The 72,089-nt window shown below is 44.7% G+C and overlaps 1 long non-coding RNA gene across 1 annotated transcript; it reads right to left on the bottom strand.

Annotated features, from left to right (window-relative positions):
* Positions 1–17,692: 17,692 nt before the first annotated feature.
* LOC112947935 lies at positions 17,693–46,830 on the bottom strand. The gene is made up of 3 exons (XR_003249508.1): positions 46,682–46,830; positions 38,425–38,506; positions 17,693–18,977 (listed from the first exon to the last, which is right to left on the bottom strand). It is a non-coding gene; the product is annotated as an uncharacterized LOC112947935 (long non-coding RNA).
* Between the last annotated feature and the right edge of the window lie 25,259 nt (positions 46,831–72,089).

Raw genomic sequence — 72,089 nt, 5'->3', positions numbered from 1 at the left:
TCTCTCTGCTTCTGGCACCTTCCCTTTCCCTTCCCAATCCAAATCAGAGAGTTCTTGAGATTCTCATTTGATATTCAAAGACACCTAAGTAGAGAAAAGGTTTTGTGCCCAAGCTGATTATTAATCCCCAAGTTTCTGCTCCAGATTATGGCAGTGAAAGAGTCCCATTCATCTTWAATAGTATTACAAAAGTCTGTGCTTGGTTGCATTTTGAAACAAGCTGCCTAACATAGCCCTGTTTTATTCCAGGAAAGCACATAGTGCTTATGCAAGCCTGTGCATCAGGGCCAACAGATGTGCTCCAGATTTGTCCTCCTGCATTTACCAACACCTGAGCCACGCAGAGACCTGCGGGCAGCTGCGCCCGGGCCCCATCCCGCTCCTCCCGCTAGCAGGTTCCTGGGATGGTGACGCTGACGCAGGCACCACCCCGACGATGCTGCCCCTTGCACGGAAGGGATCACARACCGTTTTGCCTATTGGATGTGAAACAAACACCACATCGAGACTTCCCTGAAGCAAAAGCTTGCTCAGTGAAATCACTGCAGTGACAAGAGCAGCAAATTTTCAGGGTCACACTCTTCACAGAAGTCCCCTGGATACAGAAGCTGACAAGGACATCTCTGCTCCCTTCCTGGAGCTCCATGATCATGTTCGCTCTCCATCAAACTCATCTTTAAGAGACTATACTGGGGCGAGCACAAGGCCTTGGAGCACATGTGGGATTTGAGCAAGCAATTCTGTGCAGGAACTCGGGCTCCCCTCTCCAGGTGGATCTGACTGCTTTGAGACCTGCATCCCAAAGGACACACAAGCTGCCTTCCAGCCACCATCTTTAAGAGCTGGCTAAGTGCACTCAAAAGTCTGAAACGAACACATTATACATCTGCCAGGACAGAAGGTTACATAAAGATGGTAGGAATTTGTCTCATTTCATAATGGGAAAACCAAATATAAGATACTTCAAGACTTACAAAACGAAAGCTGCATCACCTTTCCCATCATAACATATTTTAGATCATCTTCCTGCAGCAACAAGCACTTGAAGCTAGGAGTAGAGCCTACCTTGCCATAAAATACAAAATCTCAAAATGCTTAATATACTTCATATGCAGCATTGACTTCAGTACATTTAAAAAAGTGAAAAGGTTCAGGTTGTTATCGAATTTGGTGCCAGTTCCCACATCTCCTACACATCACAGAACACTGAATTCTAATAGACTCAATAAATAAAATAATATGCATCAAAAATTACTGCATAGTTTGCAGTTCTCCCTAAAAGATAATCTTGCATTTACAGTTGCATGATGCAAGGTGCAATTTCGAAGTTCAGACATGAGCCCAGCTCCACTGTTACAGGCCAAGGAACAAAAACTTGACCTGTAACAGCAAGGTCCTTGTGCTCCCAGTTGCTCAGCGTTTGGGAATGCACAATGATACCTCTTCTGTAAGAGCATGAATAAAGACGCCTGGATAGGCTATGACACTACATGGGCTCCTATCCTCCCCTCCTTGTGCACAAGCAAACTCCTGGCACAGATACTAGTGCATCTCAACAGCAACACAACGTAACATACAGCACGTGGCGTTGTCCCCTGCAGGGTCCTACCACCTGTCTCCTTGTTGGGCTCCTCTCCCCATCACCAGATTCCTCCTACTGTGTAGGCAACAATAGGTGAGAAAGGGTACGTGTAGATTATACAGATTAGAAGGTACTCAGACACTCCCTTCACAAAGATTACAGCCAATTTCTCCAGGTCCCGTTAGATTCAGTTTCCCAGCATAATATTCAGCGTTTAATTTCCGTTCTTGTTCACCACAGTCATTATACTCCTTGCAGCAGAAAAGTGAAAAGGTCAGCAGCGTACTGGGGGATCGTTACAATTTTTATTAAGAATAATTGYTTCCAGGGAATACAAGTTTTTAAAAAAACCTCCAAGTTGGAGTCGGCCTACAAGAGCTGAGTCAAACTAGATCTGCAAAAAAGATACCCACCTAACACCTGGCAAAGAGAAACCAGGATGAATCCCAAGTCACTTACAATGATGCTACRCTCTGCACTACAGACAAGGTGCAAGACTTCCCTCCCATTTCCTAGTTCACCTCTCAGCTACTGCCATGTTCTCACTAAAAACACGGGTTAGTCAAAACTGGTAGGTCTCTGTTTCCAAGGAGGTTGATCCCAATCCTTCTGCAAGTTCCAATTTGAGGGCTTGCAACTGCATTTTCCAGGTTGTGCACCAGCAAATCCCACCATGATTCTCACGGGAGACGCGCCCTGCAAGATGTGGGAACTCGAGCACCCGGCTCCCAGCACGGGGCTGCAGGCAGCCTCAGGACACAGGAACCGGCATCCTGGACAACTCCTGGACTTGCCGGCCTTAAGRCCGTCCCGCTCCGTGCCCATCCCACCTGTGAGCCCTCCCCAGCTCCCGCTATCAGGCCGGTGCCAGCCCTGCTCAGGGGCACGCGCCAGGCCTGCCCACCTGCCCCGCGAGGAGAGGGTGACAGAACCGGGCTCTTGGCAGCCTTCCCCAGCGCATACACACTGACATGACTCCAGATCCGTCYGAGGAGCAGTTCTGGGAAGCAGAAGCGGGGGGAAAAAAAGAGAGTCATACCCTTTTCAGAAGCTGCTGACAAGTTCCACATACACACCACATGCTCATCTTTGCAGTCAGTCAGAGCCTTAATATAGAAGCCCAGTTTCAGCTCATTTCAAAAGTTATTGCTGGGTTCTGCCACCTGAAGTATCAGCACCTCCATTTAATTGTTTTCTTGTCCTGCTTATTAAGAGAAGTACATCTCTGCTTGACTTAAGAGGCTTCAAGTATTGAAACATAAAAGAAGGTTCAAATATTTGGAACTGAGCTAAGAATAAGCAAAATGTACAACTTGAGAGTTATTTTGAAGTGACTATTATTAATCCTGTAGTAAAACTGACATGTTCAATCCTGCTTGAACTTCCCATATCAAGACTGTACAAGTTAAACATACATTTTAACAGAAGGGATTCACATTGCRTGAAGTATTTATTTTTAGAGTCAAATATCCAGTTAATAAGCTAAGACTTTCTGAGCTTGTACTKTTTCTATCACAACTATTCACTCAGTTATTTTTGCTTAGCTTCAGTAGTGGCTTCTATTCTCTGATTTGAGAACTTCTGCTAATTTAGAAATGAACAGCTGAATGGTAATATAAGCCTACTGAAAATAGATCTGTTTTGCTCAATGGCCTTTTGCACGCTTTAGAAGCAACCCCCTGAACCTACAATGCCAGAAGACTGTGATTAAAGACTATGGRGGCAGAGGGGAGGGAAGGGAAAAAAGAAAAAGAGATAGAAATAGAGAGGTCAGAATTGCCTCTAAAAAGCCCTGAACAAACTGTTCACACTGTACTGGGGGAAGAGGAAAGAAGAAAGGAAAAAGAAAGAACTCCAGCACCTAATGCTTTTTCCATTCGCGACAGTAAATCCACAGCGCGTGAATCCACCTTAGTTTGATTTATAGATCACTGTGATCATGCAGACTTTCTAAAACAGCTTAGCATAAATCACACTAGTTTAAATGCCTCTAAATTTTCATTCTCAATCTGCAAATATAAAGTTCTGCTACCCAGACCTTAAAAGTCCATTTCTTTCTTCCCCAGACTGACAGCAAGGCAAATACCATCTGCTCARCTTCAATGAAGGGATCTTTAAAGTAGCCCTCAAAAAGAAAAGGGAAGACTCCTCTCCATAGCAGATTGTCAAGGATTGTCACCTCAGAAATATTATTGTCCCTTCCTCTGCCATGGCTTTCACATCTGCAAACAGCCTTTGTGAAACGATATCCCACCGAGAGGGCAGAAACCAGTGCTCCCACCACACCGTAGAGCAGCCTCAGTGGGCAGAGGGGTTTGGCTTTGCTCCCCTCACCTCTCCATTGCAACCAGGAGGTTCAACACAGGACAGCTAATGTGCAGTCTAGCATAGGCAAGGGAGACTGATGATTTCCAGCTGATTCCCATCAGACCTTTATCAGTACTTGGCTTAAAAACAATCAGCTGTGCAAAAAAACACCACCAGAAGAGCTTTTTTTAGTTGGTTTGTACACCTTTGTGACAKTTGGGCCACATCTTCACCTCTCCCTGAGCAACTCATTTTATTTATTTGCTTAGCTTCATAGTCTCCTCMTTTCAAATGTTCAGACTTTGAGAAGAAAAGCAGGTTCTTAAGCGCCTGAATAAGACTGGCACACGAGTCATTACACCCTTGCAGCTGGTCAAAGACATGCACAGAACATGAGGATTCATCATGCGTGCTTATGCACACATTTTAACATATAAACGCACACAATATTTATAAGCACATGTGTGTCTATCAGACCAAGSGCCTACTAAAATCATAAAGTAAGAAGCAATAGATCTCAAAAAAAAGGACTCATTTTACTTCCTGTCAGCAAATCAGTGATGGGCGAGTGGACAACAGCCCATAGAGCTCAATAACCTTAAYATTTACAATTTCTATAAATTTTCTTCAAATGAAATAAAGGTTTTTCCCTTAATTTTCATTACCCTAAGATGTTACTCAAAAGTAGCAGTTTAGTGTGTAAAGTGTCTTTCTTTCTAATCATTACTAAAAAACTGCACACAAGTAYTACCTGTAGTTGGGACATACTGCTCCAAATAAGCAGYCCCATTAAAACCAGCAACARCAACAACAAAAATCAGTTTGACAAAGTGAACGCAATTGAGAATTGTGAAACTACTGCACTGCTCGTCATTGCTGCTCTCACATGGTTTAATTACTAACAGAGCAGAATGATGGGCATGGGAAGGAAGACGGTCAATGAGGAGACAGGAGAAAAGCAGSTGTGATTCTTGGCTGTATTAACTTCTGCAATAACTGTAGTGAAGAACATACTTAAATCTCTGGGATAACCATCTTGGTCAACACTTAGCAGTTTTAAGTCTGATAAAAAGCACTTAGAACACTTAGAAAGGAACAAAATTCAAGCAGGAATTGCTCTATTGCCTCAAGGCAAGCACTTCTAGCTCAGAAAGCCAGGGATGGAGGAACAGAACAGAAACCATAGCCCTCCTGCCTCAGAAGGGCACCAATTACTGGGAGACCATTAAAAGCTCCACAAGAACCATTTATTTACACAAAAACACGGAAAAGATGAATCGYTGATCCCATGAAGATAACTGCAAATCCCACATCAATTTAACCAGGGTCAAGATTTCGCCTATAACGGTCAAACATCTAAACAGCAGCATTAATTGCTATGGATCTGCAAGCCCATGCAAGGCTTTCCTTTACAACCACTACAGAGAGAAACCACATTAAAATGAATTGTAATTCAGCAAATACCTTCTTTTATCTAATTCCTAAAGGTGTTTTTAGATAATAYGCCGCATCCTGCTTCATAGTCCAATAACCCTAATTGAAAAATTGGTTAACTTACACTCCAATTGAAGGACCCTGAGGATATATGCAGTCCCCTGGGTGGAAAAAAAACTGAACCAATTTTATAATCAGTTTTATTACAGACAAGCTTGAACATTTTGTATAGAGCTTAACTAGACACAAAGTCAAATACAGAAATATCTCCCTCTAGAAAGAGGGAACTGCAGGTCTACTACCAAACCATAGTATCTTCTTAGACTAAAAATCCTGCATCTCTCTGACATTAAGGAAGATATTTAGTCAGCAAAGGGACAGGGACTAACCTGGGGAATCCAAATCCTATTTTGTTCAAAATACTTTCAACAGAAATTTCTTTTTTAAGGATGTCAGCTTTTAAGAATTGTGAGTGTCAAATTAACAAATCTAGATTAACTTATCTATATTTTCTCCTGAGCATTTATGCTCATCTTATCCAGAAGTTGCATGTAGTTTTGATACCATTTATAATACATAGCATTAAAATAACTTCAATAACTCCCTCCTCTGACAATTACAAGCAGCCACCACATGCAGTTTTCTTGGAATATAYATAGCAAGACACAGAGACATTTTGGGCACGCTCTTCTAAAGCAAACTTGCTAAATCTGTACTTTAATGCTCTAAATATTTAAATTCCTATAATTAATCCAGTCTGCGCCATAAACGCAAGTTCAAAGGAAAACAGAAACGAGGCATTTCCGACTGCCTGTAGATGTTTGCAGGAAGCCCCACAGCGCGCGTGTGCGCGATTCTCTCCAACTGGGTACAGCTGTTAGCGCGCTTAAGTGCTCCAATTAATATAAAGCTAAAAACAAAGCACAAGTCCCCACTGGCTCCAGCTTGAGAGAGGGTYGGGAAGCTGAGCTGCACGAATAGGGAGCGCGAGGCTGGAAGGCTGGAAGGAGCCCGGCTGGAAGGAGCTGGCAGCGATGGCTGCGGGCTGTCCCGGGCACACGGGGCGCGGGCAGGGCCAGGGCCAGCGCTTCCCAACGCTCCAGCCCTGCCGCCGCACCAGACACGGGGATGGCAAAACTAACCCACGTCTTCTCATTTCTTACACCCCACCGGTGTTAGGTCTGTAGGCACACAGTTATATAACATAAAATCCATTTAATATATAGAGACACATGCATACAGGCATGTTTCATATATAAATATTTATACACAACACATAAACATGTGTTTGTGTGTATATATAGATATACTATACAGTTTATCCACCAAGCATCCTGTTATGCTGTTCTGCACAGAGTAATCTGGAGTACAGGGAGATGTGCATTGCTACTGCAAAGCTTTATATATCACACCACATAAGCAATGGGCAAGTAACCCTTCTTCTTTCCACAGTGACAGATCTAAAAACAACTCTTCCAACCAGCCCCAAAATGCCTCTTCCGAAATTCCTTCCATTTTATTTTTACAAGCACTGTCTGAATCATGACAACTTTTTTTTCTTTTTTTTTAATTTTTAAATAATCACGGCATACCGAAACCCACTGAAAAGAGACCAAGGGGATGCAACTCTAAGCTTGAACCAAAGAATAGTTTCCTTTTTCGACCCAATATATGGCTTTGTGAGGTCTGACTCTGCTCTTCTTTCTCCCACCTCCAGTTCTTTATTAGTTTCTTGTCCTTTTCAACCCCTGCGACACGGTGCAATCACCTCCCGCTACCGAAATCTGCCAGATCCGGATTCCAGAAACGCAGCCACCCTCCTCTCCACCTCAGCCTAAACGACCAAAGGCACCTACCCAGTGTGTACTGTGGGCTTGTCAGCATGCTCCTAAAAATATATATTGCATAAGTAGATAAACAAATCTGCCAAGTCTCAGATGAGCTGGGATTTTTTTGAATGGGCTTGTTGCATCCAATGGAAGGTTGAGCATCCACCACATCCTGCAGCTTCTCCCATAAAGGAGGGTTTGCGACTGCTTGCTTGGCACCAGCGATGCCAGCAGCTGTATCATACATATAAGCACCAACTTGCACATTCAGTGAGCTACTCCAGCAAACAGCAAGAAAGGAGATACCACAGGCAGCAGCTGCCCGAATTGGTGCCTTCCAAGATCAGTGCCTGGCAAAGCCATGGCTCGACACGTACCTCGAGGCTGGAGCAAACGTCCCCGAGAGGCAGCAGCGAAAGCCTCTGCTGCTCAAGGAGGGCTGCTAGGCTGCAAATATCGTCTGCGTGGAGTGCGGGAAGGGTAATGGTCACCTGGAGAAGCCTCCTGAGTGAAAGGGACCTCACAAGTTCCTTACATCCTTCTCCTCCCCATCAACAGCACAGCCACCTGTATTTGCTAGTACTTTTCCAAACGSCTGTTAGGAACCCCCATTGAAAGGTTCTGTAACAGCAGGAGTTTTGCTTGAAGCCTAACTTCAATTTCTCGTCCTACCCACAATCAATGAGGAGAATGTATTATTCTCCCCACTTCGCAGCAGCTTTTTATGCATCTGAAAATGGTTTGCATATTCCTCCACTATTTTTTATTCAGTCAGACAACAGATCTCTCTCAACGCACCAGGCCCCACTCTTCTAGGCTTTCCACTCCTGCAGTCCTCTGGTGGCACCAACACCAGCCGGTTCAGACTCCGCTTCTATCTCAGAACCCAAAAATCAAACATTTCTCTCCAATAAGGAAAGTTACTTTCTAAACCTGGGACTGTCCTCCAGAGCATCCTGTTAAAACAGACTGTGACCTTTGGCTTTGTTTGAAGGTTTGTTCTTTTACTTTTGTTTAATAAATCAGACATTGGMCTGGCTGTGAAGAAGCACACTCAGTAGAAAACCCTACGGCAGGTCAGAGACTGCTTTGTGTAATACCCAACAAGAGCTGTTCTTCTCAGATTGCCCTGGGACAGTTCATATTGAAAGAAAAGTCCCTTAGACCAGTGACACTTGATTTATGGCCCTTTTTTTACACAGAACCACAAGCCGCAAGTGTGACTCAAGTCACATCTCACAGCTATTGTATTTAAAAATACATCATCTGAAATAACTCATCTGATATTCAGCATGTTTACCATGACTTAACTTTAGGAGTYGATTCCTTGCCACATTTGCAAAGAGAGGCCGTAGGCAGCTAGGAGCTCCACCTGACACTAGTGAACGTCCTGCTGCAGCAGCAGGGCAGGTTAGCGGCCGCGTGCCCGCTGGCTGTGCCGCAGCAGGGGAGCCTCTCCCCTCGCCAAGGGCTGGCTGCRCCGCTCGCACACCCGCCACGAGCCAGGCAAACCCTTCGGCTTGTTCCAACGCAGCAGAACAAGGCAAACGAAACAGCAACACAAACAATCTGGGGACAACTAAGGTAAAAAGGCGGCCAAGAAGAGGCCAGGAGTACGTGTCTAACAAAGGAAAGCACTGAAAGCTTTAACATCATCTTTGAAATTATTTTCCCAAACCCCTCGATCAGAGGCAAGGAATCCAAAACACAGAAAGTGAATGAGAAATCTGTATGCTCTAATCTTCCGATCAGGTAATAAATAATATCTTCACCGTATCTTCCCTTTCAAGAGCTCTCAGAATAATATCCATTTCCTAATGCACACCAGGCTGTAGCTATATGGAATTAGTAAATTGTACCCTTCTTTCTTTTAATGCCCAATAGATGTGCAGGAGTATTGGATCATCAATATATTCCTCCAGTTAAACAGTAAGCAATCAAAACAAAGGGGCGATGTGTCTGGCGAATACTGATCAGCCCTCATGCACGGCTCCAAATCTTGCCAAGGAGAAGAAAGGAAAATTGACAGCCAAAAAGGAAAAAGTATTCGCAAGTGGCACGTACTTTATGACCTAAACATGCTCTGAAACCTCCCAGGGTACCAGCTTTGATAGCCCTCCAAATAATGCAGTTAAAATTGGTAATGACGTTAATGTGGTGGTAAATATATTCTAGCTTGGTAAATACAACTTAAACAACATCATCAGGTCTCTGTATTGAAATACCTAAATAATGAAGCTGTAATAAAYTCCCTGACTTGTGTCTTAGGAGACTTCTCAATGACCTCAGTATCCTGAAGCCTGGATTTCATAATGAGACAAGTCCAGGGTCTGGTGAAACAGGCAAGTCAGTTTTCATTAATTCTCTTTTATCCAAAACGCTTTTTGCTATAAAGCGGATATTCCTATTTACTGACAGGAAAATGGGAAAAAAAAAATACTTTCACATCTTTACCATGGTTTCTTGGTGAGCCAGCACCACCAACAGAATGCAAGGKTGCTCACTTCTGTCTTCTGAATAAACCTGGGCCAACATTATCCCCCACAGATTTTAAACATGAAATAAAAATAAGATTCCAACTTGTCCAGAGATCTCCATTTAACTGATATTGAGGGAGGAGGTGGAAGATTTCAATATTTTCTATCAGTTTAAGCTTTCTTTTAGCAAAGCAAGCTGCCTGTCTCTCTCTGGGCWAGTTGTTTTCCTGGCGCTGATATTCACACCAGATGTATTCCCAGTGGACTCGCCAGGAGGGACTGAGTTTTCCATTGATTTGAATGTGCTCTGGGACTCCAAGTTTTGCCTCTCTRCTAAGGTATTTGGGATCAATTCTTCTCTTATTTACTCAGACAGCTGAGATGTTTGCAGCTGCCCAAAAAAAAAAAAAAAAATCAGTGATGTTGATGTTAATGATGAAGTTCAAATCAAGTCAGAGTCCAGAGCAGCTGAACCTCGCAAAGAATTGTGCGTATGGCAAATGTGGTTTATAGCTTAATTTAAATGACTTGCTAGCTCGTTCTAATATATGCCGATTAAACTCCCCAGCCTTGCACACAGATCTGTGGCGAGCCGGGCAGCGCCCCAGGTGACACGCGGCCCCAGCTCTGCCCTCGAGCCAAGGCAGGCACCCAAACAGCCCACGAAGGGGCCCGGCTGAGCAGCGCTGTCTGAAAAGGCTTTAAAGGCAGTGTTTTTCTGTGAAAAATAGTCATTTCATTGCAAAGTAAGCAAGAGACCCCAGGGTCAACCACCTGCCATAACGCAGGCAGCAGCGAGAACGGAGCGTGAATGTTAAACAGACGGGTTACCTGCCCTAACTGCTTTTGCCTGCTCTCAAATCCCCACTCCCTTTTGCTTTCTTGCCCACAGGATATTTTAAAAAGTCCTRCCTTCTCTTGCTTACAGGGAACAAACCAACTTGGCAACGAGTCACAGGGAAACCTGCTGTTTTCCACTGCGGGGAAGGGGRCTGCAGGTGGAGGAGCGGGGTGCCGGGGGTCCTGACTGCCACACGCAGACAAGGGGCAGCCTCTCGTTCCCAACCAAGAACTTCAGCACCACGAGAGCAGAGTTCAGCCCAGATGAACAGCAGCTTCCCRTACACCACAGAGCTCCCCAGCACAGGCACGCAAGCCCTGCTGCAATTACGTTTTACTCCTTTAGAAATCAAACAAACAAAACGCAAAGAAGCAGCACCACCCACCTCCAGAGAGTAGAGAAAGCAGCTCTATCTTGCTTAAACAAACCCCAGGTTCTTCACTTAACTGTTCAGATGGGGCAAGAAGCTGCCCCACAAAGTTGATAGAGCCCAGCATAAAGGATATGGCCACGAGAGCTTGTTCATTGATCCTGCAGGACAGACCTAGTGATTTTGTGAAATACACGATTTCTGAACTTAAGTTGTGCCAAGTAATAGGAAACAAGTTCGGGCACTCACGTACCAACATAAAAACCTTCAAATACCTATTTTAACCACTACCTTTTTTTTTTTTTTTAAGTTATTGTTAGAAAAAAATAAATGCTCTTTGCAGCCCTCCAGCGGCCGCACGGAGCGGAGCGSAGCGAGGAGCTCCCTGCGCCACGGCGGGGACCGCCCGACAACAACGCGGCACCTGGGCAGGGGGAAAGAGCCCAGCAAGGGGCCACTGGCCCGAAAGCCACCAGGGGCAAGGAGAGGGGGGACAAGAGCAGCCAGGGGCCCGCGGGCTGCTCCCACCCTGCTGGGAAACCCTCGGCCCGCCAGGACCCGCAACGGGAGCGGCGACTCCAGCCGGGAGCCGCGCTCGGCTCCGCGCCCGCGCAGGSGGGACGGGACTCGCAGCACCTGCCCCCAAGGTCGGGGCTCACCTAAGTGGTTTTTTTTTTTTCCCCCCTCTGTTTTCTTAAACGGAATCCCTTAAGTTTTCCCTCCAAACAATGAAGCACAGCAAGAGACCACATCCCCTAGGTATACATATATAAAGGATCTGCTTATAATTTTTTTAAGGGTGTGAAGTGATGCTCRCCGAGCTGCAGCTCTGCAAGTTCTCAGAACTTAGAGCTAGAAACTCACAGAGGAGCGGCGTGAAAACGATGCCGAGAGAAAACAACGTAACGAGAACCGAACAGAAGATAAAACAAGGCAGAGCCGAGCCGAGCGGCGGGCTGCTCCGCACAGCGGCGGCTCCCGCAGCTCTGCGCCTGGCCGTCCCGCGCGCTCCGCCCGCGCTGCCCGGCGCCGCGGTACCTGCCTTTGGCGGCGAGCGCGCTGCCCAGCGCCGGCCCCGGCAGCAGCATCCCCAGCAGCACGAGCAGCATCCCCGGTGGCGGCGGTGGCGCCCAGCAGCGCGCCCGCATGGCCGGCTCCGCGCCGCGCAGGGAGCGCAGCCGCCTGGCCCGGTGAGTGCGCGCGGGCGGGCGCTGCTGCTGCGGCCGCCGCCGCTCCCGCAGCCACGCGCGCTACCGGCGCCCGCCCGCGCCACGTCACGGCCGCACATGAATATTCATGAGAGGGGCGGGGCGGCACCTGCGCGCGGGCGGGGCGGCACCTGCGCGTGCCCGCGGAAGCGGCGCGCGCCCGCGCAGGGGCTTCACGGGAGCGCGGCGGGGCGGGCGCGCGCCCCGCGATGGACGCGGAGCCGGGGGCAGCTGGAACCGCAGAGCACCCCAATACGTTTAAGCATTAGCCCGGGAACGGTYTTTATAGGGAATTGGCCCTGGTGGCGAGCAGAAATGCAGCATGGAGACCGTACGGGAGCACACATCTGTTTTACCAATGAGCATAAAGTCTAAGTAAATAAAATAACAGGAACTAAAAGGGACAAGTGTTACCGCACTCCTYAGGTGGGAGCTGAAGTGCAAAAAGGTGAGGAAAGGGCCATGGGATCACATTATCTTGGTGGCAGAAACACAAATTAATGCCAGTTCTGGTACCTTTATCAACAGACTGTTCCCCTTCCCACCTAATCCAAGTTGCTTATGGACACACAGTCCAGGTGATCCTTGGTCTTCTCCGGCRTGTCCAAGCTATGGATGGAGATGCTGAATTGCTCTATGCAGCCATTAGTCAGCACTTGCCATTCTGCCTAGGCTATGCTGTTCTGCAACCTGGTATGTCCATTAACTCCTACAGCCTTGACGAGGACTCAGGAGAGCAGAAGTCAACCTGCAAATCCTGCACTCGTTTTACTCCTCCTGTGGTGGCACAAGCGAAACAGCCAGGCTTTCCATCCTTGTGTCTACAAACTGGTGACACGTGTGACACCGTTGTCAAAATGTGTAATTCAGTCCCCAGCKGTACATTCCTGCTCCTGCCCTGAGCCCCACACGGTGCCTGGAGCCACCTGTGAAGAGCAATAACCCGTGCAGAGAAGTACAAAACCTCACTTAGTTCTGACATGGATTATTGGGCTTGTGAAACAGAAATTATAAAGCAAGAGGGAAAAGGTCACAGTCACACATGCAATGAGAATTACTGACATAGACCTGACATTGGAGACAGTCCATCAGAAAGATCCATTTGAGGCTAGAGATACAAAGATTRTCATAATTTTGCCAGTGGGGAATCAGGATCCTGCTGGAGGAAGGGATTTGGCCAGAGAGGCTGCAGGAGAAATGGAGCAGCTCCAAGGTCAAGGTCTRTCATACCTTAAGTTTATAGTGTCATGATGATTCCCAGTTATCATAAGTGATGAAGAAGGGACAATATAGTAGGATATAGCAGAATATAGCAGGAATAAGTAACATGTCCAGGCACAAAGTAGTATTAGGCTATTGTTTAGGATATTAGACTCAATTAAAAAAAAAAAAAGGAATAAGTAACATGTCCAGGCACAAAGTAGTATTAGGCTATTGTTTAGGATATTAGACTCAATTAAAAAAAAAAAACAGACCAAAAGAAAACAAAAAAGCATCAAAAAAAAAAAAAAAAGGGAAGACATGAAATAAGATCCCACTTCGACACTGGGAAGATCACCTTGCCGTTCCCATGTACAGGAGCAGAGAGTCCGTGTCCTGCGCGGGGAGCAGGGCTGGCTGGGGCCGCCGCAGTGCCGCCGGATACAGCCTCACGGAGCCACCCATCCAACCACGCTGCACACCACGGCACGACTGCACCCCACGCACCAGCACTCCAATAAGCCACAGGAACCTACGTTTGGCCACGTTTACAAGAATGTAATCTCATAAATAAATCAATAAATCTGGTTATTACCAGAGAACATCACAATGTGTTTTCTTGTAGGGAAACAACGTATCCTGTAGGACAACCAAAGCACGTGTGCACCAGCCGCCAGGTCCCAGCTCCTGCCCTTCGGAGGGGTGACAGAGGGGCAGGGAGCCCAGGGCCCCARCGAGGGGCAGGACCAGGAGTGAGGGAAGAAGAAAACAGATGTAAAGCACAGCATGAGATTGCCTGCATTTTAACACTGTAAATAAAAGCCCGATGTTGCAATCACAGAGTAGAGCAATAATCAGCATCAACTTTTTTAAGAGAACAGGAATAAAATTTCCTCCCGCGCTTGTCACAGCAAGTACTCCTTTTTTATGTGTGCCAAATCCAACAGAAATGACACCGTTGTCGTTTATGTTTCTTTGTTCTTAYGTTTCTTATATTTCAAACAAGTTTGAAATAAGCCCAGGGTCTTCCCGAGTATTTGCTCTTTTGCTCTACCCGTTTAAGCCTGCCTTGAAGGTTGGAGGGACAGAGCAGAAAGCCGGAGCACCTCGCCAGGGCAGCATCAGTCCGTCGCCTGCCCAGATGTTTGCACGGGTTTCCCCAGAGCCCTATTTGGGCCAGGAGCTTTTAATAAAGAAGTGAGGAGGCCGTCAAGCAGAATGGAGCGAACAGCCTGGGCAATAACCATAAATGTAAACATTGCTTTCCATACACACTACAGCTGCTAATGTGTTAATTAAAGAGAAGAAAATAGATTTAAATTATTTATTCTTAATAAATGAAGCATCTGAATAATAAATAAATATGTGTTCTATAGTCACTGGGAAGTATTTTTAATAAAAATGCTTTTCTGCAGCAGGAGGATCCACGTGCAAGGTGGGGAGGGGAGAACTGTATTTGCTTAAATAGCATTAAAAACCCAACTGAAGCCACAAAACTAAAATGCCAGAAATGACCCCTGCCAGTCGCCTACAGCATCATCCTGTAGACTTGTGTATAACATGATAATTKCTTTTTAAGAATGCAGTTGGAATTTGGAAAGCTTACAAGGAATTTTAGCCCACACTTGCTAATCGCTATCATGAAAACGCGTAGCTATTTGCTCAGCTTTGTTGCCCAAAGCCTTGATAGTGAACCTGCTTTAAGCTGCTCTCTTTACTGATCCCTAATATTGGTTGCAAGAACAGGTACCTTCTACCCCAATTTCTCCTTGGATGATTCCTACCTAAGCTGCCAATCAACTTGTGGTTGGAGATGGTGCTCGTGCCGATTCCAGACCCCGGGTTCCCAAGCCTGCACCGGTGCAAGGGCTCGCAGAGAGCGACCCTTCCACTGCACGGACACACCAGGGCTCTGCTCCTTCCCCGTGTTTACAGCACCTGGCTTTTAATGAAAACACACCGTTCTCACCCTAGTGTCATATTTACCAATAAGCCAACACCTGCTAAGTATTTGCCTTTCCATTTGTAGCAGTGAGAGGAAAAACAAAATCCTATTGTCCTTCCTAGGTGTTATCTTTATAGATACTTAAGGCACATTTTTACATGATTCAATTAGAATTTGGAAGCTGGGATCTTCTTTCRTAACATTGGTGAGAGAGACAGCAAAGTACAAGAAAAGTAGCAAAAGTTTTGCTAATTTTTAATGAAAGTAACACAGGTTTTCAACTTGGACATTGGATCTACACCGTGAAATGAAACTAGGGTGAGATAAGAATGACCCTGCAGACTACTAAGTGTTTTGCTTACAAATAAGGCATCTCAAGTAATGCTCTATCTGGAAGCGTCTTTTATCTTAGGAAGATCACGTCCTAAGCCTGGATGATCCAAGTGATCCAAGCCATTCCCCTTCTCCCATCCCCCCTTCAAAAAAAAAGGAAGAAAAAGAAGAATGCTCTTTATTATTTTGCCAGATTTTTTTTTTCCTAACAAGATACCTTTACAGAAGGGAGCCAACACACGCATGAGCCAAACTCATCCCTGAGAGCAGCACAGCAGAGGGACAAAGGGCAGTAAGAGGTTGGTAGGGACCAGTCACAAATGACAATTTTTTAACCCGAGTCAATGGCAGCCAGAGCAGCCTGCAGACCCAAAGCAAACCCAAGTGTGGGAGCTGTCTGCACGCAGGGGCACTGCAAGCCTCGGCGTTTACATTTACAGCGTTGGCTGCTGTTTTGCAGGAAGCTGCTGCTGCCGCCTTCAGTTTTTCCCCCCCACACACTCATTTACGCTTTGAGAAAGATTTCAATGGAAAAATTAATGAATCCTAAAAACGCGATTCCAAAATAGCCAGTGCGCCTCCTTATTTCTTCTATGGAGTATTGTTATTAAAAGGGAACAATCTTTCTCTTCTCTCCTGCATTTGCAATTGAGGCCAGAAGCAATGAAGCTGCTCGTAAGGCGCTGGATGATCAAAGCTGCTGCTGAGGGCCTAGGAGCTCGAACCCCCAGGAAAGGGAGCCCAGCAGCCGCTCCACGACTCGCAGCGAGGCCAGAGAAGTTAACAGAGGGAGCCCYGTGTAAGGAGATGATGCTCCCCATAGGTTACCAGGCCAGGAAACCAGTGCTGCTCTGCAGGCAGCTGCACAAAAACGTGGCCTTYTGGAATACTAAGTCAGTGTGTTATGGGATGAACTTGATGCTTGCTGAACATGGATGTCAACTTGAACATGCAGCAGAAAGGGGCCCTTCAGCTTGGCACCAGAACAGCAGCAGCAGCCCAGCCCCAATAAAAACTGATAAATTTTTGAAAGTATCGGGTCAGAACTGAAGGGGAAAATAATACTTATCTCCATCCTCAGGCTAGCCACTGTAGCCCCCATAAAACTGCATAACAAAAAGGGTACAGGATGTGGTTTTCCATGCCCTTTACCTTTTCTCAAATCCAAGTTCTCATACTTGTCCACACTTTCTTTAACTTTCAAAAGAACATTTATTTTATTTTCTTCAGCCTCAAAACTTCCTATATTCATCAATACCTGCTGTTCCCACTTTCTTCTGATTTCTGTATCTTTTCTAAATGATACTTCCTGAAGTGCTAGAATAAAGTGTCAGACTCTCAATTAGTGTAAACTAGCAGCAGAGCTGGGAGGATTTCATGCTGCATTGACAACAAACACGAGTTGTTCCAAAGCAACACCTGAACAGCCTCCATTTATTCATCAAGCAGCAATCACACCCTCCCTTCACCAATTCCCTATTTTCAAAAGGAAAAAAATGCCTCTGCGGAAACCTGATAATCTGCTACACAAATACTGTCAAATGCAGCACAGCGATTAGCATCCTCGTAACTGCTGCCTTGCCGTTTATTTGGTTACCAACTTATTGCAGCAAACTGAATGTCCAAAAAAACGAGATCATGTGGATAAAATTTTGCATTCACTATAAATATTTTCCTCAAGCTAAATTTGAGCCAGTTCCTTTTAATAGTTGTTCTTCCTCTGTTTTTGCCTTTTTTCTTCTGGTTAAAAATTGTTTTATAATTTCCCATCTTCTTGGCCAAGCCTGCTTTCTCTTGCCTATATCTGGGCAATTTTGTGTTCTGGCAGCGCAGACCTCTCAATGGGGCCCACTTGAGACTCGGTTCCGATCTGGTGCAATGTGGCTTTTCTTTTGTTTTTTTTTTTWAAGGAATGGTATGTCTGCATAGCAGGAGCTCAGAGTATTTAGACACTGTTTTCCAGCAGTATCTCATACTATACAGCTGCCCCTGGCTTCTGCTGCTCTAGTTTCCTTGGCAGTAACTATACACTTGTGTGGAGAGAGGAAACCTGGGTGGGTTTTGTGGTTCTAAAAACACCACAAAGAAATGAGCAAGAGCATGGACTGGAAACAGGTCAGAAAAGCTGTTACTGAAAGACAGTGTTTCCAAAAATGAGAAATAATGGGAAAATGACATCAGAGACCTGATGCTGCAACGCACCCACATAGCTGCCCACATGGATCCACACATTTCACCTTCAATAAAAGTCAGCTGAATCCAAATAAATGAATTTCAGTGCAGTCCCTTTTAAAAGATGAGTTTGACAGAGTGACATCAGCATGGAGTCACATATACAGGGCAGAGAGGGATGGGTTCATCATTCCAGGAGACAAGATGAATTCTCAATAATATAATCTTATTCATTCTGTATTTCTGAGCTAAAGAAAGGGCAAGCTCCAAAGAGCTGAAATCCTGGAATTATTCCAGATGCAGTGCTGTCCTTTCACCATAGATTTAGATGAAACATTATTTTCATTACTCACAGTATACCGTAAGACATAAAAGGACAAATAAGCTATTAATTTCATCAGAGGGAAGGTAAGTTCAAATCTACGGTGTTTGCAAGGTTCTTGATAATGCAACAGCAGCTCTACTTATATTCCCTTTACGTCTTGGCTCTCCATCAARGTTTAGAGTTTCCAGAAGGCTAAGCTCTTAGCAGCAACACCACCGAACACTGTAATTACTCTAAAATTTCTCAAGCACTAAGTTTTAATACAGAAATACAGTCTGAGCAGGGAACCTTTACACTGGAAGGTTTTTCTGCATGTGCTGGAATTCAGGGCAAAGCACCCAGCGCAGACAGGCAGGATGCTCCCGGTGCACGTTGTGCTCCGCACGGGGACCCCATCCCAACGGCCCCGCTCCCGTCGAGCCGCGCTAGGAGTCCGGCTGAACAGTCACTGCCCACAGACCCCAGGTATTTGGGCGAGGTGGGTGCCACATAAGGCATCTGCTCAGCCCCACAGCCTGGGGCTGCGCKAGGAAAGCGGTGTGACCCGCTGCTCAAAGAGGGTTAGGTGGCTCGTGACGCTCTTCTCCTTCACTCGCTTTCTGGCAACGCAGCCCAGGATTCTGAGTTAAGTTTATTTATTTTCCCTACAGAATGCCATTAGTGAAAACGCTCTCGCTTGGAAAATTACATCTTGCTACGCTTTCAGGGAGAGCGTTAGTTGCTCTTCTCAGTAACTGAGAATTTCCTATTTTGAGGATTGTAAACTGCAGCGATGCTTGGRGTAGTGATGAATTCAGACTGAGCTTATTAGCCCATTAATGCCTGAAATGCTGCAGTTAATGGACGAACAAAACAAAAAGGTAGAGCAGCAGAGCTTCTTTTCAGAGCTGCATCTTCCCACTGCCAGTAGAGACTTGCTGCAGAAATTCTTTTTTTTTTTCCAGTGAAATTTCTCTGTCAATAAACCATAGAAAAATATTGCTAAAAAATATAGTTCAAAAAATGACTGGCATTTCGTTAGTCACTGGCAATGACAACATGGCTTCTAYGTTTTAGTCACTTTTTGCTTTGAAAAGGCTGCAATTTAGCTTTGCTAATGTGAAAAACTACTATCAAGTAACAAATTATTACTCTCCAAAAAGTTCTAGATGCTGCTATCAATTCATAGATAAATCAAAATACACCATTAAAATACCAAACAATTAAGGAGTGTAAAGTTATTTCAGATGCCCATGGATCAATAAAGTACAACCTGTACCTTCATCAGGCTAAAACTGCCTGTTAAGCAATAGGAATTATTGATTTTTCTAAAATGTTTTTCAAGTCCGTTGTTACTCTCGGCTACCTGCGGGACCGCCTGCAGGCCGCTCTCCTGCTCCTCTCCGTGCCCCGTGCTGCAGGTTGCTCTGCGGGGGCACTCGCAGCTCCGCTCGGCCCTTCCACACACACAGTCACTGCTCGTGCAGCATCAATGCCGAGCAGCAACACGGCAGTGCTGCCTCCCTGGCGTGCCTGCAGCCAAAGTCCTGCCAGCAARAGCCAATGCTTCCTTCTCCCCTGCTGCCCACAGACTCCTCGATGCCATTTTCCAAGGGATAAACCTAATGGAGGGCAACTTTCTATCACTTTTTTTTTTTTGCTCCCACCGTTTTTTTTCCCTTGCATTTCTAAGACGCACCATCTTCCTGTCATCAGATGAGGGATTCTGTATGCAGCTGCATTTGTGACTAGTCCTGGACAGTGCTGCTGTCTCGCCCATCCACACGAAGCTTTCTCAGGGCAGTGAGCACCTTAGGGCRGTTTCCACTGGAGCAGCACAGGCTGAGAATCAGTTTAGGAACTTGGGGTAAGGGCAAAGTCAAACAGGAATGAGGTAAATCCTAGGAGAAGTAGTTTGCTGAGCAAAAGTGAAGAAATGGTGCAATTGCTTTGCATCTTTCAGATCTCCAAGWTCTTTGCATGTGAAAGAACTATAACATTTGACCACAAAGAGATGGATAGTGCACAAAGTTCAGAAAACAAACAGAAAGAGGTAATGCTGAATACTGCCAGTCCTCCAAGTTGTTTTTTTCCACTTTATTAAAAGATGCTGAGATTCTGTTGCTGATAAACAGACACCTCAGTTGTAGTGCCAGTAGCTTTGGTGTGATGAAAATCTTGGGCACAAGTCACAAGGAAAAGTCCTTGGAGATGCTTGGATTTCGTGCAACCATCAGCAACAGGCACAAGGGAGCTCTACAACAACCATGAAAGCAAGGGAGCCTGTACTGAAGGTGGTGGCACATGGACTTCCAACCAAAACTGGCTGATTTCACTGAGCTCAGGTTCAAAGCACTGCACAATAGACTAAACTGCAACTCAGACACACTGTGAAGTGGAAATGGGATTAACTTTTTAGACCATGGCCCAACAAAACACAAASAGAGTGCTTAGAAATGAACAATTGCCACAGCTTTCAAGGTATAAGCTATATTGTGCTTAATTMAGTATTGATTATTTAAGGTTTCTGAGAGAAAATGTTAGCTTATTGCTCTTCTCATGAGATCTATATCAACATTTTGGATTTTAATAACAGGAACAGCAGGATAGAAAAATGAAGAGTTGAATGTTCCAAAAAGTTAAAATCCCAGTTTTGCTCTCCAGGTGTTAAAATGACTATAAACTACCATTTCACCACAGATGATTAATTACTGTCCTGATGAAGAGAATTGCTATTATAATGCAAAGATTCGATCTGAAGAAATCATTTTTTACAGTTTCACAACTAGCTAAAGCAGGAAAGGACTCGTTTCAAGCCCATGGAATGCACAGGGCCAGCTACCACTGATTTCACCATTGAGTTTTGCAAAGCATAATATCCAGAAGCCTGGAGGAAAACGTTCCCTGAGTTCAGCTGCCAAGAAATCACATCTCCAATCCAGTTTTAATTAAGTCACATATGTGAAACAAAAAAGAATTAAATCCAACTATATTCTCCATTTTTTTTGGTTTTTTGAGGCCGGGGGTGGGGGGGGGGGAAGTGAATTGCACTTATTCTGCACATGAAGAGCAGCAGTCTGGGTGCTCTCTGGACAAAAGAAGATGAATTACCCTTTCTTAAGGGAGGCTTTGCCAGGAATTGTTTGTACCCAGCTCCTATATGATGCAAAGGTTCGAGCTAAGCAGCCCCCGTCAACTGAGACGTGGGACATGTTAGTTGGCCTTAGACTTTAAAGCAGGCCGAGTAGTTTGCTTAGCAGCCTCCTCTCTTACTGCAGCTCAAGTGAGTAGCTTGGCTCCACTTTCCTTTTGTCCAGCGGCTGCAGCACTTCTGTTCCCCAGATACTGCTCATGTTGCAAATCCTGAATGATTTTTTCCTTTAAAGATAAGACAATTCACTGAATACAAATGCTTTGAGAAATTTGTRTGTTTATGTTAAAACTTAATTATACTGAGGTGCATAAAACTGACAGCAAATAAAAAATTGAAACACTAATATATGAAATGTACTATGTATAGGCCAGCCCATTATTAGAGGGCAAAAAAGCCATCACATCAGATATTTAAAAAAGAATTCTAATAGTGGAATGTATTTGAAAAAGAGAAAGTTATACTCAAGTCAACCACTTCTCATTTAAAGAAATCTCACATTAAAATAGAAATACCGCTTGCATTCTGAGCCACAGATCAATCAGGAAAAAAATAAAGCAAAATTAACATTGAAGGAAAGGGAAAAAAAGAGCACAAAAATCTAAGCAGAGCAAATTTGAGTTTGGAGAAGGAGGAACAAGAGGAGGAAGAGGAGGAGGAGGAGGCATGCGTTGTCTTCAAAATAAGCTAGCAGAAGCTAAGTGAACAGTCTCAAAACCCCAATCACGCTGCAGGGATGTTATGCATCACTAGGGTCTCCTTGCACAATTCTAATGAGGAACCTGTTGCCCTTAGTTTTATTAAGTACWATAACCCATCAGCTTGAAGATGGACAAGTTTCACACTAAGACTCAATTTCTTGCACTTCCCACCTGCTTCTCCAGATACTCTACAAAAGCAGGAGAATCCAAAACACACTGGTCCTTATTCCTCTTCTACTGAAGGATTCCAAAGTGTTTTGTGAAGCATTTAAGTCTCACAGCTACTTTCTCTTCACAAAGGTGTTAGTCCTTTTCTACAGAAAATGCTTCAGCAATAAGAAGTTTCAGTGTCCACAGCGAGATCACACAGGCAGTTCTTCATGAACCTGAAGAGCTGGTTCCTGACAGGCAGAGGAGCAGGACAGGAGCCAAGCTCCCCAATGCTGCTGTCTCTGCCCCAGTGGGGGAGCAGCTCTCTGAACGCATCTCTTAGAAACTGCCCCATTTACTGCTTGTGAGTAGCTCTTCCTGGTAAATAAATAAGCATCTTTCAGCAACGGTGTTGCAACAAAGAGTAGGAAGCTCCTGGCTGGGCACACGCGGCTTTGGTCTCCTCTGATGGAGAAGGAACAGGGGCTGAAAGAGGACATGGCCTCCACAGGCACCTTCATAGAGGTGTCTGGAGAAGATGAGTGTCCCTCTGCTGCCATCTGCACCATTGAAAGATGTGGAAAAACTGCAGGGGGATTATGAAGGAGGTGCAAGAATGCCTGGAGAACTGCAAAGTGTTTTGCACAGACCAAACAGGAAGTTCATGCTCTTCAGTTCGTGCAAGTGCACTAAGCAGGTCTGAAATCAGGTAATACAAAGACAAGTCAAGTATGAGGTCATTCCATTTAGCAGACAAACCAAATAACTTCCAAAAGCTGACATGASAAATAAGAAATAATAAATTAAAATAGTTATTGCAACAGATTACCAAGAAAAGAGACAACTTCTTCAACGCACAGCGTCACTAATGCGAGGGCAGTGGCCAAAGGGCGAGGGCGGCCAGGCCRCGCGCGCTCTCGGCTGAGGTTAATATCTCTCCTGGGCACCCAGGCAAGTCTGCCCCAGCCCCATGAGAACAGATGCAGCAAGTTAAGAGAACAGCACAAATAAGAGAAAAGGGGAAAAGGTAAAATGTAGGCAAAYAAGGAACACTGCATTCTGCTATGCTACAATTTCGCTGCTTATAAAGGGGCTAAGAAATAACACAAGGACTATCCATCAGAAGCTAGTTTAAAGTTTGTGCTATTTTGGGATCCTCAATTCAGAAAGAGCTCAAGTGCTCATAACTGACRAGTCCCTTTACTCAGGTCCATGACTAAAAGCCATACAGAGATCACAACTTCACATTATCTAGTCTGTGCAGCAGTATCAGACTTTATGCTACAAGGATGTCAGGAATACGCATTAATAATTCACTCATTTTTATTCACTGTGCTTTAATTTTGGTTAGTATGATAACCCACAAGTCATTTTTCTTTGAAACACAATATAGCTGTTACAAATTTAAGATGTTTGCAAAGGAATACCCTACACCGACTTATATAAAATCATTTAAACACTTCATTTTCCATTTCTGAACTAAGCTGCTTAGAAACTGGGAAAGAGTAAGTGCAGTTGTTGCAGTTTCTTTGTATCCTTGTGAGATGCAGAGTACACAGGTGGTGCTGCCCRGGTAATTACGTGTAGGACTGAACTGAGGAAGACTTTGAAGGCTCTAACTAATGGAATCATTCACCTGGAGCCCTYGCGAACTTCTGCTCATGCCATGAAAGCCACTTCAAAGCCAAGGATTTTATGAAGATTTTTGTTTGATAAAAAAAGTCACAAAGGTTTTTGACTAAATTGTCAGAAACACTTTTCAATATGTGGCAGCAGCAGAAAGCAAAGGAGTGTTGCTAATAAATAATGGCACAGCACGCTCAGAAACATGCAGATGAAAGCATTTCAGGTAATGCTGTCAGAGGAACATGAGTGACCTGGGAGTTCTTCATGATGCAGTTGTGATTTATAAACCAAGACTAGATATATCAAGGAAAGAAAATGGAAGCAGAACTCTAAAATCTTTTACAGATTTGGCCCTCAATTGCTTTGGAAGTAAGCCATAGGATACCTGGTTACTGAATCTTCTTCACGTTATTTCTATGTTGAAGGGAGAAGCATCTTCAGCCTAGCTCCCACACTGAAGGCCAGAACTCTGACCAGCCTCCATTTCCTTGGCAGAACACTCAAAATCAAGGGTAGCTGGATCTTCCTCAGAGCTTTAACTCATTGCTTGTAAGAAAAATACTGCCTCAGTCATCTTGTTTACTGCTGGAMAAGGCAGAGGTCTCAGCAAGACAGAAGCAGAAGGTGTCTGTGGCCACCTCCTGATATCCTGCAGTCACTCATTTCTTTGGACCTTTACCAGGATGAACCATTACAGAAGGAAATAAATCAGCAAAAGAGAAAATGAGGTGATCTGAGAGACCAGGATGCAGAGTGTGGCCGGTCTGCTTTCATACACAGTGTCTGGATTTATAAAATGGCTGTTGGCTCTAGGGCTGCTTGACTGAGGAATTTTGCTCCGTATGATCTAAGGATCCCGTCAGGTGACTCCTCCAGGACAATAAGGTGTGGATCAAGCAATGGCAAAAAAGTAGATAAGAGAGATAGTTCAATTCTGAATAAAGAATTAAAACACAATTCAGACCAAACCTAGACTTTAACAGAACACTTGAATTCTTTACGTTCCTAGACCTTATTTTACACTTAAGAACATGCATTTTAAATCAAAGAAAAACCCGCAAGTATTTAAAAGATTGCTAGAACGCACGACAGCAGCGCTCTGCAGCAGGAGCGGTGACTGGCGTATTAGTCTCTGCCACACTGCTAGCACTCTGTGCACAGCATCCTCGGGCAATGTTTCCTGTAATTGGCACAGGAAGAGCAGAATATTTTTACTTGGGGGACAARGCTGAGAATTTAGTTTCTTATTCTCTTTCTCAATCTTTCCAAACAACAAATTAACACTCCAGTTAATATGGTCAATTTGAGCTTCCATTAGATGGGAAAGTTGCCAAAACAAAGAACTAGCCATATGCTGAATGCTCTCAAGAGGTAATAACTCCATAACTGTGCTGCTTTTTGGCTTCCTTCTCACTAGGCCAGAATGTCCTTACTATCTCCATAATGTTAAACCTAGCCAAATCTATCCACCTCCAGAAATTCTTAGGAAGTTCACAAAAACAGACATAAACTAAACTTGTGATAAGCAAAAAGAGAATACTAAGCACAGAAAATGTTATCCTTACCTCAGTGGGTTTATCAGCTAAGACCAGGGCACCTGGGCTTACAAAAGCAAGGAAAGCTCAGAAGCAGCTCCCAAAAATCACAGCTCCTGTCCTCGGAGCCCAACTTGCTCCCTACCCGCCTTCCTAGGAACTGAGGAGGTGACAAACCCAGGGATGCCACCCAAATGCCTGTCTAGCTGTCCTGGCTATCTGCTTCACTCTGAAGCTTTCTTTTCTTCTAGGACCCTCTATACCTAAACTTCCAGGAACCAACAGGGAGCAATCAGGCCACAGCACAGTGGTGTAATGATCAAGCCATCTAGATGTACACTTTGGGTTAGCTGCACAAAGGAAATTCCCCCAAATCCATGGGCAGTTTTGCTTGCTCAAAGGGCTCAGAAGTTGAGACATGTAACAGCTGTAACCTCACACTTGGCCAGCTGTTGGGCTGTTGACTGACATTGCTCATTTCCCTCCTGACATCCCTCAGTCTAAAGATCTACTTTTTTTCTAATTCACTTGTAAGTTATTTCTCCCCTTTTAACAGCATTGACCCCAAGTAAAACTCCCATAAAGACAATGATGCTTGTTGTGGTTAGTAGGAATCACCATTTGCATTCAAGCCTCTTAAAGCTCTTGGATTTTGCCTTGTGCTACAAAACTAGTGCTGAAAAGAACTACACTGAAAAAATAAAAACAAAATCAAATGGATTTCTCCCCTTTTCACAGTAACTAATGCTAAACTGTCTCAGAAGATTCAGGAAAGCAAAACACTTTCAAAATACAGGAAAGAAACTTTAAAGTAAGATAAAAACCTTTTTGATATCTGAGTCAGAGAAATGGCTAACATGCATTTTGGTTCCAGCAGGGATACAAAATTAATGCACAGTTGCTGTACTCCCACAGGAGCCCAGGGATGCACAAGGCAGTTATCAGACAAAGTTTTAAAAGTCCACATCCCACAAGCACCAAAATCCGTTATTCTGACTGCACAGCATCGAAGAAGCTACAGTCGCCTCCATTTGTCAAACAAAATAATTTTGACATTTAATTTTTCAGGGTTTATAGCAATCATAGGCATTTCAAGCAGTCTGATAAATATGCAGAAGTGTAAATCTGATTCCTAAGAATAAAACCCAACAGGTTGCAAATGTTAAGCACAGCAAAGCGTATTTGCAAAGAAATACAAATCTACCTTTTTTAATAGATAGCAGCTCCTATAATGAAGATAATTAGCTTCCATTACAAACCACCATCTCATTTTGCTTATAACTCCAAATCCCATAGCTTTCATGGGTCAAAATTTTGTTGGGATTCTACACCTTGGAGTACCTCATGTAATTAAAAATTACACTGCAATACATATCTTCCAGCAGACTAAATTGAGCATAAGCAAGCTTAGTTCCATCACATATGAGCTTCTGAATGGCTGACATTGAAACTTTAGACTCACAGTGGATACAGATGGGAGTTTCTATGGGACTAAAAGGAACAAGAGTCCAGAACAGAATGGAAGAAGGATGCAAAATGCTACTCCTTAATCTGGTTTAAAAGCTGCAAAGCCTTGTGAAAATTCAGAGTAAGGGATGGATCCTGACCAAGGGTTTAAATTCTAAATACACATTGCAACCAATGTAAGGACTTAAGAGGCAATGTGTTTTGTTCCAAGCCCCCTTCAACATCGGTGGTAAAGGAGTTCTTTGACTTGCTCCCTGGGCAATAAATAACAAAACCCTTGGAGCTACAGGAGTGACTGATAAGACTGTGCACTCCACATGGAGCTAATGAAACACATTGGCTTTTTGCCGTCAAAACTCCTCTACTTCACAGTGCTGTCCCACACCTGAGCATTCAGGGCTGAAAAAGAAAAAGGATGAAGTTACAAATCACGCTAGAAACTCAGAGTTTTGTGGCATATCCATTAATTCATGCCACACTCTTACAAAGCTACTAGAGAACCTTAAGAAATGGGCATGCAGCATCTGTTAATGCTTCTCTTGCTGCAGAGCAAAAAGCTGCCTCCTGATACATGCAGAACACGAAGCCTTAGTCTCCTCTGGCTCCCAGGTGGAGAGGGCYCCTGTTTGGGTGCAGATCACCATTACCCACTACAGCTACTGGAAAGCAAAACCAGAGGTAACACTTGTTGATGTTAATTCTCTCCCCATAGAGAGAAAGAGGATTTCTGCCACCATCTCCAGAGCTTGTGGAACGCCCCACTCCCTGTCTTGTTCCTCACATGTCCCATCTCCACGGCTGTTCCTCCCAAAACAGCACCAAGGTAACGTCTCCTCCTGCATGGCAGGGAACTACCCTTCCCCGGGCGCCAGAGCAGATCAAGCACCGTCACCTTGCATTACAGTGAAGGGCTGCAGACCATGTTGAAAATATATTTTACATTGCAATGCAATGTTCAGTTGTTATTTCATCAAATACGAGGCAACCTGACAGATACATCCGTTACAAGAATAATTAGAGTAGATAAGTTGTGTTGGTGTCCCTCTCTGTTAAACAAAACAATAGATTTTCATTCAGAGGGGCACCTTGGAAGATTAATGATAATAATGAACCATGAAATATTTCCTTCCTAGAGTGGTTAATCTGAAACAGAGGAAGCAATCATTTCACCCAGGAGGGATAATCCTTTGAGGAAAACTTTCAGTGAAATAATATATTGCCATATCTCATCCCACATATGTCAGCAAAGGAACTATCTGTATTGTACTTCACACAGTAAAAGCCAACAAGCACAAGGAGGGAGATGGGGTGGCACAGTGATGTCCCTGGGCGGCTGCGGACCCGGCAGGGACACAGCACAGGGAGGTACAGGACGAGCAGCCAAGGTGGCACCRCTGCCCCAGGCACGGGCAGTGAGAAACGGGTTACAGCAGCCCGAGGGTGCCCCACGCGTCCCCAGGGCCCGCGAAGCCGCCCCTTGGCTGTGGGGCAGGAGGGCTGCGCTCAGCCCCTCGGCCTCGGTCCACGCTCAGCCCCTGGGCCGCAGACAGCTGGCTCTGACCTGGGCCTCACCATCGAGCACTACACATGCATATGTAAGAAAAACAACATGTCTGAAGATACATATATGCTTCCTATTTGCAGTGAAGCCTTTTCAATCAAGCACTGATTGCTCCATAGTGGAAAAAGATCCCCAGATTTCAGCTTATTTGGAATGAGTCCCTAAGCAACTTGCTAAGAAACCCACGCTCCATCTTTCAAGAAAATTCACCTGCCTTTTGTGTGGGGCAGATAAGCCATTTGATCAATATTTTCAACACTAATCAAGGCTAAGAGCAATTTTATTTCTCTCCTTTCCCTAAATTGTGTTGGACGGCAACCAAATGCATCACATGGGTGCTGTGCTGATGGCAAGTAGATTGAGCTGAAGGGACACAAGCTTTCAAGAGTAAGTAATTCTATTCAGCAGGTAATTCCTCATATTTATCTAACCTACACCTCAGAACAGTGGGAAATGCTAAATTTTTACCAGAAAAAGCTCCAATAAATAATCATATTTCTAGATTCTGTTTTTTAAAATGTAAGTGCCTTTTTATTACTTGAACTGGTGACTGCTGTTGTTCTCATAATTTTCTCTAAGATATATTTTATGCCCACAATATTCTCAGGCTGAAGCACTAATTAGAATCCTATTCCCATATTCCCATTTTCTTTTTGCTGTTCATATTTCTTGCAGGAAACAACATTCTCATCTATCTGGGTGCTGCCAGTTTCCTTCAGTAAGTGCCCTGCAGGACCCTCACCACGCAGGGCTGGCGGAGAGCTGGAGCACATGAGGCCAAGGCCACATTTATCTCCAGGGACTGCCCCTCACTGCGACAAGGAAGGACAGCATCATGTAAGAGCTGCTGCTGCTCATACGGCCTAGAGCAAAACCTCGGATGAGGGGTTCATTCCTCCAGCCCCAAGCGCCAGACCATCACCTGCACTACCCCTCTCCGATGCTTCCATTCGGATCCAGAGCTTCCCTCCCTTCTCATGGGAAACCAGAGACCTGGAGAAGAAGATGCCATTCAGCAGTACCCAGGAAAGCTGTCCCCCTCCCACAGTAGGACGCTGCAGCTGAGCTACTGCTGCCGCATTGCCAAGAGCTTCGCYGGCCGCCTCGCCGTGCTCGCGGTCGTCGCGCCCGGCTGGCGACAGGTCGTCGGGATCACGACGACAGAGGGGTGCCCAACACGTGAGGACGCAGCAGGACTGTGGTCAGAACGGCTGCCGTGGCACGAGGCTCCAGGTATTGCTAAGGAGACACCTTCCACAGCACGAAATAAATCCGTTCATCAGCCAGTTTGCTCTTTGGCCTTACTGACAACTCTGACTAAATATGGCTGCAGTCCAAGTGCACGAGCTGCCCCACGAGGATGATCTCACTTGGACCTGTGCTCATGCAGCCGCCAGGACTTGATTAATTCTAGGAAAACACGAGGGAACAGAGCAGAGGGAATATCACGTTGCCTATCAGGATGTGCTGAGATGCATCGTTGGGATGGGAGACAGAGCAGACTCTGGCTCTGCAGCATCCCCACCGGTTTGCTTTCGCCTTCAAGCAGGTTGTTTGGGCTTTGTGCCCCACGTTAAACACTTACAAATATCACATGCAGCTCCTTGTGCTTGGTACCTTTGTTCCTTCCTCTGACACTACAACATAAAGCAAAGAAAAAGTCCCCTTTGACAAAYATCTCCGGAGCCCACGGATCTTGCTGAACGCTCTCTGCTGTGCAAACAAAATTTAAGACAATTTTATAAGGCCTATTATTTACCCAGCTATAACAGCCTCTTTCTTGGTGGACAGCATTATAATTATCCACTTTTATCATTAACACTTTGAGTCAGTGGTTAATGCAGAGGTGACAAATCACCAAAATGCCTGACAGTTTATGGCTTTTAGCACTAAGGAATGTCTTTTTATTTCATATCCCTTATGTGTATCATATTTCTCTTAGATGTCTTCTGCTCCCTTACACACATACATGCCCATTCATAATTAAACACACTTAATCATAATTTATTCACACACAACCCATTACTAAAATCTCTGCAGTTTACTGTTAGTGTACATTAGTTAAACTTTGGAAAGGAGTGGAAATTTCTGACTGACTATTGTATAAAGGCAATATCTTCGGTTCTTTATCTACAGCAAAAATACCCCCTGCTTAATTTTGTTAACCATGAGATGGGGGAATGCAGTGCTATAACTTCATCTGCAGAGAATAGTATCAGATTTTTAAGCCAAACACTTTCCAAATGCACATTTTTCATTACCAACTAGAGTAGCCACATTTCACTTACACCATCGTGCAACAGTCCAGCTAACTGCACATGTATCACAGAGCACATACTCATAGAGTATGTCCCGTACTCTCCCCAAGCTAACGCAAAGTGTGCAGTAACAGCACTGCAGACCCCGGGGGTGCAGAGCTGCAAGCGTCAGGACTGGTGTCCACCACCACCACCAAACCACATTGTCACCTGCCCCTCTCCAAGGCAAAGGGAGGCAGCTTGTGACACCGTGGCTCCTGGCATGAGTCACCCCAGGRCACGAGGAGCGCTTCCCTCCAGCCCCACATGGGCACCGTTCACCCCTGCGCTGCCTCCCCTCACCTCCCTGCTCCCGGCCACGGAGGCAGCTGGAGCAGAATGTGACCCTTGGGTTTTCTAGGACGGTGGTCGCTTTTGGAAAGAATGAGCAGCAACTGTTAAAACAAAACAAACCCCACTTGAAATCCAGCATGAAGCAGCAKGCCAGAAAAAGAGAATGGATCAGAAGTGACCTCAGCCATAAGTGGAACCATAAGGCTAGTTAGGATTCCTCCCGAGTGAAAAATAGAGAAGAGCAACTGGCAAATGTCAGCCTCATTATCATGAACTCTTTTTAGTAGCAAAACAAAAATTAGCCCTTAGATCTTTTTTAACAGACTAGACCATCCAGTGTTAGAGGCCTTTTGATTTCTTTTGAATAGCTATCAAACCACGGAAGCACCTTTCTCAGTAGTATTGAAAGCACCGCACTCAGCTGTAAGAGCTGTATGCACACTGCATTTATCTTCCCACAAACACTAGATGTTTAAATAGTTTGGACATAATGCTGTGAAATACAGGGGGAGGCAAAAAAAAGGTGGAATGCTGTATGAAAAGAACACGGAGCGCCAAGATACTTGCTTCTCTGTGATACACAAAGCTTCCCATATTGTCCTTCAGAAATACTCAGAAATGGAGCTAGAGAGCCAGCTAGATAAAATAAGTCCTGAACAAGTGCTGAAACACTTTTTTTTTTTCCCCTCTCCTTTTAGTAATGTCAGCACCACCACGTAAAACCAAGATCATTTTCTGCAATCTTACGTCTATATTAAGTGCTGGAGTAGAGGAACACTGATGTCCTTAACCTGATCAACCTCAATAGGACTTTTTCAAAGTAGTTGCTAGGTATGCAGCCAGATCCCAACCTGCTGCAAATAGCAGAAGCACCAGTAAAGCTAAGACAGCTCTGCCCTCTCCTGCCAGCCACAGCTCCAAAGCAACATGACCCCATCAGGACACCATCTCTGCCCTCCTGGTAGTTGAACACTGAAACATTTGCAAGTCCCTTGACCAAAAATACTGCAGTTTCCCATTTCAGCTTATGTGTCTCTGGAAGCTTGGGTTGATAATTCTTTGACAACTTCCAATAACCATCTCCTCCCTTGGATGAAGGTTTAAGCCTGTGATCAGTCCTCCCAGGCACAGTTCAGCAGTTCCTGCTCTAGGGTGGTGCCAGAGCACTGCATCCATCAGCTAGCCGTCCCCTATGCCCATCACCTTAATTCCCTTTAATGGAAAAGGAGGTTGCTCACACATCCCCATCAGGGATTCCTGCTAGGAAAGACAAGCTTTTTTTTTTTGCCTTTTTTTTTGACCTTAGTCCTTGCCCCCAAGAGCAATCTCTGATCTTAGTTCAGGATCAGCTTTCTGAACTGCTCCCCACCTGTCTCACCCTTGTTTACCTAGCCAGGGACTTGCATTTCTTACCCCCACCAGTGAGGCAGGGCAGCAGAGCCACCTGACTTCACAGCTTATGTTTCTTCATTGCCTCACATCTGCAAATCTCAGTCATCAGCTGAACTCTTTGCAGTTTCTCTGCACCCATGATCACAGATCTACTTGGCTCCCCAGAATCAAGCAGAGATGAAGAAACTTTGTCCCTCCTGTGAGCTTTGGTTCAAATACAGTTGAGCTTGCCCAGCTGTAAAATCCATCCCTCACCTGGTTTCAAACTCCACTGTGCAGTTTGGGTTGAGAAAAATCAACCCTACATGGGTAGGGAAAAATCAACCCTACATGGGTAGATTGGAAGCGATGCAGGTAGTCCTGGCAGCTGAAGAGGAACGTTCAGCCCTGGGCTTCACTCGAGGAGATCCCCAGGTCACTTCCAGGCAGCCACAGCCACCTCCTGTTCTTCCTGACTCTGGGGAGAGCAGCAGGCACAACAGACACCACATGGGAGCTCCACCACATGGAGGGACACAAGGATGTCACTCAATCATAAGTCTAAGATCAGGTTGTGAAGGCTAAATAATAATAGCCCATGAGTTACACTAAAAAGTCAAATTTCCCATTTGACCAAATGGGGACCATGATACTGACTGTCTCCATGGGAATGCCATGAAGTTCAGTTTATTCTGAGGGGAGTTCCGTGTGATTCTCTGCTCCCCCTATTAATGCCAAGTACTATTTGTTGTAGAGAAAGCAATTCAACACCAGGGTGTGATTTATGCTCCTGGTGCAGAGCAGGCTGGGTGGACGCTCTGGCAGACGCAGAGCCCAGCCAGCTGCTCCCAGCTCACGGGAAGGGCTTCTCCAGGCACCGCACAGGAGAGAGGGGCTCACCCAACACCTGGGCCCACTTGATGAGGATGCAGCCAGAGGCTAAGAAATCTTCCAGCAGCTCTGATTGCATGCAATGATCCTCTCTTGCACATAGGAGGCCCAGACTTGCATACACAGCGATGGCATTACCTCTCCTCCCGCAACAACCCCAAACAATGTCATAGCACCAGTCCCACGGAGATTTTTCAAGTTCACCTTCCCATTGCCTTAGTTTGTGGCTGCATTAGGTCACTCAGGTTATTTCCCTTCGGTTTCTTGTAAAATATTAGCAAGAACATATAGGACAACATCAGTCATTGTTTCCTACCAACCCAGGAAATACAAAGGAGAAGCCAGTTTACGAATAGAGATCATAATTTTAAAAGTCTGTTCCTTAAATATTATGTTCCAATCAATATACCAAGATACTTATAGATGACATCCCACATGAAAACAGAGGGAGGTTCCCATATGTATGATATACTTGGTAATACAAGATAGGAGAAAGATGCACAATGWTGATGCAGTATTTTTAGCACAAAGCACCAGAGATAGAGTCCACAGTAGCTTAACTCATGATGAGACTGAAGGTAACAGCCCAATTTCATTCCTAGGCAGAGATACTATTAACTTGTGACCCACTAAGCCAGCAGCTGTGAAATAATGTTTCATTAAAAAAATGAACATGTTGCTTACAAAATGTTTACACCCAGTTTACTAATTTGTGTAGTAATGATACTTAAAGTGTGCTTCTCCTGAATGGCTTTGAGATGCTAAATGCAAAATAAGAATTAGAGGGTAAATAATTGCTACCAAGAAAGATGGTATCAGCATATTACACATACCCAATGAAATCCATATGGCCACAGCTATTTTCAGCAATCTCCGTAAATTCCATTTTGTGCTTTCCTCTAATTTTACACATTCATGCTTTCAATTAAATATCCAGTACTTCTTTGTATTTCATGGCACAAAACTAGGACACATTGAACTAAAAGATAAATACGAGAAATTAGTAATCTGGCAACTTACAGCATTGCCACAGTCTAAGTGAGGAAAAGCATACAAATATCTTGGAAAGGTCATAAAGGAGTGAATGCAAGACTACAGCTAGGAGCTACAGGCTGTAACAGGCGAGACACCTAATGCAACGTCACTTCTTTTCAGGAGAAAGCAAAATACAAACATATCCTCCCAAACCTTCCTTATGCAGAGCTTCCTGAATTTCTAGAGGAATAAAGACATCCAGACACAGCAGGATTAATTTAGCATCCATGTAACTTATTATAGTCCGTGGGTATTCTGGTATATTTTAAGTCACAGCATGCACTGGGATTCTCTTTGCTTTTATTTTTATGTGTGTTGGATTCTTGCTCTAAAGAAGGGAAAAAACAAAACTCATTTTTACAAATTTTGGAAATAACTTCTAACAAATCAAGTAATAATTCTTGTATTATGGTCCTGGGCACCTATATGATTGTACAGAGTGATGGGATCTCCAAAGATTAACTGCACACAATGTTTTCTGATCCATTCCAAATTTCTGCATCACAGCCCTACAGAAAGGAGTGTCTACCCAGAAAGACCAATGCACAAAAACTGAAGTTACACGAGGGATTAGAAGTCTCTTACATAAAGAGCACTAAGGAACAGGGATGGCTGGGAACCTGCTGCAGCAAAAGCCTGAAAGGGTGGATGTAGGGAGAGCTCTACACGGGTACCTGCAATGTGGAGATGCCCCTAATTGCCTGGGGAGGCCATACATCCCCTCCCTGTGACACCAAAGAGAAGCTTCCACTCCAGAAGACACTAATGAAGAAACCCAAAAAAACTACAGCCTTCCTCTACCCAGGAAATACGAGTGCGGGTGAATGACCAGCAAGGGCGGCTCTGGAAAGAAGAGACAGCTGGATTGGGTGTCCCCAGGGAGCCTCCTGGGCTGGACGGGACAGCAACTCACACTCGGCCTGAGGAGAAAGGCTGCTGGCGCTCGGCAGAAACGCTCCAATGGAAGATGACACTTCTCTGCAGCCCAGGAACGTCAGAGAGCAAAAGCAGCAGCTGTGCCAAGAGCAAGATTTATTAGCTGACACACACAGTGCTCGCAGGCCCGGAGCTTTCTTGGATGCCTGAGAAACGCTGCTTGTTTTGCTCCCCATCTTCTGAGTTCACACTTCCCTCAGCTAACAGGAGGTGAAAGCACAGAGATCACACAGTGATAGCAAAAGGCTGGTGCTCCACAGGCCACAAATTACAAATATGATTTTTCAAAACTCTACATATGAAAAGATGAGTGAAATAAAGCAGGAGAAAAAGGAGGAGATGTCAATTTCTCTCCATCTTTCTCCACCTTTTATAAAGCAGCTTCTAGCCATGATGGGTGCAAAGAAACCTCAAAACTGACATTTTCACATTAGACCACAGTTCTCTGTGATATTTGACTCTCTATTTTACCTATGTGTAAACACATCTACAAAGAAGCACAAACACCTACTAAAACATGCCTTTCCTATGCAAGGAATCYCATCAGGATGCTAAAGCTCATGAATTTTCACATCTTGAATAGCTCTGAGCCATGATAGTTTGCAAACCTTTTGAGGGCAGTTTGGAGCACACAGCTACGCGTTGAACAAACTGCTGCACGAGTGAGTAATGCTGCTGCTGCCAGCCACCCTGCCAGTGCCCTGCCCAAATCCTGCGGGAAACCAGCAGCTCCACGTGAGCCGACRGGCCCGGATAATTGATATCTGCTGGGCATCTGCCTCGCCGCAGCTCTGTGCTGCTTCAGGCAGCTGCTCCCAACCAAATGTGCTTGCAGAGAGCTAAGGTGGCCCTGCTGCAGACGCAAATGCACAGGGAGACGAGCGGATAGGGCATCTGTGCCTCGCAGCTAGCAACTCTGCCTCTCAGGCCAGCTAGACCTGCTGCAGAATTAGAGTAGTGAGCGCAAGGGAGGGTTACAGACACTTATTCCACTTTCCTTAACCAACGGCACCACACTACCTCCATTACCTTATTAAGTAGGGTAGCATCTAAATAAAAATTGGTGCTCCTATTTTTACAGCATGTGCTGTATTTGACATTGTACATGAGCTGTGCAGCACTTGGGAGGAAAACTCAGAAGAAACAAAGCTAAAAACAAAATGGTGACATAGGAATAGATATAAAAACCTTTGCCTGTCATTTCCAGATGTAATAAGCTCTATACATAGAATCCAAAAAGGTCAGCTCTGGCTTTGAGGAACTTCTTCATAAACACTTCAATAAAAACGTTAACCTTAGCATAAGTTGATATTACAGACATTTCATTGAAGAAGAGCCTGCGAACCCAAACCATCTGCTGCGAGTGCCATGGACAAGCGCTTGACTTGAGTCAGGGTAAACATGGACCTGMCATAAGGACATCTCTGCTGCAGCTTAGTGGCTTTGCAGCACCTGGCCCGGGCCGCTTTATGAATGAAATGGGCGAGATAACAGTATTTACTAACGTGTCTTCACCACCACGGCAGTTGTTTGTTCTTCAAGATATTTACCATATTAACATGATTACCTCCAGAGGGAGAGAAAAAATAATGTTTATTTTTTATCTAAGCATTTTACACAAGCTTGTGCCAAGTTTAACAGTTGCCAGGTATAAAAGAGCAGAATATTTACAGCAGGTTCTAACRGCAGCCCCAGCTTATGGAAAATGCCCCTGGCAAGCTGTTGAAGTTTCTCCTTGAATGGGCCTTAGCTAAACTGCATTGCACAAAATCMTGTCTTTAATGCACAGCAATCTGCTTTTATCCTGTCTTTTTTTATTTTGAATTTTGTTTATTTTAAAGGCAGCATTTCAAATTCTTCTATTGAATTTTTACAAAGGTCAGAAACAAATAAAACTTCAGTCTGAAAGATTAAGAAAATACACTCTATTTCTACAGTTATTTTAAACCAGTTTCACGCTGTTTTTGACAGGAATCTATTAAATCAAAAAGTCAAACACAGAAGCGGCAGTTCCAGCAGAATTGAATGAAAGGCAAAATAACCATCATCAACAAAAAAGGCAGGAGTGTCAATGCCCATATATTGCTCTAAAAGCAGCTTAATTTGTAACAGTGATCTTTAAGTCACTAAATAATCCAAGTAAAGGAAGAGGCAAGTGAAAGCACAGGGCTAAGGCTCAGTCCAGAGAGGTTTCTCCAGACACAGCCCAGGAGCACAAACACTCAGGGTACCCCAARGGCCGGGACATCCCACACCGCTGGCCCCAGCGTCCCAGGGGTCTCACCCTCATCTCGGAAGAGAACCTGTCCCCTCGCCGTCCCAGACTCCAGACTTTGTACACGAACACACCGAGTGAAAACCCAAGAGCACCACAAGCTAAGGCCTGGTCTGCTAAGCCCAGTAGCCTGATCCAGGGAAATAAGTGTTCTCACAGGTTCCTGCATTAACCTATAGCAGCTTTTTGAATTAAAAGTCAGATGCTATTGATTCTCTACGATCTTGTCTAATTCCAGATATAACGGCTCTTCATACCATCTTGTGATAACAAATTGCATCATAAAGTATTGTGTGAAAAATACTTTCCTTGCCCAAGACTCTTGCCTGATAATTATTCAATAGGAAGCCCCCAAGTTCTTTTTTTTTCTTCCTCCCTGAAAAACACAGATATTTTCTATACATTTTCTTCATGCTATTAGTGATTTTAAAGCCTTGATATCCTCTCACATTGTTAATTTAAACCTGCCTGTGCAAGCCCTGGAGCTGACATCGAGCTGTACACTGCATTTACCTCTTTGCACCCTATTGCACACTTGCTTAAGGATACCTAAAGCTCTACTGAATAATACAGCAAAGCACCCAGAATTGCAATAGCACAGGTTTTCAGAGGAAAAAGGTCATAATCAATCAAACATCCATCACCACTCTCAGAAGGCAACTTGATTTGTCAGTGACTATAGCACTGACAGCTGTATAATACCCAGTGTTAGCATCCAACAGTATCCACCACAGCAAACTTGAGTCCAGATTGCTCAAAGAGAGCCAGGAGCGCKGCACTAAACCAGAGTTGTGTGTCCATTTGTTTGTACCATGTAATTTATTTTTCAGTTTCCAAAAAATACCATGTTACACAAAACAGCCCTCATGTTGCACCTGTGACCATGCAGTGAAGAGTTCACTCAGAGTAAACATTTCCTAGCCTACTAACTACTAATTGATGAAACAGATTTTGACTATCTTGCTTTTTCTTTCAAGCTTCAACACCTTGATTATCTGACGAAGCCCTGTAATTGCTGATTTGGGTCCAAATGAGCATGGCTCTGTGGTGATCTGACTCTAGTGGCCATGCTGAACATGAAACTAACTCAAAGTATTGAGAAAGAGAGCCCAGATGAGCTCTCCTTGCTTACCTGGGCCTTGCAGCTTTGACTTCTTTTTTCTGGTTCTTCATCTCTGCCTGATGAGAGCTGCTCATCTGTGCATCGCGTTGGCCTGGGGAAAAGGGGAGAAAAAGCAAGCATGAGGAAGAGAAAGCCCCCAAGAGGAACAAGTTGCTTCTTCCCAGAGGAAAGGGATGGAGCCCAGTGACACAGGGGGGCTGCGCGTGAGGCCTGCGCCCGCTGAGCTTCCTCGGAGCCTCCCAGTGCCCTCATGGCGCCATCCCTCACAGCGAGGAGGGCGCTGCCGCTGGGGGCGGCCCTGCGGCCCGGCTGAGGGCCGGGATGTCCCGCACGCCGGGGAGGCCSGCAACTCCCCAGCCCCTGGTCATTCCAGGGAGCCGCGGGGCTCCAGGGCGGGTGGGATGGGCAGGTTGGAGCACAGAGGTTGGCGGCCACCTCCAAAGGCGGCTASTCATCCACAGAAGGGACGCGGCCCCCCCAGGAAGTTCTCGGCATGCGGCTTCCTGAGGCCACGGGTGGCAGAGGAGCCTTAACACAGACTTTTAACTGCTGCTTTGCAGCAGTTCAAGTTCTGGCCTTTCAGGCCAGAACAGCAAGGATGTTTTAAAAACAGATTCTGAGCAGCTGCTTATCTCTTAAGATCCCATAAAACAGAACAAATGTGTGAAAACAAGACAAATAAAAAACATGAAAGCAAAAAGAAAAGGTAAATACCATCTCGAGCCAACAGGTGTTGTTCAGCGACTGTGCTGCAGCAGATATGGGAATGCAGAATAAATGTGCAGCAAAAAAGGACCATAGCTAGATAACRTCCGAGTTCTCAAAAGGACAGCAAAAGGTGGTTCATAACAAAAAGGAGATATGGGCAACAAGAGAAAGCAAAGCACAGCACACTTTCGACTCTGAAATTATGTATTTGAAGAGAAAATCTTTTGCCTTTGTCTTGCACAGAACATTTGTTCCCTGACTTCCCAGGCACTCCTTGAATAAAAGGGAGGAAAAAAATCAGTCAGCTGCTTAATCTAAGTGGAGACCTCATTTTTGTTTGTTTTTAATAACACTGCACTGTGGGTGCTGGGGAGGCTCTGAAATGCCTGCCCTGGGTTTTAGGCTGAGGCTGCAGCCTGCCCTGACCCGAGACAGGCCCCAGCACGGCCTGCACCAAGGCGGCGGGACCAGGACGTGGGGCTGGCGGCACCAGCGCCCGAGTTCTCCAGCTTCCAGGGCAGGAGTCGCACACCCGGCCCCCGGCCATGCTGGGGCCATTCTTGCTCCCAGTTAGTCCTTTAAGCCTGACTGCTGCTGCGTAACTGCTCTAGAGGGAGATCGTAGACCAGAGGGAAAGGAAGAGGGGCCCTGAAGGTAGGAGCAGCCAAACTATCATTTCAACCCCTCCACAATCCCCTTGGCCTCCAAGTTAAATACTGAGCAAGGCTCTCCAAGGGGTTATCTCAAAGCTAARTCCTCCAGTGTCCTAACTTTATTCTGCAAGTCCCCGCACAAACCAACCCCAGTTCCCCAAGAAGTTCTGTGCAAAAGCAGATAGGCTGACATCTCATATTTATCCATAACAAATGCTCCTGGTTTAGAAGTTTCAGTTCAGTTTAGAAGGTGCCTGACTGAAAACATTCTCAGTTTCCACAAACACACCATCAGTTGCTATATGCAAGCCTGGGAAGGAGTGGGAGAAGGAACTCATTAAAAGATGCAGCTGCGCACCCAGGATCCTTCAATGAGCTGCTGCATGAACATGGCAAAATAGGTCCCTTAACCCCGCAGGGAACCCTGATCCACCCTTTTAACACTGCTTATCCTCCTCATGTTGGGAAGGGACTTGTCTGCATGCCAGCCATGGGACTTGTGCTAATTCTGCACCACCTGGCCCTTCTCCTTGCATTAAAAAATGGATGACTTAGGAGACAGAAAACAAATATTCGACATTTGAGATGGMTAAGTGTTGAATGAGCTACACCAAAAATTATTATGATTTTAGTGTGCTTATTAAGTGAATCAATTATTAAACTATGCATTAATGAACTACAGGTATGTCCAAACAGGATGTTTCAAAGACCAAGTATGATAAAATGATACAAATTACTGATTGCGTAGAGAAATTCCAGACCAGCTTAACAGCAAGTCATCAGGTAACATAACAGTAGATAAAGTTTAGATTAAAAATATATGGCCATACACAAAGCAAGTAACATATCTCAGCTTACTCATATATACTGTCAGTTCTGAAAGTCTGGAGCSTCAGCACTGCTCCTGGCCAGCAGGACACAGGTGCACAGCAGGCCAGGAGCTGAGAGTGGGGAGAAATACCAAGTTGTTTCAATAACAGTCCCAGGAAGCAATACTGAAATGCTCCTTGGCCACTGCAGTGCCTGCAGGCATCTCTTCACCYTGAAGAGTAAGGCCTAGTCTACCGCAGACAAGAAGCAAAAGTGAAATGTTTCAAGCAGAGATGAAAATATCAATAAAAGAAGRAAAGTGGCAGAAAGAAAGGCGCATGAAGAGAACATGAGACACTGCCGAAAAGTAAAGGGCGCAGACATCACAYCCCGTGCAGACAGCCACGGGATGGGAGGGGGGAAGAGGCTCTTTTCATTTCTGCCATCCACAAGAGCACCCTGTGATGGGGAGTGCTGAGGAGCAGAGCCGACCCCCTGAGAACAAGGGGTGATGCTTTACAAGCCAACCTGTGGTCATGCATCACAAGACAAATTCTCACAAACTTCCCTTTTCATCTGCTGTAAAAGATGAATTGCAAAACATCAGTTCTCTGCTGAGTATTAGAATACAGACGTCCCCCATTATCCACACTGGGATCTTTTAAGAGTTTCTGAAAGATGTGTCTGCTGCTACAAACCGGGCAGACTGGTTTGGTGATCTGACAGCTATGGTAGCACCTATATTCCCCATTTGTGGGCTTGCTAATTCATCACCAGAAGGGTAATACAGGTTCTCACAGTTAAAACTCAAGATTGCAGCTTCACTGAAATAACACTACTTAGAAATGATGTGCAAAAAAAGATATCCCAGCTTTTTCAATGTGGCCCTCCAGATACCTTTCTGCATATTACACAAGCTGAGGAGTGCTTTCACATAGCAGCTCTAAAAGTCAACATTACTACTCAAACCTGTATTTTATAGGGTGGCAGACAGAAATAAAAAACATTTTGCCTCTCATGAAGCATTCTCTAACTGCACTTATTTTGCAAACCAAAACTGCATCATTTCATCCTTAGACTAGCCCACGTATTGCTAGTTGCAGCCCTTTTTTGCAGGGCTATTCCCCACAGGTCAYCCTGCCGTTTCAGCCCCCCAGGCCCGTGGCAGGAGGGTGGCTGCACGTTGTCCTCCTGTTTCCTAACTCCTGGCACACGGAACAGCTACACACTAGTCAACTTTTCATCAGATGCTCACTCCCTGTATCCCAAGGCCCACATGCCTTTCACTGGACTATGTTTTCCCTACATTCTTGATCTCCCTCTACAAAAGACAGAAATTCATACTGCTCAGGACTATGAAGAAATCCTGGCAAATTGCCTCTAATATACKCTATTTTCTGTCCCTGCTTTTATTTTATCTTATCTCCTTTCTGCACTCTGCCATAGGGTCCTCTTGAAAAATCTGGATGAAAAGTAAACACTTTCAAATGATTTCTCACACCAAAAAGTCCTTTTTCCTCAGATAACCTCAGGGCCCTAATGGGATCTTTTTATGTATTCCTGCTWGTCTTCCCTTCCATCCATTAAATCTCTAGATCAAGGGTTCTTGGACTCAGCTTGCACAATCTTATCATGCTGTTCTCTTAATTTAAATGCTCGTCTTCACTCCACAGAGTCTAATACTTCATCTGTTCATTGCAAGTCTGCTTAATTCACTGAGTTGATTAAACATTTAAAAAATGTATATATTAAATATTCATAAGAATCATTTYCCCCCCCCAATTCTATCCCTGGAGAAATATAAACAGCCAGAAAGGTTGATTAGTGTAATCACAAGGCATCTTTCCTCTCCCTGGCAAGTTTAATCTCACTGGGTCACCCCAAAAGACTTGGTCACTTCTGTCCTGCTCTCTCGCGACTGCTTTGCCTCCGCAGAGGTGTCCTTGATTCATTGCTCACTGCTGCCTATGTAAACCCTGGCCAAGCAAAGCACTTGTTCCTCCTGCAAGCTGTTAGTTTGCATGCAGACTCATCAACTCACAGACTGGCATTGGTGAAAGATGGCAATTTTAACAGATCTGCCTGTTCCCTGAGMGGCAGCTCATGAGTTAGACCTGTATTTGAAATGAATGGAAACCCCAGAGAAACACAGCTGAGAAATACACATGCTCTGGACTGCTCCACCAAGGCGTACAGGGTATCCCYGAGAGCTGGAATTAGCCACCCTGACGCTCTACTGTTCTCAGAATCATCTTATGCTGCCTCACGCTGTACGCTCACGCGGGCTTGGGCTTTGGCCATCCTCTAAACTTGCAGTTGATTCAGAAGCTTTGTCTTGTATCCACACAGCACAAAACAAGTGGGAGGACTGAGGMAAGATGGATGGCATCAAAGGTGCCAGCATTTGGACCCAGCAACTTCCACAGTTTATCATCTGATTTCAGCACTGTCATATTCAAGAAGATTTCTGCAAAATCGGTGGATTTTAACTCAGTGGAAATGGCAATRTGAGGAGCTATTCTGAAAGAAACACATAAAACGTGTTTGGGCCAAACTGTTGGCTCACATAACTCTGGCAACACCACCAGCCCCTAAGAGTGATACACAGCTCATGGCTGCTCCTTTTAAGCCAGGACTGGCTTTTTTGGTCCACACAGCTAACTTGGATTTTAACTTTAATAACTGAAAATATGGATATATCTTCCTTCYACATAGTAATCCCATGTATCCTAATGCAGAGAAGATGGAGTGTAAAATGTTCCGATTAAGKCAGAAAGCTTCAGATCGTTATATCAGAATTTCCAAAGTGTTTTTCTTTTTCCTAAGGAGAATTATTTCCAGCAGAATCACTGGGGTTTAGATAGCCGTATATAACACAAGTTGGCTTATCTATATTCAAAGCTATTTGACTGAAACAATTCTTTAATTTTCACAGGATGAAAAGATCTCTCTTACGCAGTAATAATTAAGAGAAACCAAGAGCCTGTGCCAGAGCCAGCCATACCCCTCCAGCCCCTTTGGCCAGGGCTACCAGAAAAGCAGGGCTTCTGCAGTGGTCCTCACTGGGATATGCTGCAGTTTGCACCACAGTAACAGCCGCCTCCCCAAAGCCTCCCACTCACGAGGTTGAAGCTGCTGCACCCGAGCTCTGCTGACACTTGCTTTAATGCAAGTGGTGTAGAGCTGTGAGGGGCTTATTAAGACTTCCCCATTCGGACGCATTTTTCCATTGCAACGGGAGCAGCTCCTCAAGCACCCAGGAAATATTTCTCGGCTGCTGCCACCGTCTCTGCTGCCACCTGCGGTCACCAGCCCCACATGCTGCCGTCCTCCCTGCTGCTCCCTTCAGAGATGCCACCCAACAGAGGCCACCTTGGAAAGCAGAGTTGGCCTTGATTTCCATGGAGAGCAATCACGGCAGCAGCTTTCAGTACCCACAGAGGCTTTTAACTCTAACTTTTTATTAGGAGTGTTAAACAGGGAGTAATAAAACCTCCCAGTGCAATCCTTCACTAAGGAGGGGGAGGCCGCGGAGCACACACGCTGTGCTGCAGGTATGAGGTTGCCGTGGCCGGGATTCAGCTGCTCATCTGCTGCATTCAGCCTGGCACTGCCCAGTGCTCCCATTTCTTCACAAATATCAAACATTCACCAAAACAAAGGCCCCCATTTGGCTCCCATGATATTTTTCTTCTACCTCTGTCCCGTCTGAGTTTTCCTTCAAGAAAAGAGCCACAGGGATAACGTGACAAGACCCAAGCACTCAGCACTTAGGAACTGGAGGCAGCAGTTCCACCAGAGGAGCTGAATGGCCACCATCATATCCAGGCTTGGATAATTCCAAGCTGCTCTAGCACTTGCTCCAAAGCTGCTATTTACRATCAATTTTTCAAAACAAGTAAGAGGGAAGCTCACGGCATGCCAAGCCAGCAGGACTCTGCAGATGATGCCTCAGTCTGCTCCAGGAAAACTGTCTCCAGATAAACAAAGACACCTTTAATTGGCCAGGGGAACAGCACTTAGTATGAGCAATAAGGACAAAACCCAGCATCTGTACAGCAGGATCTACACAAGCAGGCACCACTAAGACAATGCAGAGATTTTAGTCTTCTCGAAGTCCACAGGAAATAAATATGTTAAAGAAGGAATTCCCTGAGATTATTTAATGGCTCCTTTAAAGAGTGCTTATTACCGTGGCAGTGCACGAGCATTAACAGGCATAAATGACATCAGGCAGCTGGCAGGAGGAGCTACCACCAGACCAAAACAGCAGCACTGCTGGCTGCCCCAGAAACACATAGGAGCTGTTGAGGACGAGGAGGCTTCGAGGAGACTGTGGCAAGCAAAGTGGCCTTGCGTCATTCCTGGAGAGCCCCGGGGAGTCGAGGAGCAGGGGGGACGGGCAGACACGAACCCTCTGCTCGGGCAGCTCTGCTGCTGAACTCAGCCTCGACCCTTTTGGGCAACAAGCGTCTCTGATGGATTTGAACTGTCAAAATCCACCAAACTTCCAGCAYCCACCCTTGGAGGTCATTCCAGTAGATTCACATGTACTGCTCCTCAGAATGGTTTTCCAAAGATTTTTTTTTTCCCCAGGATACAAACAGGCATCACGCTACATGGCTCAGCTCCTTTCCACTGTCAACCACATTTCTCAGGGATGATTCCTCAGCTCTGCTGGCCTGACTCCAGAAAGGTTGGGATCTCCTACTGCACCGTATTTTACGGAGCTTTCCCAAAGCTCAGCAGAGCTGGCACCTGCTGCATTGCCCTTTGTGTAATCCTGCCGCCCTGGCAGGACCATTTAACTGCCTGGTAGTCCTGGAAGAGATACCACATGTACATATCTAAAGCAGGATGGACTCTGCACTGCTGCAAAATGCAAAACATGGGCAAAACAAGGCCTGGTAGTTCTATGTCAATAAATTTCAAGGTCATTCAGAAATGACCATGCATAATTAAAGTGCACTCTAGTACACTGCCAGCAACCTGATCTCCATTAAGGAACTTATCTTAAACATTTGTAAATGAAAGACAAGGAAAATTGCTATTAAAAAAATGAAATGGATTTTTAGAGTCTAGTTAAATCTATGCAAAAAGCATGAGTTTCCATCTCTAATCTTTTTGGTTATTTACAGCTCAGGCACTTTATTTATACATTACTAGAATCCTCCCCACTCCTTCCCGCCAGAGGAGTTCCTAGCATTTAAAACATGCATTAAAGGGATGGTTGTAAGATGTCAAATCTATTTTTGTCCTTGCAAATACTGCTTCTTGCAGGGGAGCTCAAGTATTTTGGAATCCTCCTTTATTTGGCATTCCTATTTGGAGCAAGAAGATTCAAATGCCAGGCATAACATGTAAGCAAAGCAGGAGTCCCCCTGCAAACACAATTGTGCAGCGAGGACAGCACAGAACCATTAATTTAATCATTTTTAAGTACAAAGAGATTCTAAGTCAGTACGTGCATGAAGCCCCAGATCATAAAATAAATATCTAGTTGCCTACATCAAAAATAGGCTTTCATTTAAAATAAGCAGTCAGATTAATAGAAAGTAGGTATAAATTCAAAAAGTACAATTGAACAAGTACTTAAAACTTTTCATGCATTCAGAACAAGTTAAAATAAATAACACCTGTACACCTGACCCTAGGTCTGTATCATATTTTACTAATAAAAGGGAAAAAAAAAAACCACAAATGACACTGCCACACATTAGCAAGCCCTTTAGAGAAAAGAAACCAGTCAGGAACTGAGAAAACAGAGACCCTGATAATAAACGAGGCCCATGCCTCATTCTGTCATCATTGTATTTCTCACTCTGTTGTCATTCCACTTTGCAGCACAGGGATGGAGATACCCCGTTTACTTCTGGGATTATGCCTAGAGTGAYTAAGCCGACTACCTTGGGTCTGCTTTGGCAGACAAGCCTTCCCAACAAGGAGAAAGGAGGACAGCAAGCAGGGGAACTCATTGATCCTGTGCCCGGTGCGGAGCGAGCTCTGTCAGCCGGGCAGAGCCCCTTGCAGCSCGGCAGGTCCCCAGGATCACACTGCTCATATTCCCATCCCCACAGAGCCCCCTCCTCGCTCACCTGCTCCARGGAAAGGTGTCCAGCACAGCCAGGGCGGGCTGGGAAAGAAGAGCATCAAACACCACACAATGCTACCCAGCTCCACATCCTCAGCCTCCCCTTGCGCAGGCCAGTTCCAAGCCAGGCTTAGCCCCACTCTCCCACAGTCTCACTATGCCTAAAAAGTGGCCCTCCTACTATTTAACACCTCTGAGCAATCACTGCTCAACCAGCTGACTGACATACTAATTATCTGCTCTAAATCCAATTCAAAGCATTGTGAGTAGCAAGAAAAAGGAGTCAGATAATTATAAATTAGAAGTAATTAGGTAGCTATTATTAAGTAATTATAAATTAGTGAATTTTTTTTTTCTTTCCTGTGACATTTTGTAAGCAGAGAAAAAAGAATAACTCACAGGCACTACTGATTAAAAGCAAAGACACAGCAGATTTGATGTTCTTAAACTAAATGCATCAAGACTCTCAATTCTTCTTCTGTAAGCTTGTTTGACACATCTTCTCTGCCTCTCTGGTCACGCAGATAGGATTCTAACATTGGGATGGGCTTTGGWGCTAAGGACAAAGCCCCTCAGTTAAACTTTTTATCTTTATCCAAGCTCCAAATACCACCTGATGCCTTTGCTAAGGTGACTAACCCAACAGCAGGAGAAAACACCACAGCTGGCCTAACAAAACACGAGAAAGGCGTTTAAAAAAATCCCAGAAAGGGGAAGACAGACAACGAGCCGCTGCATCTGTATGTTAAGCAGTCGTTATGCAGTCTGCAGTAGAGTCCCTGTTTAAGCTAAGCTGGTCAAGGAGGCCTCTGCTTATTGTACTGTTTGTTGAAGCAATAACCCTTTAACTAAAAAGTTTTACCTCATGGAATTCTTCACTCAGGCTCTCCAGTGGAATATTTGGCTTTAAAAAATGCAGAGAATTGATTGTTCTTCACTAGAAATTATTTACCTTAATTTTTCCCTAACTAGAATAAGAAATAAATTAAATGGAAGCAGTGAATAGCAAACAGCTTGTTTCTGGCTGGTGGAAAGCGGAGCCCATTCGKCGCGCAGGCGGGTGCCGAGCAGGCCCCGCAGGCCGCGGTGCGGGCGCCACGGGAGGCGCGAGGCCGGAGCGCCGCGGCACAGCCGGCCTGGCAGGCGGCCGGGGCAGTGGCGGCGCCAGCRACACCCAAGCGGCTCCCGCGTGTCCCGGCTGCCCGCGGACGCTGCGGGTGCCACGGGGAGAAGCGAATCTTCTGCCCCGAGCCGCAGCCGCGCTGCTCTCCGAGCCAGGCTCTGCTCCATCTCCCAGGCAGGGAGAAATTGAGCTGTTCCTTGACTGTCCAACCAGCTCTGCAGAGCAGGACCGGTTCATACTGAGCCAGCAGGACCACAACTGCCCTCATTAAATAAGCTCATCGACACTACTAACAAATACTAAATAAAAACCTTATTCTCACTAATGCACTTTATTCTCATCTAAGCCCGTGAGTGGAGAGAACTAGGAAAAATCCATGTTTTCTCTTTCTCCAGCGTGCCTACAGCAGAGAAAAAGCACTTGTGATTTCATGCCTTCAGTTTAGATATATTTTTGCTTAAATCAAACTTTTGCCTTAAATAAGGAAGCTTGGGTTTCTCTTTTCCAAGCATAAATTTGTCCTTTGAAAACAGAATGATCTTTCAGAGAGTTTAGAAGACTACTGGCATTAGTTTAAGTTTATTAAAGTTTGTAAAAAGCAATCACTATCAGGCTTTCCTTGGCCTCAAATGAAATATAAGCTTAGAAATGCACTATGCTACGCCATTTAGCTCTAGCTATGCATTATTCTGAATTGTTTGGTTACCTTTGGACAGGAGCCTTAACTCTGAACCCGCTGCCGCCCCATTGCCTGCAGAGGATACGGCCACATTTGCCCTGTAGCTATCGTGATGCGCTCGCCAGAACAGCAGCCTCTCCACCGGGAAAAGCTTTTTAGCTTCTGTAAGTGAATGGCCTAATGGCACTGCTCTCATGCCACRTGTAATAAGGGCAAACAGTGGAGTGGAAGAGGGCACAGAGTTAGGGCTGGATGCTTCAGGCCTCAGGTGGTGAGCAGCCGGGTGAGGAGGATGCATTAAGGGTGCCCGGCCGAAAGCATGGAGCGCTGCGGAGGCAGCACTGCYGTTCCAGGGGGAAAAGGAGTTTGCRCTTCTGCTACAGCAACCCTGTCTGGCCTAATTGCATGATCCGCACTGCCAGACTTGTGGGGAAAGCCTCCTTATGCTCTCCCAGCCAGAGGATGGAAAGGCAAGGCTGCCTGCTTGGGGGAAGGAACATGGAAGTGCCTCCCAGAGAGCCGGGATGTGCCAGAGTTTTTAAAAATGCAGGAGCAGCGGGGAAAATCTAGGGAAGCCTGATCTCCAGCTTCATGAAAAGCTAGTGACCCACTTTCTGCTCAAGACAAAGATATCACCTGCAGGTGCTATCTAGGTCCCCTCAGTGCACGAGGCCAGCGAAGAACCGGCAATCCAGGAGGGGAGATTTTCTGCAGGAGCAGAAACAGTCCTGAAATAGGACACAGAGCACTGCATGCAAATAGCAGCATGAAGAGTGCAGAGGAAGAGCAAAATGAGTGAGTGATAAACTAATTATGACAGAATACGAAGAACTGCCRGCATCAAGCACTCAAATACTCCAAGTCGGGTCCCATGGAAATCATAACCTATTTAAATGTGGAGCCTTTTCATCTGCTGTCTTTCTTTGCTGAGCTCTAGGAATCATTTTTCACTCTTTCCCTGGTCTTTAGCCTTTTTCCCTCATGAATATTGGCAGTCACTTTTTACATATAGTCCGGTGGCCCTGGAATGGCAGGGATATTGAGCACAGCACAGGGGTATCCAGCAGTACTTGTCCTTCCCCTGCCCCTGGAGATGCTGAGCACCAGGAAGCGCAAAGATTTGTCTCTACACAAATGGGAAAGTTTTGCTTTTTTTTAATAYGCCCCAGTGATTGGATACTCAAAACGGAGAGCACCTATACTGCCATCTCAAGGTTTCCATCACTTAACATTCTGCTTTATATTCATTGTGCTGCAACTTGGAGATAAACTAATTTATATTAAAACAGATAATCACAGACCTGGCTCAAGCATCACAATCTATAATTTATGTGCAAAYAGTGAGATTTGCTGTGCGCATTTCAAATGAACAGCATGATGTTACGTTTGGTAGCAATCTTTTTCTTCTGCTAATATCAAACTGAAACATAAGCATCTTTAAGAGGTCAGGCATGAATCTCATCAGCTGCCATAAATTCAAAGATAATATCTTAGTACATATGCAGACTGCATATATCTAATGACATTTATTTTTAACTATATTTTGAAATAACTGAGTATAGCTCTTAATCTGATTACATGGATATCTAAATCTGCCAGGCAATCTAGTTGGAAGGCAGATGCAACACTGGCCATCAGGTTACACATTCAGTTAAAAGAAATCTCTGTGTGTGAACCTCAAGGGGTGCACACATGCTAATGCTCTTCTTCAAACAAAAAGATATATTATGAAAAACTTGTGTATTTKTATCACGCCTTTCCTCATAATTAGTCTACATGCACACAGATTGGCAAAAGGCAAGTCTGTATTTCCTAATGTCTTTTTCTCTATTTATTTGATTTTCCAATTAATCACAGTTCTCTAACTTTCCTTTCTGCTTATTTTAATCCAAATAAATTAGTCCCTTTTAGAAAAATCTCTTTCCCAGAGAAGATGCAAGCACTAAAATTTGTAATGAATGTGCCACCATTGCAAAAATATGACCTGAATATGATTAATGAATAGATCATTAGTGTGAGAACAAGGAGACCTGTACACAACCCTGATCCGTGCTTCTGCATTGCCCCAGCACTTAAGGCAAATCACTTCACTCCCCTATGTGTCTCCCATTCTCTCCCCTCTATGGCTTTTCATTTGCAGGACTTCTGCTGCTGTGTGCAAGACGGGCATGGGCACTACAGCACCCACACCACACTGCAAAGCGACTCAGCCACAAAACAGGGGAACTCACTGCGAGGGTGTGCTGAAGAAAGGCAACAGAAAGAAAATCCACTGGGTTTTGGCTGTGGTGAAATCCAGGGTACAATTGTCAGATCCACCTTTTTACCGTTCTAAAATATAGCTGTGATCAGAGCTGAGCTTTCTTTAATTTATATTAGTGCTAAAAATCTTACAGTAAATGTGCATTAGATGACATGAAGTGCAGACCAAGCAGCTTGTCTCACAGTGTTAACATTTTCGCTAGCCTCAGACCTGCTGCCACGGGTGGTTTGAGGCGCCCGCTCCGCTCGCTCCTCCTGAGAACCTGCTCTGCTGCTGGCTCCACAGCCCGGAGCCCCTGCAGCTCCAGAGCTCAGTGCCAAGGGCAGGAAAAGAGATGAAACAGAAATGATTGTGCTGGAACCGGGCAGGATGCGACTCTGGTGGCTCTGCGTTTGCAGCCAGCAGATGGGCTGAGTAGGGAGAGCGGTTACAGAGCTGCCCTTCCAACTACTGCTACGCCTCAGAACATAAAACCTTACCTAAACGGTGCTATAAATGAAACGGTCCCTAGAAAGGGCAACATAGCTTATATTAGTGCTTGTGCTCTTGAAGTACTAGCCAAAATCCCACACTCTAAACAAATATCTGAATCTATGGTGATCCTATATTCATTTTTTTTCTTTTGTGCATTTTTGATGCACAAAGGAATATTTGCATTTCTTTTCATAGTGGCAGTAATTACCCTGTCATTTAATGASCAGTTAGGTGAAGGCCCCTGGGGATGCCGAGGGATCAGCTCCTGCAGCTGCTTGGCGAGTGCTGGGAACAACTTGTCCCTGCAGGTCAYTATCCTTAGGCACAGAGCCCTGCCCAGCTGTGGGGACACCCCTGCACACAGAAGCCGGCTAGGAATTTCCTGACCAGCAAGTGTGTGAAAATGCCTGCCACACAGTCCCCATGGGCATGTATCATAATGCTCTTCCTTAGCTACAGTAGCAGAGAATGAGGCATCATTTTTATTAAGAAATCGCTCTCTGGGTGACTTAAAGCAGGGTCAAGACTGAGGTCCCTTCATTTAAAATGACCTTACTATCAAAAGTATACTATGTCAGTAATGCTTCTGAGATTTTGCAGGTGGAATATCAGGTGCTTCTTTTAGCTAAGAAATACTCCTTTACTCTCACAGCTGCTATGGTTTTGAGCAGCAGAAGCAACCGATCTGGAGGCTGTTTCACTTATTTAACCAAGGAGGTGCAAGGGTAATAGTCTCCTGAAAGATTTTGGCCTGAGATTTGTTCCATCCTTGCCCGTGGCTTTCACAAAATAACCTAACTGCACTAAAGTTTAGGGTGTGCTATCATGTCCACAAACATTCCTCTGTGCTCTTGCCCAGCTTTTAAGGAAGACATGAGCTGAATGGATCGCTGGTGGAAGAATAATATCTAAGCCTCAGTTGTATGGGACCCACTCAGCTATAGATTTTTCTTTTTATTATGCTTCTGTGGATTTTAAGGTCTCTGAGCTTTGAGCACTTAAAGCAAGTGCATGAAGCCTGAAAAAACCTAAGTAATATATCATCAAGCACAATGCTGCATTAACAGAATATTTTGGTATGCACTTGATGAAATATGAGCTTTCTTTCCAATTTAACATTTTCTTTCCAATTTAACAATTGGAGGCACACCACCACATTCCCAAAGCGCAAGAACAGTTAGGTGCAATATTTACAGTAACTTCCCACAGAAGCAGAGCTGCTGGGCAGCATGTGATTGCCTACGGTCCCAGGCAGAAGCGGCGCCCGCAGTTTGTGTGGCACTTGGGTCATGAGGCAACGACAGGGACCCTGCGTGGAGTGCAGCGGCAGCAGCACGACCCTGTGCGGGGACCCGGGCGCTGCAGTGGTGCCGCGGAAGCCCCAGGACACAGCTGAGCTGCCCGGCCACAGTCGGCACCACCATCTGCTCCACGTTCTGACCTGCCAGCCTCATCTTCCAGCCCCAAAGCATGCTTTTTATGGTGCAAACTTACCCTTCGACAAGCAATTCTGCAAGAAGATGGATTATGAATTGCACGTAAGTCACTGAAATGTTAATGGGTTATTCTGGGCCAGGCAGAGGAAAACAGGCACATTTTCCAAAGCACAGATCGAGACGGCCTGGTSAGAGCATCCCAAGCAGCTGTACCTGATAAAATAGAGGAGCTCCTCTGTTTTATCAGGTTCTACGGGCAGGCATTTGCTCACAGCTAAAGTTACATGCCATATAACATGACAAGCAGTCCTCACGTCACAGCCCCGCCAGCCCCCAGGCCCCGGGGAGGGCAGCAGGCCCAGGCCCAGCCTTGGCCCAGGCAGCAGCTCCGGCTCCCGAGCACCTTCCCTGCCAAAGCAGCAGGAACAAACAGGTTTCCAGCTGATAGTGCCCAGTGTGGGCAACTTGAAAGGGTTTATCAAAACTGACCTGCTTCCAGGGAGCAATTAAGCCTTACAAACTGTGTATTTTCCAGTCAGTTCATTATTCACTGGAAGATTACCAGGTTTAGCTTCATCTTCTAACCTTCTTTTCTGTCCAGTGCCTAACTGGACAGCTGCCTTTCCTGTGATGCCAGGAACAAAATTCCAGATCTTTGGTACCTCCTATTGTGATAGAGCACTTCCCTTTATGGGCTCCGAGTTCAAGCACCGCTCACCAGCCTGGTTTGGGAACGCAGGCTCTCTTTCCCTATCACCTTTTTGACTTTGCTAATGGGACCTGCAGATCCTTTCCTCCTTCTTTCCTTCCTAGGTGATGTTGGGCTCGGAGTGCTGCTTGTAGGCAACTGCAGAAGAGATCTTTGGTTAGTGTTGGCTTTCTGAGAGTACATGATGTTGCATAGCTGTCATTTGAAGCCTGGCTTGGAGCTCTACAGTGATAACTGGCTCCTGTTCTATGAACACTTTTTTTAACCTTTGGAAGTCATAACTAGTAGGTGTCCCCCTGAGTAATAACCATTTCACTTCTTTGAATATATTTATGGCTTCATTTTCACTCTGAAATCACTCTTTGTCAGCTCTTGGCTATCAGCCCTCCTTTCAAGCACTCAGAGATATGGATCAGAATCATCTCCACAGCATTTGTTCTGGAGGCCACTATGGCTGCAGTTTAGAAACTTGATCTAAAAGTTTTGCTTTTTTTGTTGCTTTTAGGAAATGACCTTTTGATGGCTGCCACCAGGTCTAGAAGTGCAAAGTTAAACTGCAAGGAGTGAAAAAACAAAACAAAAGGCAGAAAGATGAAGAACAGGATGTATCACAGTGTTCAGCACTGTTCTATAGTAAGTGATGAAAAATAAGTGCTTCTAAGAGCCCATAAGTAGAATATACATTTTCTTATAATACTTCAATTTTAGAAGTATCCTATCCTTCATAAAATTCATTTTTAAAAGCCAAGTATCATCTAGCTGGAATCCTTGTGCAAGATTTAGCCAATATAGAAAGCTAACTCTAACGTACATTTTCTTTACCATTTGCTTTTATTTTTCTGTGATTCTCCACTACAACAATTTTACCAGCCAAAAAAAAAAAAAAAAGCAGGAGACACTAATAGAAGGCATCATTAAAAAAACAGGAGGACTCACAACAAGCAAATAAATATTTAGCTGTATCTCTCACATGGAAATGAAAGCTATCTTGCAATATTACTTTTCAAATAATAAATTTGTGACATGAAAAAAAAWGAATAAAGTGGCTACCCTTCATATCATCCTTCCTTTAGGGGCTACAAAACAACTAGCACAATAAAAGCACTGACTAAATGCTTATCAACAGCAAAATGTAACTCTRAGGACTGACTCTGTAAGAAAAATAGCCAGTAGCAAAAACAATCCGTAGGTTCTTTTCCAAGTCTTAGACTCTTTTATCATCCAAACAGAGGGCCACTCACCTGCAAAATGCCCCGTTCCTAAGAGCACACAAGTAGATCTTATTTATATGATCTTATTTATATTAAACATACAATGAAACATTGCTAAAACATTTAATTTGAAGAATACACTGAGGGGCAAGCCAAAGACTCTTGAAATACAGCCTCTTAACGAAACTCTAGAAGTTTTGGCCATCGTATCAAGACAAAGTTTGAAGTGTGAAAACTGTAACAAGCTCAGTCACATGGTCTCAAATCCACTTCACCGAAACCCATGAACAAATTATTCTGCATTTTCCAAAATTTTGTGTTTTGAAGGTTAGAAAGCTCTAGCCTCTAGTGTTAGAAATTCTATTACAGTTGCTGGAGGAAGRAATAAAAAAAATATGGGCTCTGATTGCACATCTTCCTCTCAACACTCAGTTAAGTAAGGGTTTTCAATGCACTTGACATGGGTTTTTTCATCTTCAGATGATAAATTTATTTTCTTAAGTTTCAACAATCTCTGTGGCAACTTCCTCCTCCAAAAATACCATCATTAGAGCTGGAAAAGGAACAGGTTTCCAGTCCCACTAAAATGCTCAGGCTTCACATTCTCCTTTTCTGTATCAGGATAAAAGCAAAGCCTTGCAGAGCTTCCAGGTGAGGGGCAGCAGAGGGTAGCCCAAATAGCTCAGTACTAWAGACACCCATTAAGTCTCTACTTCTCTCAGAGCCTGCTCCAATAAACACTTTTCCTGCCTGTATCAAGTTGGGAAGAAAAACTGCATCTCAAGGTTTGCTGAACTTGAGACATACCTAAAAAAAGCCTCCAGTCTTCTCCAAATACCCACTATTAAATCATTCAAGTTTGATTTATTTTTTAAAAAAGCTGAATAAATTCACACATTTCCACAAATGCTCTGTTTCTTTCTAGAAATTGAAAGCAATGGAGCTGTTGAGGCAAGCGGAGCATCTGCTCCACTGAGCTAAGGCTKAGTCTGGCTCGGAGATGTTTTCAGGACAGCAATTTACTGTTTCATTTCACGTCAGCTTTTTGACTCTGCTATTTCCATAGATGTTATTGCTGTGGACAGGAGGTGTTAAGGAGGAGCAAACTCGAGGTTTGCTATTTGCACAGTGTTGTAGAACATATAGGGCAGAATTGCTGTCAGCTGATAAAAGCAGTTTTCTGGGAAAAGTGGTAACACTGCACATTATCTACAGGATTGAAAACTTTTTAAGTGAAAAAATAGAGYGCATATCAAAGAAATGACTGAGAGAACAGAACAAAAAAGATGTCTAAGAGACTCTAAGAGAAGAATAGAAGCACTGATCCTATATATTGGACAATCTAACACACAGCACATTAAAATGACAGTCAAGCTACATATAACATAAGACTGATCTTAATAAAGAGAAATTCACATCTGAAATACTCCCCAAAATTCTCACTAATTAGCGCTGCTAATCACAGCTTGCCAACGAATGCTCTGGGTATCTCTCAAGGCTGAGTTCTGAATTCTGCAGTCCAGAACTCAGCAAAGCTGGGGTGCCAGACAGTTTGACTTAAAATGTTGTAGCATCCTACCAGAAAGATGCTTCTCCTACCTCTGTAAAATCAGGAGCAGTTTGGTGGGCAAAATTATTTCACTGTAACATTTTAATTAGCTTACTTCTTCTAAAGCTTACTGACACGTCAACTTCAAGAAGGAATTTGCATAAGGGTAGAGTATGTGGCAAATAGATATTGCATCTCATGAATTTGGTCTCTAACGCATGTGTGTTTGCAATGGGACATTGGCTTCTGAATCACACTGCAAAATTTAAAAGCAGAGAAACCTGTTTTTTTTAAGATATCCACACTTAAAAAGTATTTTAATTTCCAAAAATCAACAATTTACGCACAATTCAGGCATGTAATTTTTAAAACGAAGTATTAATTTGCATTTGTTTTCCACCTAAACACTCTGTCACTGAGCTAAGTGTATACTAAGTGACTAAACTTTATTAATTTGGCATTCATTTAAAAATGATAACAGAATTACTTATAACAAAATGACACACCAATTCTGCTGTCATTCTATTTAGAGTTTAAAGAACTTTTTAGATAGTGATTACCTAAGAAATCAAGCAGAATCTACCTGATATTAGTTCAAAATCTGAGTAGAGGAAKGCCAGGCGACTTACTCTGTCGTCAAGAGGTACTTACAGAGGGAATCTCTAGTTCTTTTCTGTTTTCTATTGACTTTTGGTTATTGTAACGTTCAAGTGCTCTTACAGTCCTGTATCTCAGTGGGTGTTCAGCTGGGCACTGAGTGTATCTGCAGGACAGGCACACGCTGAGGTTGTGGTTGGAGGGGATAGAGTGAAAAGCCTCGGGGTGGATAGTTCAGCTCTGCTCCATGCCCAGGCCTCTCACCTCCTCTACCTAAATACCTAAATACACATGCACTGACTTTTGACTTGCACCTGCTTCCCATAAAGTACCTCCTCTGCTCCTTGTGGTGAGTCCAAGGCTTCTTCAGCTGTCTGAATGCTGAATCTGATGCAGTGCCTCTCAGTTTTACTTATGTAGATCAGGTCCTGAAGAGCAAACAGCAACCTGGATGGTGCCTGTGTTAGAAGCAGAAAAGAAACAACATATTTTCCAATCAACAGGTAAAACAAACATACACTCTGAATACATTTTTGCAAAAACAGGAGCAACAAATATAGGCAAATATAGYAAATTCATTTCCCACACACTTGAAAGCATTGCCAATATTTATTTATTTTAATGAAAATTTGAGCCAGATAATTTGACACATTCCCACTCTACATGTTTTCTATATGCATGTATTCTTTCCACTTTTCCTTCTTCTTCCCCTCTCCCTACAAACTCACAGAGATGTAACAGGAATATGGAAAAACTGGTATCAGTGCATAACTTTTAAACAGCAAGAGTGAGTAAATTTCTAACATTTCTGCTAGCTGTTCAAGAATAGAATATAAAAAAGGTTGAAAATACAAGTGTAAAGACCAGTTCTGCTATCTCCACCAAGAAGAATGAGGATTTCTTGCAGTATTAAAATAGTCTCTCAAAAACACCCTAGAGGCTGGCWTTTTTTTTTTTTTTTWAATAAACAATTAAAATCTGCTTTTCGTTTCTCACATCCACAGGCCTAGGGGTGCTCTTCACCAAAAAAGACTTTTTAGTTGTCACTTAGCTGGATGGGAACTCGACACCTGGGAACCCGACTGCTCTGTTACTGCTGTTTTTGCCACAGGAACYGTTGTCACATTCCGAAAGCTAAGTGATTTTAAAAAATAATTATTTCCAAATGCTCATTTACCCTGTTTTTAGCAGGCTAATAGCTGTTGCCAAGGAAACAGCAATAGAGAAAAGAGATGCAGGGAAGTTAAGATTCCCCCCAAATGTTTATTGCAGCCCTGGAAGAGGGACGAAGTGAAAGTGCAGCTTCTGATGGTCCATCCTCCTTGCAGCCGTCAGCCTGTTCCTGGTGCAGATTCATTCTCTCCTAAAGAACAAGTYCCCAAGCAATAAGAGGAGAGATATAATTCAACTGCAGGATTCTTTTTTTTTTTGCTCACCCAGTTATTAAATTGAGCTAAATTGCCTGCTTCCTGGTTTGAGCGGGGCTTCCAGTGCCAGGCCGCTCTAATGAATTTCAGAGAAGATCGTAACACAGGCAATCCAACGCCTTCAGCACACAGAGCTTCGGGTGAGAGCAGCTTAAAAACTGCAGCAGACAGGATAAATGTGCAGCGCCAGGATGTGTGGTACAAAGAGGCCTGAGCAGACACCCCGGGCACGTGTGAAGAGGCGGCCAAGACGGAGCTCTGGGGGCAGCGGGGACGGCGGCCACGCTGCCGCCCGCAGCAGCCCCTGCCTCCAGGSCGAGCTGGGGCTCTGGTGCAGAAGGGCTCACGGGAGCCCCCGCTGCGATGCTCGCTGCGCCGCCAGCGCTCCCTGCAACGCTCACGCCATCAGGTGCATTTACTGAGGCCACCTTCTCGGGTTAGCAGCAACCCCTAGGCAGTTACCTGTGAGGCCATCCTCCTCACCAAGGCTCAAAGAGCACCCACCTTGGCTGCAGATTTCCCATTTTACAGCATACACTGACTGCTGGAACTGCTTGTTATCCCCTGCCTCCTCCCACTGTGCCCCTTTGGTACCACGAGCCTCTGCACACGCCAGCATTTCCATTAACCAAACTGAGCGGAGCAGCTCATGCACCAGCACCAAGGTGAGAGCTGCCTCGAGCACCAGTGAACAACAGAGAGGCTGGATACAGTAAAAGATGCAGTTACAGAGCACCAGCCAAGAGGCTGGTGTCAGCGCTTCCCTGGAGCGCAGGTACCAGCCCCGGGGCTCTGCCAGGCACCACCACTGCAGTATCAAAGGCTTTAATAGGTTCAAATATTCATTAAGCAAATCTTAAATATTGTAAACCCAGTGTGATAGTAATTATTCTGGTCTTTTGATCCTAACCTTTAATTTGTGTCCCTGTTTTTCCCTAAAGTCCCAAGAGATGTGTACCTGCASTTTCACATCAGATGCTGAAACCAGAGGTGAAGCCCACCAAGCTCTTGGATGATGGTTGCTTATTTTTTGGTTGCTATTTTTTGCTGAAGTAGCTCTGGAAAGCAATTGGATTTTAATAATCCACCAGGCAGTTAAAGATACACTACAATGTCTGATAGCCCGAAGATTGAACTTGCTGCCAGGTACCACTTGAATAACAGATTGCCCATACGTCACACTTTCCTTCTGCTCTGGTTCCAAGCCCAGACAGACACAGAAACATAGAGGCCATGATGTGTGATCTCCAGACACTGCCGAGTCCTTCCTCAGTGCTCGTTCCGCTTGTCAGTGAGAAGACACAGAAAAGATTCAAAGTCAACAAGTAACTCTGACTTAATAGGTCACCATCCATCACCTCCAAGGGTGCCTGTCTCTTCSTGGGCCTGGCCCCGCGATGAAGGTAATGGGTCAGCTCCCCTCACCTCGCTAAGGGCCCGGCGCTGCTGCACGCCGAGCAGGGCCTCGACGGCGAGCGCGTGCCTGGCCGCAGTGGCTGCAGACCCCCCTGCTCCCCATCTGGTACCATGAACTGGCGGCRCTGCAGCAAGTAGGTGGAAACCAAAGGCCCCCGTGCACGCTGTGGCCAGGATGCTGACACTCGCCAGCCACGGAGACACGTCTGCTGCCTGCCTCTTGCCATGCTGATCTACCACAGTGACAGTCACGTTTGGGCAGCTGACTTCCTTAGAACCACCCCCTGAGCTGCTTCTGGGGACATTCAGCAAAGAAAGAGRCATATTTTCTGTCATATATTTCTCCTTTCAAGATTTAAAAAGGTATATATAAACCCCCTGTGTTTTCAACACGTGTTGCAATATGCACTTCACAGGCTTCTGCTGTGACACTTTCGTGCAGCTTGCCAAGTGTTTTAAAAGGTCACTGAGTTTGTGAACTCAGGTTCAACTAATTAAAGTGAATGGAGAATTCTGAAGTGGTGAAAAACGCAGGACATCAATAAAACATAAAGTGTGGCAGGTCAGTTCAGAAGTCAGCAAGTCTGTTTGCCAGGCACTGAGTAATGACAAGGATGAGGAATGCCAAACAGCGACGGGAATCTGTGGCAGCAACAAGGAGAAGGATCCACTCACCCCACATTCACTGGAGAACAGAGAGAGGCACCCAGCTTGTCTCCTGCTCCTGAATAACAGGCTAAAATTGTACGGAAAAGGGGTATTTCACAGCTGTTATCTTTTTCCTAGGTCTTCGTTACCCACCCGACAAGAATGTGACGCTGCAGGCTGGGATGGTGTGCAGGGGACTCTACTCCGCTTTCTGACTTAGAGCAAAAAAAAGCCACTCTCTTTTTCCAAGATTTCACTTCCCCAGTGAATTATAATGATCCTTGTAGAGTGCGAATAACTGATGGGAGGTAAAATCTAGGCCCTGTTACTATCTCAGCAGGCAAYTGAAAGAAATTAGTCATCTCAATGAGAGGAAAACTCCTCTTGCAGACTGTTGGGCTGTGCTATCCAACCGTGTCTACATCGTAAGCTATCTGAATTGCATGTTTTGGGAGCAGGCATGTTCCTTCAGCTCACGCTCTGAGCACAATCAGCTAGCTCTGCAAGCCGAACGGGCTTCGTTGTCCCTTGTTTTTGAGCACTACTCCTGAACAGGAGGCGATGGGGAGCGGTTCGTGCTGGCTCCGTAAGGAGYGCTCCCAAACTGCCTGACTCAGCACAGCCCATGACAGGGTGCATTCAGGCGCATCTGTCTGTCACACAGACGGGTCGGATTCTTACACAGTCTTGCTGCTGATAGTGCTCGTGGATGCTACTGCCTGGACGAGAGCTCCTGCCTTCCTCCCCAGCAGTTCAGCTACGCTCTTTGCCTGTCCTGTTTCCCAGGCTCTGCTCTTCCAATGCAAGTTCCTCTGTTGCTGCCGTTTCTCTTCTGGTGGTTTCTCCAGCCTTTAGCAAAGAAAGGATCTTGTGCGTCAGCTGCTGCACAGATAGAGCAAAGGCATTTCCTGGCTATAAGGAGATCAAGAATGACAAAACCAACAACAAGCATAAGCTGGAAGAAGAAACTCTGGCTAGAATTGCTCCTTAGTTTTCCAACCACGGCCTCCTCAAACCCCGTGCTCATTCAGATATCTACTTTGTATGACCTTGAGCATGATTACGTCAAGCAAAAATACTTGATGCAAAGACTTAGTACCAGCACAGGCACATAGGAAAACGTGGCACCTCGTGACAGTGCTGGCTCAGGAGGCAGCGCTGCAGAGCGAGGCTGCAGCGAAGCCCTCAGCTCTCCACGCCCCACGGCCAGAGCTTCCCACCTCCAGCCCAGGCCCCATGGCAGCCGCTCAGATGTCACCACTTGTGGTGGAATCTCAGCCAAGGGTCGGCGCCATTCACCCATTGACAGACCCCTGACATAAACGACTGATCACAAACACTACCCTAAACAATTGAGATTGAAACTTCGAATATTGCAAAGGACTAGGAAAGAACTCACAAGAAATGTATATAAAGAAATRGAGGACAAAAGAAATGGAGACACAACAAGACATTGTTTTTTAAAGCTATCTAGAAGAGATTTGACAAAAATCCCCATGTAACTGAGCACTATCAGAGCCTTAGCTCTCTGCAAGCGATGGCGCGTCCTGGAGTGAGGACAGCAACAGATTGCAGCACGACCTCTGCAAAGTGTCCTGGGCACCAGAGACAAACAGCTTTAATATTTTACCCAACAAGCAGCACACATTTKTTGAAAAGAGACAGTTAAAATTGATGCTGTTTTATTGGAAACAAACGGATGCTGTTTTATTGGATTTACCTGTTGTTTTCTCTCTGCTAATAGGCTCCACGAAGTAATTATCAGCTGTTTGTTATTGCTACAGTATGGAGCAAATGAGCACAAGGCAGCATTAAACCTTCTCCTTAGGCCTTAATGGGCCTGTCTTGGAAGTCCCTGTGCTGCAGGTGGCTGGAGGAACACTTTCCCCAAAAGATCTTGCAGTTACTGAGCTGGGGCATTTTCCCACATCAGCAGCTGCTAAAACCACCATTCTGTTCCACTGCTCTGCAGTACAAAGAGAGCAGCACAGTGACAGGGACAGGAGGGCTGGGTGACGCCGGGAATGGAGGGCTGCGAGCTGGGGTGCCCGGCCGGGCTGCTCCTGCACGCGGAGCCAGGCTGGCAGSTCGGAGCCACCGGCCGGGATTCACCCACTTCCCTGGCAAAGCTCCATGTTCGTCCTGCCACCAGCGGCACTAGGTCGTTCGAAAGGAGAGAAATCCCTCCTCTGTGAGCCAGCTGGTGACCTGTCCTTCCACAGGATAAAAACCCGACTCCAGACTTCAGTCCAACTGCAACTTGATTTTCACATTTATTCTTGCATAGCTGTGTTACTGATCAAAGGATTCTTTAAAATCCTTTTCAAAGTTCTACTACATTAAATGCTTGAAAGGAGAAAGTTCCACGCTGAACTTCCACACCAAAACCCCACCTTGTTTATCCTGTTGGCAAAACACAGAAAGGGGGGTTTTCAGGCACCCTTTAACACTGACCATCTTTCTCTTCATACTGACTGTCTTTCAGATTTCAGGTCCTGGAATATGGGCTCCCAGTGAGGCACTTGTCATGACCTCTGTCTGTACCTTGTCTCTGTGAGGACATTACAGTGCAGTATGACAGTTCCCCTGGGCAATTCACTCCTATTAAAAAATGAAAATCATACCAGGCACTTAGTCCTGCTGAGACTAAGGAAAATCCAGCATGGAAGCTGGTGCRGGGCTTAATGCAATCCAAACATACAGCCTTCTGTACGGAATACAACTCCCCAGTGAGACACAAAGCAGCAGATGCTGTAGTCAATCACCATCTATCAGCCAACTTCAAACCAAAAATAGCACGAAAAGGGAGAATGGTGAGCAATTTTCACCATCACTCCCAGTACCAGGATTCTGGAACACCAAACAAAACAGCCCTAAAACAAACAGAAGGGGATGTTTTCCACCTAAGTAAGCTGTGGAATGTGTTGCCACAGGACTTGGTTGATGTTAACAGCTTCAAGAAAGTTGCAGATAAATTAATGGAAGAAATAAGAAGCAGGGGTAATTAAACACAAGATGCTGTCAGTAGCAAAGGAGGTCCCCAGTACCACTGACTGAGAAGAGAGCACAGAGAGAGAGAAGAGAGCACAACTGAGAAGCTGAGAGAGCATGCCAGGGGAATATCACCGTATACATGACTGTACTAGAGGAGTATCACCATATACTTGTTCCTTCTGGCACCACTCGTCCCTTCTTCACCATATACTTGTCCCTTCTCTTTGGTACGGATCCACTGGCAGCAGAGGATCTGATGCTCCACGTTCGCCCGGGGTCAGTGCAGGTTCCAGAGGTTTCTCCTGTGCCCTACAGAAGAGATTCCTAAGGACAGGCAGGGAGGCTGTAGTAAGTGATCTCTGAATGTGTGCTCCTTTGGAGGTCACACATTCAAGGCTCTCCTTYTTGCCAAGATACATCCTGGGTATTTCAGGCACAACTGAGGCTTCTGCCTTGAGGAGTGACCCAGGATGTGAGCAACCTGCATCGAGGGCTGCTGCTGTACAGTCACTSACACACATGCACACACAACCCCACACTCACACACACATGATTTGAAGACATTGTCACTCTCCYTTGGGGCTATTTGAATCTCTTTTCTTTTAAACACTGTGGCCAGGTTAATCCCTCACTGGTGTTAGCATGGCTACCCTGAACCACTTTTGCTGAAAACCTCTCTATAGCCCTTAAAAGATGGGGAAACAGCTYCAGAACAGCAGCTTACAGTCTGAAAGAATGTTTCCACAGTAGCTAATTCTTCAAGTTAATGAGAAATACGGATCAGGATATATGTAACTAGCAAAACTTCTGAAGCTAAACAGGGTGCAACACCTGAAAATAAGGATCTAAAAGTTTTGATTTTCTCTCAGCATGCCAAGGTCTGATTTTATCCTTGCCAACCCCCAAACAACTTGTACTGACTAAAGATTAGATTTTGAACTCTAATATCTCATTTCTAACTAGTGGTGCAATTTTCTGGTATGGGCACTTTAAATTCCCCTCTGAGGTATTGCCTAATCCTGGATCACCTACCACGATAAATTATGGCTTATGATTTTCCATCTGACTGTGGGGTCTTTGATTACTGAACTGCAGCTGGTAGAAGGCATGAAGGTCTTTGGGAAACCTACCCCCGGGAGTGTCAGTCTGGGACCTGAGTTCCTGCTTTCATTAAGCAGGAGGGCCCCAAGAACTAAATTTGCAAGGGTTTTTTATGCAGCACCATCTCTGCTGCATAGACTATATAATGAAACCTGGTCAATCTAATCTATATACACATACATGCATGCACACACACTTACGTGGATGCATCACCATCTGTTTCCCTTATGAAATATTCATGTCAAAGTCATTATAGTAGGAGATATAGCTATGGCTTTCTAATTTTTAGGGAGCCAGGATCAGATTTTTTTCAATTATATTCTGCAAAACTACATGCTTCAGTTTTCAGTTTCCTCTGCTAGGACTGACTTTCTTGGTCTCAGGCTTGTCAGTGTTGCTGTTTCTTTTTTCTTTCTTTTTTTTTTTCTTTTTTATTCTTGGTAAACTGTCAGACTCCAGACTTTTCTTTGCAATTTAGATCAGAGGACAGTGAGGTTGAATCCTCATGATTCTGTCATTAGAACTTGCAGTCAACAAGCTTCAAATCCTTCTTGAATCCCTACCATTCTTGCCTAGTGTGTATCTATCTTCAAAAATTAATTGCAGGAGATTTGTCCTTCCAGGCACTGGAGACTTGACAAAAAGGAACAGCAGCCTTTGCCAGCTCAGAATTAAATGGAAGTTTTCAGTGATGTGCTCAAGTGCTCTACTTAAAAGTTTTAATTTCCTTAGTATATGATGGTCTGTCTTGCATCATCCCACTATATTTGTTTGTAAGGCACCGCGTATCTAAAGCAATTCCTTGCAATGGCAGARGTATCTACAGCAACTTTTAGTCAGTATTAAAATGAACATTGAAGGAGTATGGATCAAAATGAGCATTATCTCTGCTTGGTCATAAATAATAATTGCTATTAAATATTTTATTTTGTTTTAATGAAAGTCTAAGTTCAATGAATTTTAGACCGACATTCTCAGACTTAATTGACTCAGAAGAGGTATATAAGCTAATTATAGGTCTCTAAATATAATAATTAGTTTTCAGAAATGTTGGACACTCATGACTTTTAGTGACAACAAGACAGCCCTCTGCAGACATGCAAGAGTTTGCGCCTTAATCCTAATGACTAGWTCCATATGACTTAATCCATATGACTAGATACAGACAACTAACTTTGACCAATCTGTTTTTTATTGCCCTGTAAAAATAAGACTGAGTATTTGTTATACACAAAGATTTTCCTTAACTGTTTCTCCACGAGCTCATTTTTAACCATCCACCCTATTCCTTATTCCTCCTGGGAAGACGCCTAGAGCTCATAAAGCTGCCAAATGCCCTTCCTATTTGTTGACTATCAGGGAGAGATGTAAAGCAACAGAAACACTGGGGGAAGCCCGAAACATGGGAGGTACCTTGCATTCGGCTCCCAGATGTTGCTTCCTCACACCCTCGCAACGCGCGCCAGCCCCGTAGACCATTACGGGGACACATTACATTGCACGGATCCCTGAGGACACATCACATTACACGGTCCAGGGACAGGCAGAGGAAGTGCCAGACTGGCCATTTTTGGTAGAAGCTTCTCCCCAGACTCAGTGTTCCTCTGAATTACACAAAGGCACTGGTTTTGTCTGTGCTCACTGCCAAGCTGTGGGCCACAAAGCGAGCGAAAGGCCAAGCTGCTACACCCCCGTGTACACCCCTGTGCACAATCCCCACATAGCCAGGTTTTTACGGGACTATTGCTTCCGTGTGGCACATCCACACCATTCCCAGGCAAAGCTCAGGCATCTCGATACCGCAGCTGCCCTTGCTGCATGAGAATTTAGACACCACAGGGAAGAACTGTCACAAGCTTGTCTGCCGTGCATTAATCAACGATGTTGCCATTGGTTTTACTCTACACATATGGAATGAACACATATATCTCACCCGTAATGTAATTAGGTGGACTGGGTGGGCCCTTGAGGAAGGACAGCACAGCCATCGATCTCCTTGCTGCCCGCATGCCGGGCTCTGCTGATATCCATGGCTCCATGGGCACTTCCATGTAAGCAGTTCGGAGACAGGGCAGGAATCATTAAAGGAGAGGGAGATCAGAGTTCTTAAAAAGCACAGAATTAGCTAGCAGTGGAAGTCTCTGATGTTTATTTTTATCCCTATCTGGCACATTATCAGTCTGAACACATGGCATGGAAAGAACTGGGCCTACCAAACATTTTTTTTTTCAAGATTAGAAAGTATCATGTCCAGCTTGAAAAAAAATGTTTACAAAATAGGATTCTCAGAGAAGACAGGTATTTTGAAGAAAAAAAGGAAACTTAAAAAATGGTTCAGCATCCTGTTTGAGAAGCAAATATTAGTTTTTCACTTTTTCAACATGAATTATGCAGGAGCTCCTGGGAGGTGAGTTCTGCAAAAACAYCACACAGAATCAGAGGTTCTCATTTTACTGATGTTTTTAGGGATACTTGACATTTATCTCAGAGCAGTTTAGAAATGATGGCGCTAGCAGCTCAGCTTCAGTGAAAGCCCCTAAGGACCAGGAATCTGTGTGCAGATGCTTTTCCAGAATCAGGACCCCTGATTAGCAGTAAAGATACTAAATAGTCTTCGGTTTAATGAGGGCAAGTGTCTTCTAGGAACACATCCTAATTGTAATAGTTACTGTTACCTCAAGCAAAGGGTACAGATATGTAGGTTCATGTGGTCATGGCCAAATGAAATTAGTTAAATATTATTCTTAAAAGGCAGTTAAATGTCTTGCCTAGCATTTCCAGTAACAGGCAAGTAAGATAAGCTCAAAGGTTCCTCATCTATAAGATGACTGGTCATCTAACTTAYAACAAATTCTATTTAATAGAATAATGTTAAAAAGGCTGAAGGCTGCTAATTGGTTATACCAATAACTGTGACTAATGAAATGCTTTACAGAGTCTGCAGATATTACTTTGAATTAAGATAAGGATTTTTTTCTTCTCTTCTAAAAATTGCCATTGTACACAAGTGTCATTGAAAAATGTTCAAACTCGGTGAAATCATTTCAGTTTCAAGCAGATTCATCACTTAGACAGCTGGTAAGTTCCCAAGGCCACTAGAAATGTGCCTTTATTAAGAACTTCTGTTTCTTATTTCTAAACTACAGGAAAAAAAGGAGTCAGAAACTTCTCTRTGTGGTTTAATACATTCTTTCCTTATAATTAAAGAAAATCTGAAGCTCTGGGCTTCTTTTGGAATGTACTGGAGTTTGAAATCACTCAAGGCTGGTAAATTCCTCGCCCAATTTCAGTGAGGATACTTTTTAATGGCAAGTTGCAACCTCTGCAAACTCAAATCTTTAAGTACTGACAATACTATAAATACCTACAGGCCTATAAACACTGACAGTAGTTGTTGTAATAATAAATATTTCAAATGTTTCCACTGTAATAAAATAGCAGTAGCTATCTTTTCTGCATATATCCAGGGGACTTCTAACGGAGGAAAAGGTGAAAGCATCAAATATAACCTTTACTAGATTTATCAATATGTGATAAAGACATGAATTATTACTTTATGCACTGCAATGTTTCAAGGGGATGTAGATCCTTTCCTTGCTAAAATGCACAGGCAGGAGGGGAAGTCATGGGYTTAGCATGGCAAATGGAAACTCGGGAGAGCAGAGCATGTGGTTTGTCCTGATGCCTGACACCGTGCCACATCCACAGCATCGGCACTGCTTCCACTCTCCTGCCTGGTACGAATGTTTGGTTTCTCCAACTTTTCAATTCATCTGTTTAATTTCTCTGCTTATCATAGCAAACCTTTTCCCAAGAGGGGCTCCTATTTTGCAAGTCACAGTAATATGTGTGAAAGGGAAGGAACCACCTTCTGCATCCTCCCTTGCTTTTTGAAACACACATTCATGCAGAGGAAACCTCAATAACCCCTCTTGAGCCCTMCTGGAACCCCTGAGCCTTGGCCTTCTGACTGGGCTCTGTATTAGCCCAATCTATCCCTYTCTTATCTGACATGCTCTCTCTCCTTTCATTGCCCTAAGATGTGCGGTGGTTTCCCTGGGTATTTCCTCACAAACATACAGCCTGCCTCCCTAGAGGAGACTCCAGATGGGATGGCCATGAGGCCATGAACATTTACTGCTTTTCATCCTTTATCGAATGACCTGACATCCCTTCAGTGTCAAACATGTTTTCCAGACAGCCCTTCTACTTGCACAAATGAGGTGGATCGATACATAATCAGTGTGGCCCAATGTATGTGGACACTTCAGGAGCAGGAATGTCACAGTCCCAACGCAGTAACCCAAATATATATATATACACACCTATAAAAGCTCCATAAAGTCTCATGCGAACTATTAAACAAGGAGGGAAGAAGTAGTCTTTAAGTACAACCTGCGAGATTTAATGTCACAGCCAATGGCACTTTGACAKTTGTTTAATCATTTTAAATACATTAGCTTTAGAAATGAAGCAAGTCATCCCTTGGGGTTTTTGAATTCTCCATTTTAGGTTCTCCTCACCTAAAATACAACTTCAATGAAATTTAATCTGCCTGGAAAAAAATGCTTGAAGTCAGCTGATTTTTTTCATCTTCAATTCCCTTTCAACCAGTTGAGTTACACTTAAACTCTCTGGTTCATGGTCTGCATCCTGTGAGGCAGAAGTGAAAYCTTGTTGGAAAAAGGACCAGGACCATTTTTCAAACCAGTTCAAATTTATACAGCATTCCCATGATTGCAGTTTTGCRAAAGTTTGATAAGTGACAGTGAAAATACATGCAAACATCTCTGTAACAACACAAACAGCAATATTGCAAAGATGATTTTAAATAAAATATTTTTGTGATTGTATTTGATAGGRAAAATGTAACAGCAAATACTGAGAGGAACTGAACTCAGTACTACGCAAGCTCTACCATTGCTCACCCCCGCATTTCATTTGCAAGCCACATTATTGTCTCTTTTGGGGTTGTTCTTGTCCTCCCTCAGGCCCCTCGTGGTGGCAAGGCCAGCGCTTGGTCGGGAAGCCGGCAGCCTCCCCTGCAGAGGTTGCAGCTGTCACTTCCAAAACGGCATTTCCTTGGAAATCAGTAAACAGCCTCACCTTTCACAATCTGTTAGAGACCATATTCCCAGRGCGCTATCTATTCAGGTTTATGTGTGATCATTGTCCAATTTGTTCTTATTATGTTATTAGTACTGAAAGCTGTTTTCCATTAGATGGTGCAAGCTTTCAACTTCTTCCTGGCTAAAATATGCAGTTAAAGGCTTTCAGCTCTTAAGGGACAGATTTGCAAATGTTTAGTTTTTACAGAACAGATTTGTTTGGTGCAGTAGCTTTACTCTTTGGCTTTTGCGGTGCTGTATGTAAAATGAAACTCCTGGACAGTCCAGGCTTTATCTATGACAGCCCTAATAATGACTCAGTTCTTATTGGGAAATAGTTTGATTAGTTTTTGTTTGAGATTGTAACTTCAGAATAAACCACCAGGACAAAACATTCAGTATCCCCACCAGCAGCTTCAGGAAAAGCGTGATGCACACACAGGAGGAGCAGCTGAGCTACCYATTGCAATAAAACTAATAATCCAGGTCACTGATCCGAAGGAAGCTGGGGAGTGCACCAGGCCCTGCTGCGTGACATTATGTGACGTCTGAGGTTTGTGCTTTGTGTGAGGCCCAGTTCACGACAGACAGGTGTCCGTATTGCAGCTGGAGCCCCCGCGGTTGGCACCTGGATTGGCAGAAACGCGATTCCGCGCTTCGGGCACTGACTGGCCATCACAGCASCACCCTCCCGTATCTGAATGAGCCTTCGGCTTCTAGACTTCATCTGGCATTTACTGAGAGTTGCAAATTAATAAATAGGGAGCTAAATTGTGTATCCTTAACCCGCCGAGGAATTGCTCATTTATACTATTTTCTTTTATTTATTAAGGAAATAAAACCTCAATCACGATGCTAATGCCCTTTAATACACCACTAAAAATAGCTTGCACTTTTAAGGCATATACATCTTGAGGTCCTTTACGAAGCTTCTGATCTCCATTCTAYAGAGAATATGGAAGTCAGGGGACAGCCCGGTGCGACACTGCGAGTCTGCAGACCGCAGCCGAGCCCCCTGATTCCCCAGCTCGCCTGCTGCATGCACAGGGACAGCAGTTTGGTGGCATATGTGTGCAATGAGGTTCTCACCAATTGTTGTGAGTATAAAATAAATAAATAAATAAATAAAATTCTTATAGGCCAAATGCTTACTCAGTTTCACAGAATCACAGAATATTCAAGGCTGGAAGGGACCTCTGGAGATCATCTAGTCCAACCTTGCYGCTCTAGCAGGCACACCTAGAGCATGTGGCACAGGGCGGCATCCAGGCGGGTTTTGAAGAYCTCCAGAGAAGGAGCCTCCACAACCTCCCTGGGCAGCCTGTKCCASKGCTCTGTCACCCTCACAGKAAAGAAGTTCTCCCTCACCTGGAGGTGGAGTTTTATGTCAAGATTGAGCCACATCTTTAGGAAGGAAACGCAATAAAGTTTTTCCATTTCTATTGCCTAGAACTAAAGCTCTCTTTAACCRCTTGGACCTTTGCTCTAAGAAATTTCGAGGCTGGTAACACTGAGACGGAGCAGGACACAGGGTGCCCAGAGGAYGTGCCAGCGTGGACACGCGCCCTGGCCTCTGCAGCTGGGCCGGCCTCGGTGCGATGGGAACAAACCCCCTCGTGCAGCCGGGATCACGCCAGGGCGATGATCCCACCAGCAGCTGCCATTGGAACCACAAGGAGCTGCCACTAACACTGCGAACAACCGCCGTCTCGTCCCGCTCTCGTGCTCAGTGATGTTTGCTTGTGGAATTATACCAGGAATCACGTTGCCTTCTATCACTCCAGGGGAGGCAGCTTTTTCTTGGGGTGACTGATAAGACATTTTTCCGCAGCRTTTGTACCAAAGGATTTCAGTGAATCGAAAAGTGCTAGCGTAGACCTAAATTTGGGGTAATAACTAGGGGAAAAAAAAGTCAGAGAAAGATATACTAATTTTATATATTATTTTGTTTTGTTTCTAGGTTACCAATGACACGAATGCTTTGGGTGGTTCACAAGCAGTGGGCATCATCCTCGGAGTACTGAGTAGCAGAGAAACAATTTCAATATTGGGGCATACACAGAGTAACTTGAGAACATAAATACAGATTTTTTTCTAAATTTACTACAAATGTTATTAATTTCCACAGGCTTCATGAGAAAAATTGTTTCTTTACTCCCATAGAAAGGCCCTGGAATGACCCATAGGAAGGAAGAACATTGTGTCAGTTACGTGGCTAACGCCCCTTGCAGGCTGTTGGGCGTCAGAAATGCACAATGTCCATTTCAAATAGCCAAATAGCTCATCTGCCTTAAAACAAGCAATATATAATCACAGATAATTTTATTTTTAAGTTTAAAAGATTGAACAATCTCAGCCCAAAGCTCTTCTCCCTGTTCAAGCACCAGCAGCCATCAAAATGCCAGAAAAAAATTCTTCCTTCTGTTGCCCTTCCCTCCACACCACTGTTACCTTGTGGTAATTAGTCAGATTGGCCAGTTCACCTCCACTTCAAAACATAAATGATTAACCGACTCCAATAACTTCAGTTATGAAATSCAATTAAATTCAGACAGCTCACAAGAACGTCCTGGGGACAAATCCATAAAACTCTCCCCTGTTGTCAGGTGCTCTGGAGGTGCCGCCCGTAGAGCCCCGTCTGCCAAGCGCGTCGTCCTGCCGCTCCTCCTGCGTCCCG

The sequence above is a fragment of the Nothoprocta perdicaria genome, unplaced genomic scaffold (assembly GCF_003342845.1).
Source record: "Nothoprocta perdicaria isolate Ctin4 unplaced genomic scaffold, notPer1 scaffold_25, whole genome shotgun sequence".
Classification (NCBI taxonomy): domain Eukaryota; kingdom Metazoa; phylum Chordata; class Aves; order Tinamiformes; family Tinamidae; genus Nothoprocta; species Nothoprocta perdicaria.
Note: the sequence above shows the minus strand (reverse complement) of the source record. Positions and strands in the feature narration are given on the sequence as shown.